At 46.9% G+C, this 72,089-nt stretch overlaps 1 protein-coding gene across 1 annotated transcript; it reads right to left on the bottom strand.

The window, feature by feature from the left end:
• Positions 1-14,997: 14,997 nt before the first annotated feature.
• On the bottom strand, positions 14,998-55,597 carry LOC141047285 (uncharacterized). Its single transcript, XM_073542315.1, has 7 exons — positions 55,480-55,597; positions 29,999-30,148; positions 29,690-29,869; positions 29,492-29,615; positions 29,311-29,408; positions 29,022-29,112; positions 14,998-17,820 (listed from the first exon to the last, which is right to left on the bottom strand). The coding sequence occupies exons 2-7, from the start codon at positions 30,074-30,076 to the stop codon at positions 16,121-16,123; spliced, it is 2,271 nt and encodes a 756-aa protein (XP_073398416.1). The 5' UTR covers positions 30,077-30,148; positions 55,480-55,597; the 3' UTR covers positions 14,998-16,120.
• Between the last annotated feature and the right edge of the window lie 16,492 nt (positions 55,598-72,089).

The raw sequence follows: 72,089 nt of genomic DNA, 5'->3' as shown, positions 1-72,089 counted from the left end.
TTGTTTTCTTACCAAGTCCATAGATGAAATGTAGCTTTAAGGCTAGTTTCACACTTGCTTCTTTTTGCAGCGCGTTTTTCCCGCAAAAAAACGCATTAAAAAAAGCATACAAATGCATACAAACGCTGCGTTTTTTTCAAGCATTTTTATGCGCATGCAGGAAAAAAACGCAGCGTTTTTGTGCGTTTGTATGCGTTTTTTGTGCGTTTGCGTTTTTTTACAGATTTTGGAAAAACCCCACAAAAAAGAAAAAACAACCAATCAACAACACACAAGACCAATGGGACTGCATTGTGGGTGTGGTATGTTAATATATAGACCCTGTCTACAGTATTCTTCACATTTGCTTGATTCTTCTCGTGACCATAGATCTGTGCTGGAAGAGTTTTCACTTCAACTTGGATTTGGACATCGCGATGGCTCAGGCGTATGCAGTTGCTTGCCATGAACAAAGGAAGAGAGAGAGGCAGCGAAGACGGCGGCGTATGTGGATACATCCGATTGTTGAACTCCGGGAGAGCCGTGGGGCATACCACACCCTCTACAGCGAGCTCCAGTCAAACCCGGAGAAATTTACAGATTATATCCGGATGTCCCACGAAAGTTTCATGGATTTGCTTGCTCGTGTCCAACAATCCATCCGGAGACAGGACACACAGCTCCGTCGTGCGATTCCTCCTGAGGAACGGCTACTGGTGACATTACGGTATGTTTTAAAAACCAAGGGGTGCGGTCTGATGGTTTTTTTTTTAAATTTAGTATTCAAAACCTTGGGTAATTAGTTTTCGTGAATGTACTAATATTTTATTTTATAGTTTTTTAAAATAATATACATAAATATTAATTTTACTTCTTTGTCTGTTCACAGATTCCTGGCGACTGGAGAAACCCTATCTTCACTACACTTCCAGTACCGTATTGGAATCTCTACCTTGTCTGGAATTGTTGCTGACACCTGCCGGGCTCTCTGGAATGTTCTTTGTCCAGAATTTATGCCCCTGCCCACCGCTGAAAAGTGGATGGAAATTGCTGACAAATTCTGGACAGTATGCAATTTTCCCAACTGTTTGGGAGCTGTTGATGGTAAACACATACGGATCATCAAACCCCAAAGAACGGGATCTGAGTACTATAATTACAAAAAGTACTTTTCAATAGTACTCATGGCGATTGCGGATGCCGGATGTATGTTTGTAGCAGTGGACATTGGAGCATTTGGCCGTGGTAATGACTCACAGGCTTTTAAAAACTCAGACATGGGCCGGAGGTTGTATGGCAACCAATTTAATTTCCCTATGCCACGGCCTCTTCCTCACACCGAAGCTCCGCCACTGCCCTTTGTAATGGTTGGCGATGAGGCTTTTCAAATGTGCGGAAACTTACTTAAACCCTACTCCAGCCGTGACTTGGACCACACCAAAAAAATATTTAATTACAGGCTGACCAGGGCCAGAAGAACTGTCGAGTGTGCTTTTGGGATTCTTGTCTCCAGATGGCGAATTCTGGGCACGGCCATTAATCTTAAACTTGAAACAGTCGATGAGGTGGTGAAGGCCTGTGTGGTTCTACATAACTTTGTGATGGCTAAAGAGCACCCGACCTTTGAACTGGACGATGATGCTCCTAACCCATTGCCTGAATTCACTCAGCACACTCTCAGGTCATCCGTTGAAGTTGGCCAAATGAGGGACCAATTTGCGGCCTACTTTATTTCTGATGTAGGACGGGTGCACTGGCAAGATGAAATGGTGTAATGTTTTTGTTTGTTTATGGTAATAAAAAACCTTATTTGATACCATTACTGAGTGCACTATATTTTTTAAACTCCAATTAAATAAAAAACTTCCCATGTATAACTGAATTTTTTGATGTTCACACACCTGGGCAGGTAAATACACATACGAGTTAAAATGCAGCATTGCTAGTCTGCGTGAAATATATTGGAACGAGCAAAGCTGCAGGCCATGAATCAGGAAACCAAATTTTTTCAAGAGAAAATTGTGCAACTAGTTGAAAAAAAGTATGTGATTTTCTCAAAACACAACCCTCAAAACCCAACCCCAATGAAAGTCAATGGTGAATACAAGTCAGCATTGAGTGGATGAATGTAATCTGCTCCATTCCAACTTACAAGTTATTACACTAGGCCTTGGAATAACTATACTAGGCCGTGGTATTTCAAATATGAGTATAGTAGGCCTTGGGCCTACTAGTATAGTCATATGTGAAATACCACGGCCTAGTATAGTCATACCAAGGCCTACTCGATTTTTACCAACTAGGATCTTGTTTCACGAAAAACAAACTGTTGAAACTTGACAAGTTTCAACAGTTTGTTTTTCATGAAACCAGATTCTAGTTGGTAAAACTAGAGTTATTACACTAGGCCTTGGAATGACTACACTAGGCCGTGGTATTTCAAATATGAGTATAGTAGGCCTTGGGGCTAGTAGTATAGTAATATGTGAAATACCACGGCCTAGTATAGTCATACCAAGGCCTACTGTAATAACTCGATTTTTAACAACTAGCATCTTGTTTCACAAAAAACAAACTGGTGAAACTAGAAAGAAACTTATTTTTTAGACAAGTTTCAACAGTTTGTTTTTCATGAAACCAGATCCAAGTTGGTAAAACTAGAGTTATTACACTAGGCCTTGGTATGACTATACTAGGCCGTGGTATTTCACATATGACTATACTAGGCCTTGGGTTGGTTTTTAACATGTATTTACCCATCAGTGTGTGTGAGCAGCGCAAACAACATTAATGAAACTTTTTAATGGTGAACCACAAATGTAAATTTATTTTTAATCAAAAAAAGTAAACCAAAAAATTATTTTTTACGGCGTTTGGGGGCAGATGGTTTCAATTTGGGGGTGTGCAGGGAATGCAACACTTGAAGTTGAAGACGGTGTTTGAGGGGAAGGGGCAACAAAACTTGTGGGGGAAGGTAGTCCAGTTAAGGGAATTAAACTAGGAACACTTGGAGGAGAGGAAATCTGTTCAGGTACATTAGTTGTAATGGCATGTCGCCGTAGGCTTGTGTGCCTGGACCGACTTTGGCCCAATGCCCGCCTTGATAGATTTCGCCTTGAACTAGGGGCAAATATTGAGTGTAGGTCCCCCGTCTGCTGGTGTGGCTGCTGCTGCTGCTGAGGTGGCTGCTGCTGCTGCTGAGGTGGCTGCTGCTGCTGGTGTGGCTGCTGCTGCTGAGGTGGCTGCTGCTGCTGCTGCTGAGGTGGCGGCTGCTGCTGAGGTGGCTGCTGCTGCTGCTGTGGTGGCTGCTGCTGCTGCTGAGGTGGTTGCTGCTGCTGCTGAGGTGGTTGCTGCTGCTGCTGAGGTGGCTGCTGCTGCTGCTCTTCGTTGGCAGTGCTCGTCCTTGCAGGACTGGTGGCGGCAGTGATGGTCCAGGTTTGCAGAGTGGTGGTGGCAGGGCTACTACATGTTGTTGTAGCGGCAGGGCTGTTCCATGTTTGCCTAGTGGTGGCTGAGCTCCACGCATGCATGGGAGTGGCGGTGGTGCTCCAGACAGGAGCAGCGCTTGCCATGGTGGTGTCGGTGAAGTGACCAGCTGCACTCAGACTTGTGGTGGTGTAACGGTGGGTGTCCTGGCTTTGAATAGAGGTGTCCGTGCAGTGGTATGCAGCACAAGTCGGTAGTGAGGTGAAGCGAGTCAATGGTGGCACAGGTGGAAATGACACCACTGACTGCTGACCGTACCGATTATGCTGCATAGCCTGCAAGAAAGCATTGTTGCAGGCCTGCAGCACATTCAGCTGTTGCTCAGGACTAAGGTGTTCCGCCATGCCCTTTTCAATCTTACTAAAAAAATGGTGTGCTGGTCTGTTGAGGTCGGCCTCCAGACGGTCAAGGCGCTGTTCTACAGAATTGAAGCGGTGTTCAAAGTGGTTAAAACCACGTTCCATGAGTGCAAAACCGCTTTCAACTCTGTCGGACAGTGACTTGAGGCTGGAATTAAAGGCCTCGCTCAAATGCATAAACTCGGGCAAGACATTCCTGTCCAAGGCCCTCTGCCGCTGGCGGGTAGTGCCCGCATAACCAGTGGCAGAGACCTGGGACAGGGGAACACCTGATGGCCCAGCTTCCTGGTCACCAGCTGTGTGTGTGGCTGACCTGCAAGGTGCATCCTGGCTGTTGGATGGCTGGGACGGGTCAGAGGACGTCCGAGGAAGGACCGCTCCAGGGCCAGGTTGCAGGGTGCTGCTCCAGGTGCTGTGGAATAAAGGAAAATCATTACTACCATGCCTTTACAAGAAGCATCAGCTGTGGATTAGAAAAACACAGATTAATAAAAATAAAAACCCAAAATTTATAATACTTACGATCTCGTGGCAAGGACCGGTCTTAGGAACTGCAACGCGTGATAGTGACGGTATCTAGTTCTGGTCCTTGACGCAGATCCACTGCGAACCTGGCCCTCAGCACGAACATCACTGTTGAAGCGGTCCTTGATCGAACGCCAACGTGTTCGGACTTTGTCCACTGTTGTTAAAAAAAAAACAGTGCCGTCAAGGACAACAGTCACTGCGGCACAATATAGCAATACAATACTCAAAGCAGTCACTGTAGACCCCGATGACACTGTTGGGTTTCCTGCTAGAATACACCTAGCACGAAACCCAACAGTGCCGTCAAGGACAACAGTCACTGCGGCACAATGTAGCAATACAATACTCAAAGCAGTCACTGTAGACCCCGATGACACTGTTGGGTTTCCTGCTAGAATACACCTAGCACGAAACCCAACAGTGCCGTCAAGGACAACAGTCACTGCGGCACAATGTAGCAATACAATACTCAAAGCAGTCACTGTAGACCCCAATGACACTGTTGGGTTTCCTGCTAGAATACACCTAGCACGAAACCCAACAGTGCCGTCAAGGACAACAGTCACTGCGGCACAATACAGAGCAGGGAAATACTCACTAAACGCCTTTTTGGAGGATGCTGTGGCGCTGTCCCAGCCATCCATCAACGCTGCGGCCACCTCATTCCATAGCCGCCGGGTCACCACAATGTCCTTGTGCAGCCGGTCACGGCTGTCCCACAACGGCGAACGCTCCTGGACCAGGCTGATGAGCTGCTCATTATCCAGGTAGACGTCTTCATCCCGTTGTGGAACCTAGACAAAACACATTCATTAGAATAATCAAATTTAAATTGAATAAAAAGTTACAAAAAAAGAAACATAAAAAAGAGTAAAAATAGAAGATAAAAAATAAAGAACATTACAAATCATTTGATACATACATTCCGTATCACCACCGGGACTTGGCTTCGCTGCTCCTGCTCTTCGCCCTCACTAGTCCCGTCCGCAGAAGATGATGATGATGACGATGTCTTAAAAAAGTAGAAAAAAACGTAAGAGATTTGGAGAAGCAGCAGATATACTTACCAGATGCACGAAAATAATCACCTCACGGTCTGCTTGCGCCAATTCCTGCCGCGATGGGGAATACTCGGATTCTGAAGACATACTGCATGTAAAAATAATAAAAATCATTAGTACATACATAATTTAAAAGGACAGGCATATAATGTAATATACTCACATTCTTCGCTGATCAGATGGGTTCCTTGTTGACTGTCTGCTCTCCAATCTGTCAGTGTAGTAGTGGCAGAGTTTTGGCAGGCACCTCCTTTATATAGACTTTTTTTTTTTGACTTTAGAAGATTATAACTAGTACAACAAGTGGACACTACCAAAAAAACGCAGCGCTAAAAAAACGCTTACATGCGCATGCCAGTGCGCACGTATGCGCATCCATAGGCTATAATGGCCATTTTTAGCGCAAAACGTGCGCATACGTGCGCATGCGCTTTTTTGCAGGGCCAAAAAATGCAACATGCTGCGTCTGGAAAATACAAACGCACACCCCAAAAAAACGCAGCGCATGAAAATCGCATACGTGCGCTTACCAGTGCGCAGGTATGCGCACCCATGTTAAATATAGGGGAAAAAACGCATGCGCAGGTATGCGTTTTTTTCCAGCGCAAAAAAACGCAAATGTGAAACCAGCCTAATATCTGTGCAGTGTCACCTGGACTTACAATGGATCGCCTTGGATATTTCTGGAATCCTCCATGTCATCTGCACTCATCTTGCAACAGATGTAACGTCTTTGGTCAACAAAGCAAGGGTTAAAATGACTCTTCCTTGCTAAAGATAGCACCATAACCAGTCCTTAAGCCCGTTACACACTGCGATATCGCTAGCAATATCGCTGTAACGTAACTGATTTTGTGACGTTGCAGCGATATCGCTGCATGTGATACTTACCTCCGACCGGCTCCCCCGCTGGTTATCGCTGATCGCGCGAGAAGCTCCTGGACCATTCCTCGTCGGCCACTTCCTGCTGTGACGACGAGCGACGCGTGGAGCTGAGCGGGAGGACGTCAGGATCGCCGCGTCTGACAGGTAAGTAGCGATTCCCGTCCCCAGCAATGTCGCTGGTGAGATCTGCCTGTGTGGCAGCTCACTAGCGACCACCTAGCGATGCACCAGCGATCCTGACTGCGTCATATCGCTAGTCGGGATCGCTGGTGCATCGCTAGGTGTAACGGTACCCTTAGTCTTAAAGGGAATATGTCACCCATTTTTTCGACTATTAGCTTCCGGCACCAACATCAGGGGCTTATCTACAGCATTCTGTAATGCTGTAGATAAGCCCCCGATGTAACCTGAAAGATAAGAAAAACAAGTTAGATTATACTCACCTGGGGGGCGGTCCGGTGTCGCGGTCCCGTCCGGCGCCTCCCATCTTCTAGCGATGATGTCCTCTTCTTTTCTTACTGTCATGGCTCCGGCCCTGTTGAGGGCAGAGTATAATACTGAAGTGCGCAGGTGCCGGACCTCTCCAGGTGCCTGTGCACTGCAGGACTATGCTCTGCCCTGAACAGGGCAGAGCGGTGCGCCTGCGCAGGAGCCCTGACAGGAAGGAAAGAGGACGTCATCGTATGAAGATGGGAGGCTTATCTACAGCATTACAGAATGCTGTAGATAAGCCCCTGATGTCGATGCCGGCAGCTAATAGTCATGGCAGCAGAGGTGCAAAAGTCAAAGAGCCATGAATGCTGAAGGGAATAGAGGGGGGTGCAAACACCATGCGTATTACCACAATCAATGTGGCTTCCTCAGGGGAAGATAGTGTTGCCACTCAGCACTGAGGAAGCCACATTGATTGTGGCGATACGCGTGGGGTTTGCACCCCCCCTCTATTACTTTCAGCATTCATGGCTCTATGATCAACTTTTGCACCTCCGCTTCTATGAGCTTATAAGTTTGAGGCCGCACCCTTCTTTCCATTACACCATAGAAATAGGTTTGGTTGCCCTTTTCATATGTCATGAAATTGTTTTGGTCTTCATTTGCTGGGCCATTTTGTTGTTTTTTCATGGTCTTTGATTAGGCCCAACTTTTTGCTCTAACTTCAGCTTATTATATGGTGCTGTGAATAGCTACATACGACTTATGTTCCGGCGTCTCCGTTAATATGATAGATCTAAATGTTTTTTTTCTGATTGTACAATAAAATAACTGTTTTGGAGTCTGTCCTGCACATTTAAGCTGTGTGGGTTTCGGTGTGGGAGAGTCATTGCTTCATTATTTTATGGCATGACTAGTTTTCTTGCTTCATATTTTTAAATGATTTTGTGGCGCCCCTGAGGGTTCAGTCGCCACAGAGGTACTACACCTCCTCCTCAGGTGTGGTACCCCACCATTCAGGTAAGGTGGAGACCCCTGACCACGCTCCAACACCTGCATCCCACACAACACAGTGTAGCAAAGCACCTTTGGTGGCTCCCTGCTTGGAACACGAAGCGTGCTGGGAGGTGGGTGGAGTTTAGTTGGCACTAAAGAGCGGGAAGAGGATAGGATAGAGAGAGTTAGTCACAGGAGTCTGACGAGGTCGGACAGGTGTAAGGAGATCCTCCGAGAGGGATGAAGGAGGGAAAGTGCTGCAGCCAACCTCAGTGATCTGGGTCCGCTGGCACAGGAATGGAACACTGAAAGAAAGCCTGACTCTCCATAAGGAAAGGATTAGTACGGAACGTGAGGAGAGGAAGAGAACAGAGGATTGAGGGTTAGAGGAGAACCCCTCTCAAGTTCTAGGCGCAAGGCCGGGGTCCGGTCCCCGAGGTTGTTTGGATACTTATGGTCCCGCAACAGACACCGGAGGAATAGAAGTTTGTCATCACTTTATTCCCACACCAGACTTGGGGGCACAACAGCAACAAGATAGAGAGCCGGGACTTAGAAGCAGAGAGTCCCCGAAGCAGGCTACAGCTGCCTGCTGTACAAGTAGAATTCATAGGAACATCGGACAGGAGGAACTCCAGTGTAACTCAGTACTAGGAGTACTTCACTTAAAGGCGCTAAGAGGGAGACGTTCAGAAAAGGCACATAAGTTGGAGGAGTGTTGGAAAGGTGTGCTTCATCTTGCCTGGGGGTTGGCTGAGCTCCTGACCCGGAGGACACGGCACCGATGCGGGCTCTTCAGCCACCACAGACTGTGAGTAAAGCTTTGGAACTACATGCCCTGGTGTCCTCCACTTATTCCTGCGTCAACCTGCCCAGCACTGCTACATCCCTTGCGCCCGACACTACACCATCTAAGTGTCGCTTCATCCATTCTGCCTTGGGACTACAGCCCTGCCTGTGGAGGGCTATACCATCACTGCTGCACCACACCAGAGGAACTGTCTGCAGCGCCGGCTTAACATCTACATTGCCGAACACCACAGGTGGCGTCATGACTTACACATTCACACTGAACATTTACAATGGGCGCCAAGGGCCACGGACCGGGTCACCACTACTGTGACACTTCCCTGTGAGATACCGGCCTGGTACCGAGTACCCCACAGCCCTGGGTGTGAGGGCGACCCATTTTTATGGGTATTGTGTTTTTCTTGTATGTGCCTTCTATAATTAATAAACATTGATAATCGTTCCATATTTTGTGGTGTTCCCATTTTGTAGGCATGTTGCTTTTTTTCTCTCATTTTCAAAGTTCTCTTTAGCATGCCTTTGGTGAAACCCTTTTTCTCTTGAACTTTAGACAGCATAGTTGTGCCCTCCATATGTTTGCCTTTCATATAGTCATTACTGGTTGATGTCACTTCTAGACCCACGCTACAATGAGAGCTTTCAATCTCTTCTTCCAGAGGCAGACAGGTGTACTAAAATGTTGCAGTGCCAGAAGGCCATTGTTGTGGAATTATTAAAAAAATTCCCATCTGAAAATGCTGGCAACAGAGGTCACAGTTCGCTGGACAACCAAGGAGTACAGGCGAGAGAGACACAACTCCAATCCGGCAGAGGCAGGGGAACACTGGCAAAGTTCTGGGGAGTTTTCTCAGAACCTCCTATTGCAGTGGCCCTGAGGTGCAGGGTACTCTCACAAGGAGTGCAAAGTTTTGGAAGATGGTGAGGGAGTACCTGGCTGACTGTACCAACATCCTCCAAGATTCCTCTGTACCTTTTAATTATTGGATCTAAAAGCTGGATACGTGGCATGAACTGGCTCTCTACGCCTTGGAGGTCCTGGCCTGTCCTGCCGCTAGCATTTTGTCAGAGTGGGTTTTTAGCGCTGCTGGTGGAATTATAACTGATAAGCGCATCCGCCTGTCAAATGAAAATGCAGACAGGCTGACTCTTATAAAGATGAACAAGGACTGGATTGGGCCAGACTTCTGTACACCACCGCATGATAACAGCAAAACCTAACCTCAAATCCAGAGTCTTTTTTGGGAGGTATATTCCCATGCACCTCTTCACACCCACACATGGGTATAAGCTTCCTGATTTTGGCTATTTGCTGTTATCCTTCTTCTCCTCAATGTGTACCAAATGAATAATGTGAAGTGGGTTTTCCTGTGGCCATCCAGTATGTTGCTTCAAACGCTTATTGAGGTGTATGTAGCTTTGGTGCAGGGCAGGCCTTGCATTCAACACATAGGCTAACAGCATGGGAGACTCACTTTGTTCTAGTGGGAACATTTTTGTCATGAGGCCCTCAAGCACGTCTGTTGAACGGCTTATTGGGATGCGTGTTACTTTGTGGCAGGGCAGGCCTTGAATGCAATGTATAGGCCAACAGTATGGCAGTACCAAATGAAAAATAATGGCAACTTTTGTTTATGTGACCATCCAGGACGTCTGTTCCAAGTGTTATTTGGGTGCGTGTAACTTTGTGCCAGGGCAGGCCTTGCTTTCACTTCATGTGCAAACTTTATGAGAGTACAAAAATCATAATAATGGGAACTTTGGTTTCTTGTGGCCATTCAGTACGGCAGTTCAAAGGGTTATTGGGGTTTGCGTAACTTTGGGGCAATGCAGGCCTTGCATTAAATAAATAGGCAAACACTATGGGAGATCCATTTTCTTATAATAGGAACATTTTTTCATGAGGCCCTCCTGTACATCTTGTCAAAGGGGTATTGGGGTGCGTCCTAATTTTTGGCATACCAGACACTTACTGCATAGGCAATAACAGTATAGGAGACCCACTGTTTAATAATAGCTCTTTATGAATATTAATGCCGCCTGATGGCCCTATAAAAATAGGCTTTGTGACTTTCAGAGTCCCTCCTTCATAAATGAAACAGGATGCGTCTGATGATGTGTCACACACCACCTGGCCAGCTAAGGTTGTTATATATTAAAATGACATTTCCCAGTGAATGCATTTGCATTGGTCGAAAGTAATGGTAAAGTTGAAAAACGCATCAAAAACGCTACTGAACATAGCCCAAGTGGAGGAGGTACATTTTTTTTTTTTTTTTTTTGGGGGGGGGGGGGTTATTTCTTTTGCCTTACATGCAAATTATTACCCTGGAAAGGATGTTCCTTAACATATTTCCCAGGAAAATCCATTTTGGTTTTGTTCTTGTATGTTTTAGTGTGTGCCTGTAAAAGTGACATAACACTAACACTGTTCACATCAGTAACCTAGGAGTCAGAAATGCTTCCAGGCATCTTCCCCATGATGTTCCTGTTTCATTTGAGTACTATTCCCATCGATTTCAGAAGTTTATAGACCCTAAAGTGACCCCCGGGGGGATCGCGGCAAAAATGCTTGGTTTTCCCATAAACTTACATTGGGCTCTTTGCTCGGGTCGAGCAGACAAGCAGACAATTTGCTCGACCCAAGCAACGAGCACCCGAGCATTTTAGTGTGCGCTCCTAAATAATTATTAACCATATTCTTCATGTGATAGAACATTGTTATGTCATTGGTGTAATTACTTTTTAACCCATAGATATCAGTGTGTTTTTTATGTAACAAGTATTTCCATCTTTATTCCTTAAACTTTATTAATAGAATATACTGTATTTATTAGACCAATAATACTTAAGAATGTATAGCCATGAACCAAAATAAGAATATATGAGCAAACCTCTCAAGTATCTCTGAATTTCTACACAATTCAATTTTGTTATATACAGAATGATTTTGCATAATTTTAACAAATTTTTCCTAACTTTAATTTGGAGTTGGGCCTCTGTCGCTACAACACTTACGTCATTTCTGATATCTCTTCCCACATTTCCTACATCTTTTTTTTTACATCAGACACAAGGTCACCTTCAGTAGCTGTTACAAACACCTGTCTCACATCTTGTTCAATCTCCCTATTAGTCAATCTTGAGAACATAATTAGTATCATTTGACACTATTTCTACAGTTATTTTTGGATTTCTCTGCCACAAACTTGTGAAATACGTCAACCAACTGTAAAATATTTTTCAACTTCTCTTTCTCTCTCTGAAAGGACATCAACTTAGAATCTAACCTTTAGATTTTCCATTTCACATTCTGCATATAAGCTGAGCGATAAAACTTCTAAGTTAGACTCATCTAAAGACATAAATCTCACTCTACTTTGCTTAGGAAAAGAAAATATTACATCTATTTTTCTTACCTTGAAATATTTCAGTTTGTAGTTCCTTTGTTAGACTACGCTCAGCTCTGCTCATCAGCACGTCTACATTCAGCACATCTGGAATTTGTTGTACTTCTGGCACTTGTCAATCCATCTGGCACTTCTTAGTCCTCACTCGTAGATTCTGTCTGGTCCTTAGGATTTTAAAAAGTGGAATTCCTGATACTTGGATAACAGACATTTAGCAAAACTCTTCTCTCTTCAACGTGTGCAAGTAGAAGGAAATCCACGCAAAATAGCACAAAAAAAAATTAAGAATAGCTAGCTCACCAATACATATACTTATTTTGTATATTTTATTCAGGACTCTTTACCAGATGCGATACTCTGAAGAAAATAACACAATGTTTCTTATAATAAATGTAGTGGTTTATTGCAGGCTTCCCCAACTCCTGTCCTCAAGGCCCACTAACAGGTCATGTTTTCAGGATTTCCCTTGTATTGTACAGGTGATGCAATTATCACCTGGGCAATACTAAGGAAATCCTGAAAACACGATCTGTTGGTGAGCCTTGAGGACAGGAGTTGGGGAACCCTGGTTTATTGGATTGTCCGCCAAAAAGCATTATTGCAACAAAACATAAATTTAGTGAAATAGGTACAAAGAGATTGTCCATATCAAAGTTTGTTCCCTGTTGTGAACACTCTTGACCTGACTTCTGAGTTTGGGCTCCCTCTGGTGGTTGCTGCGGGTAGTGGAGCTGGTCGGGAGGACAGAATTCAGTCACTTGAAGACAATGAGTGGAGGTCATGGGTTACAGACTGGGAAGATTTAAGGGAGAAAGCTTCCCTCAGTTGCTGCTGGTAATTTGGTTTTCTTCCTGTGCATCTTGAAGTCCGCTTGTCCCCTGCTTGGTCCTGCATCATTCAGATAAGTTATTTATTTGCTGGAATCTTTTTGCATTTGATCCAGTTTTGCCTTTCTCTGCTTTCTGCTTTGCTGTGTGGGTTCAGCATTGTTCCCTGCTGGGACTGGTGCTGGATCCCGTTCAATATGCCACAGCTTATGTCAGTCTGTTCAGTATTGCTAGTCCCCTGTTATATCAGTGTGTTTTGTTTTGCTTCCAGTTCACACCAGAATGCTGATCTAGTGGGGGAGAGGTCGTGTGGCCTCAGTATTTTTTGCATATCAGAAGTGTTGGATTTTTTAGGGTTTTTTGCGTGATTGCAGACAGTATCTTTCTTGTCCTGTTCTATCTAGACAGTCTGGGCCCCATCATTTGCTTACTCTATTTTCTGTCTGTGTTTGGGCCTCATCTTGTCTCACCGGCAATATATGTTTGGGGGCTATCTATTCCTTTGGGGGTTCTGCTCCGGGCAGTTTAGCTTTCCCCTTTCTTGCTTTAGGCTTAGTTAACTCTTTGGCTGTGCCGAGGCATCTAGGGCATCGTAGGTACGTCTCACGGCTAATTCTAGTTGTGTTGTTAGGTCTAGGGGTCTGCAATCTGCTAAGTTACCAACCTTTCTGGTTGCCTAGCTTCTTTCCCGACTATCCTCCTCGGTGACCTAATCATAACAGTTCCCCATATTTCCTGGGATCCTGAATGGTCTGTTTGTGTCAATAGCATGGATAGCAGATGACCAGTGGTATAACCTCGGGTCCATCTGGTGTCTATGTAAAGTGCACCCCCCTTCCTGTGGGTCACGTGGTTATATATGTCCCACATAGCACAAGTTCTCTATCTATGCTGTTACCATCTACCCTGAGCTAAATACAAGAATAACACAGGTAATGTTAGCTAAACCTTTCACAAGGCAATGAGATCAGTACAGAACTGAGAATAAGAATAAATCAATAATAATTTACACAAGCCACTAAGTGTGGGACTGGAGGAGAGAGATTAGTTCTCTCTGATGAGGAAAAACACTGTCTCAGCTTTCTGCAGGCTACAAGATGTACTCACTTATGAGCAAGATTTTTTTCTTGCTAAAAGGGTGTCTTATAGGCCAAAAAATGTAAGTTCTAAAGTAAATTCCCTTTCACACCATTCCAGCGGTGTTGGCATTAGAGTTCTCGGGCCTCATGTGAGGTTGTCATGTCATGTGGGCCCTGTGCTCAATCTGAGCTAGCGTCACTGTCCACACCTTCAGACAAATTGAACATTACAAGGAAGTAAGTGAGCAGCCGCCTTCTTGGCTTCCTGTTGATATTCAATATGTCCAAAAGTGGGGACAGTGAAGCTGGCACTGATTGGGCACAGGGCTCGTGTGATGTAACAACCTCACGTTAGCCCTGGGAATACTAGTCCAGGCACCGCTGAAACGACGCCAATACGGAAGCTCAGTATGAATGAATGTTTTTATTTTAACGAGGCTAAACATGAGTAATAACAAGGGATTAGTCCTAGTAGTGAACAATCCCTTTAAGAAGATACAATTATAGGTTAAAACATTTCTAACATTCTGAACATAAAATGGCTTCTCCCCTGTATGGCTTCTCTGATTTTTATTAAAGGGTACCTTTCACCAGCAGTAACGCTATTAACCTGCAGACATGATCTTAATCTTCAGGTAAATAGCTTCACTAAAGCGCCCGTTACACATAGCGATATCGCTAGCAATATCGCTGTAACGTCACCAATTTTGTGATGTAGCAGCGATATTGCTAGCGATATTGCTATATGTGATACTTACCTCCGACCGGCTCCCCCCGCTGGTTATCGCTGATCGCGCGAGAAGGTCCTGGACCATTTCTCGTTGGGCGCTTCCCGCTGGGCTTCCTGTGGCGCCGACGAGCGACGCGTGGACGCGGGCGGGAGGACGTCAGGATCACCGCGTCTGACAGGTAAGTAGCGACCCCCAAAACCCTGCTATGTCGCTGGTGAGATCTGCCTGTGTGGCAGCTCACTAGCGACCACTTAGCGATGCACCAGCGATCCATATCATTGTCGGGATCGCTGGTGCATCGCTAAGTGTAACGGTACCCTGATCCACAAATTGAAAAAAAAAAAAAAATCAAAATCTCACAACTATAACAGCCGCATAGCATTTGTTCCCACCAACTGACTATAGTCCATGCAAAACAAAAAAAAAATTGTTTTTCTACATAATTTATCCAAAAATCCAGTATATACAGTAAGGAGAATAAGTAATTGATACACTGCAGATTTGACAAGTTTTCCCACCGACTAATAGTGAGGACAACCTATAAACAAAGAGAAAGCCTTTGCCAAGTATACAAGAAATATAGAAATCTGTCTTAAGACATATAAATACATTTAAAAAAAAAAAAAAAAAAAAAAAAAAAAGATTCCTAGGTGTAAATACAAATACAAAAATTACTGCAATCAAGGAGAGAAATATTAATTTCTGTTTTTCTATTGAATCAAATACTTATATCATGCAATAAAATGTCAACTGATTTAGTAAAAATCATACAATGTGATTATTCTTCTAGATTCTGTTTGTCACAGTTGAAGCGTATCTACGAAACATTACAGACCTCTCCATTCTTTGAAGGTGAGAAAACTTGCAAAATCTGCATTGTATCAAATATGTATTTTCCCCATTGTATATATATAAGTAATAGGAATAACTTACCAGTATATTCACCAATGACCACTTAACAAATCATCCAGACTGTGGTATGGGGTTGAGCAAGCTTCCGACTTGCAGACAGATCCTGGGTGTGAGTGATCTCTTTGCAGACTTGCACTTCCATAGTTTGAGAAGGAAAGCAGAGATACTGACTGACGATGAGGGAAATACACCTGCTGTAATGTTTTGGGGGACCTTTCCGCTTCTCAAGTCTCATTACTAACCTGCCCGCAACCGAAAGCTTCTAGAAAAAAAAATGTACTTTATTTTCACTGGCAGCATTCGGCTTTAATCAGAGGGGCGGCGCCGGCGCTGGTTCAGTCACCTCTCTGAGTACACAGAGCAGTGGCTATAACCGCACCCAGACACTGACTGGACGCTGGCCGGCACAGTTATAGCCTCAGAGCGGTGAATGAAGCGCCCCTTTGACTAAAACCAAATGCTGCCAAGGAAAATAAAGTTCATTTTCTCCCAGCAGTGTTTGGCTACCTGCAGGTGCTAATCAAGTTAGTAAAGCAAATAACCTGCAGATTATGCCCCTATCTGCAGGTTAATAACCTTTTTCTGGTTCCCTTTAAAGAGTTAATTTCCAAGTAAAACATTTCCCACATTAAGAACACGAAAAAGGCTTTTCCCTTGTGTGACTGCTCTGGTGACTAAGAAGAGATGATTTCTTCACAAAATATTTTCCACATTCTGAACAGGAAAAAGGCTTCTCCTCTGTGTGAGTTCTCTGGTGTTTAACAAAACTTGATCTCTGGTTAAAACAGTTCCCACATTCTGCACATAAGAATGGCTTCTCCCCTGTGTGGGTTCTCTGGTGTCTATCAAGATGCGCTTTCCGGTTAAAATATTTTCCACATTCTGAACAAGAAAAAGGCTTCTCCCCTGTATGAATTCTCTGGTGCTTAACAAAATCTGATTTCTGGTTAAAACATTTCCCACATTCTGAACATAAGAATGGCTTCTCCCCTGTGTGGGTTCTCTGGTGTCTATCAAGATGCGCTTTCCGGTTAAAACACTTCCCACATTCTGAACATGAAAAAGGCTTCTCCCCTGTGTGGGTTCTCTGGTGGCTATCAAGATGTGCTTTCCGGTTAAAACACTTCCCACATTCTGAACATAAAAATGGCTTCTCCCCTGTGTGGATTCTCTGGTGGTTATCAAGAAGTGATTTCCAGTTAAAACATTTCCCACATTCTGAACATGAGAAACGCTTCTCCCCTGTGTGGGTTCTCTTGTGGCTATCAAGAAGCGCTTTCCGGTTAAAACATTTCTTACATTCTGAACATGAAAAAGGCTTCTCCCCGGTGTGCGTTCTTTGGTGTATAATAACATCTGATTTCCAGTTAAAACATTTCCCACATTCTGAACATGAAAAAGGCTTTTCCCCTGTGTGGATTCTCTGATGGCTTTCAAGATTCACTTTCCGGTTAAAATATTTCCCACATTCTAGACATGAAAAAGGCGTCTCCCCTGTGTGAGTTACTTGGTGTATAACAAGATTACATTTCTGTCTAAAATATTTCCCACATTCTGAACAGGAAAAAGGCTTCTCCCCTGTGTGACTGCTCTGGTGACTAAGAAGAGATGATTTCTTCACAAAACATTTTTCACATTCAGAACATGAAAATGGCTTCTCCCCTGTGTGAGTTCTCTGATGTGTAACAAGAGTTGCTTTATCTACAAAACATTTCCCACATTCTAAACATGAAAAAGGCTTCTCCCCTGTGTGGGTTCTCTGGTGGCTATCAAGATGCGCTTTCCGGCTAAAACATTTCAGACATTCTGAACATGAGAAAAGCTTCTCCCCTTTGTGAATTTTCTGATGTCTGTTAAAACCTGATTTCTCTGTAAAACATTTTCCACATTCTGAACATGAAAATGGCTTCTCCCCTGTGTGGATTCTCTTGTGATTAACAAGATTTGATTTCTGGTTAAAACATTTCCTACAAATGGAACAAGAAAATCTATTCTTTGCTGTGTGCATTTTTGGACGTTTAAGAAAACACTTTTTGAGGAAAAAACTATTTCCATGTTCTGAACGTGAAAATTGATTTTTTGCTTTAGGTTTAGGATAAGTTAATTTTTTAGTGCTTATTTTGTGAGTTTGATTTTCCTTAGCAGTGGAAAATGAATCAGAAGACAGGACCTGTTTCAAAGGATCAGATGACAGATCTTTGCTGTGAAGGGATGATGGTATGTTTGTAGTAATGGCAGTCTCTTCAATAGAATATTGTGTGATCTCAAAATCATCTGATTTAAAAACTGAAGATGTCAGCTGTCCCTCTGATATCCTGGTACAGTCATCTGCCAAGAATAAAACCAATTATTATTTTTGAATAAAATATCATTGAATCTACTTAAACTGTCTGTAAAAATGGCAGGTTATGTAAAAAAATTGAATTCACAAGACAATAGTAAAATAAAAAAACCTCATAACATGGACCATATACCAAAAAAGGGAGAACACGAGTCACCATTTATTAAAAACATACCAATTTTATTAATGCAAAATGTATCCAACAAATGTCAATAGCAAAAACATTAAAAATTTGGTAACATGTATGGAAAAAATGTGATCCACAAGAAAAGGAAAGTAAGCAGCCGCAAATTAGGCCAGACTAGCATATCGAAACAGCAACAACCACTAACAAAGATCATATTATATAGCCACATGGAATAGAATTAAAATGAATCAAACCACCCACCCACATAGATTGTGAGGGTTTGAAGGAATCCACCCAAACTAAACCATGAATCCGTAAGACTTGTGTTTGTCACAAATATAGTTGTCATAAGACGGTATGCTGTAACAATGAATAGTAGAAATAAGGAGTTAATAAAAGAAAAATAACTTCTGGTCTGCAATCTGGGGATTGTAGACCAGAATTGGGATCAGAAGTTATTTTTCTTATGGATAATCAACTCCTTATTTCTTCTGTTCATTGTTACTGTATACCATCTTATGACAGTATACTTGTGACAAACACAAGTTTGTTACGGATTCATGGTTTAGTTTGTTAGTGGTTATTGCCGTTTCGATATGCTAGTCTGGTCCTAATTTGCGGCTGCTTACTTTCTTTTTCTTGTTGATCACATTTTTTCCATACATGTTACCAACTTTTTGATGTTTTTGCTATTGACATTTGTTGGATACATTTTGTATAAATAAAATTGGTATGTTTTTAATATATGGTGACTCGTGTTCTTTTTTGGTATATGGCATTTTTTAGTCAATATATATTGTGATTATTGCGGTTCATTATAATCTGGTGTTTTATATTCATAACATGAACCAGTAGAGCGTGGTGTTCAACTGTTTGTTCATTCAGCCTCACAAATATGGAATAAAAAGCCAAACAATATTATGTAGGTGAAAATACCAATAAAAACTTCTACTCATCCTGCAATACACAAGTCCTCACTGAGGTCCATCATGTGTCAATGGAAAAAAATCGAATTAGTCTAACCGGTAATTCAGTTTAAAGGAACCTTCCACAACAGCAGCATTGGAGGATGTCTCCCCGCCCTAATGGGGGACAGGAAACGAAAAAGAGGTTAAATAACCCTCCCCTTCCTACAACCACCAGTGTTTTTCCTTAACACACTAGCATGTATAGTTACCACCAAAGAGCAGGAATCATCTAATAAGAACATCAGATAGGGAGGGAAATTAGTGCTGTCGTGGAAGGTTCCTTGAAACCGAATTACCGGTAAGACCAATTCTATTTTCTCTAGTCACCTTCCACGACAGCAGCATCGGAGTAATACCATCAACTAATTTCTTTAGAGAGGGACAACAGCCTGCTGGACTCGTCTGCCAAATGTCAAATCCCTATTGATACTGCACGAGTAGAATGAGCCTTCAGTGATGCAGGAGGAGAGAGAGTCTGTGATGAATATGCCAGACAGATAGCTTGCTTGATCCAATTAGCAATTGTATTTTTAGCCACCTTCTTGCCCTTATTCTGTCCTGAGAACTGAATAAATAAGTTTTGGTCAATCCTCTAATTTTTGGTTTGTTGGAGGTAATAAAGAACCACCCTGCAAACATCCAGAGTGTGAAAGATTTCTTCCTTCGCATTGGAAGTACTTGGGCAGAATGAGGGTAGCACAATATCCTGACCTCTATGGAAGTCCAAAACTACCTTCGCATTATCCTTCAATTAGATCCCTCCTTTATGCCTATCTGTAGTGATAGTTAAGTAGGGCTCCTATACTGATAAGGTCTGCAACTCTTCTACGCATCTAGCAGTAGTAATTGCTACTAGAAAAATGGCTTTGAGGGTCAGGTTCTTTAAACTCATGGATGATAGGGGGTCAAATAGATCTTGGGTTAAACTATTTAGGACTAGATTCAAATGTCAGGGGGGGAACCTGGACACCAAGCCTAGGACGAATCCTAGCTGCAGAGGTCAAAGCGCTTAACCCAGCGGTGGCCAGCTAAGGCCTGATCAAAAAAGGAACTAAGAGCTGACACCTGTACTTTCAGTGTACTAGGTGTAAGTCATAGATCCAAACCCTTTTGAAGAAAGTCCAAAATTTGTGCGATGTTGCGATGAAAGGTATCAGGAGTATTCAGGAAACACCAGGATGAGAATCTCTTCCAAACTTTGCCATTGATCACTGGCTTCCTACTCTTTTGGAGAGTTTGTATTACTCTGAGAGTTCTTTAGCTTTTAGGAATTCGGCTTCAGCACCCAGTTTGCAAGGTTCAATCTGTGCAGGTCTGGGTGTAGTCGGGGACCCTGTTGAAGGAGGTTGACCTTCTGGGATAGAAGCAGTGGACCTTCCTGAGCCATGTCCATCAAAGCGCCGTACCAGCTTCTTCTTGGCAACATGGGAGCAATCAGGGTCGTGGTGACTCGATCTAACCCAATCTTCTGTAGTGTCCTTGCTAGCATTGGAATCGGTGGGAAGGTGTATGCCAGGCTGAACCTCTAAGGATGGGAGAGGGCATCTCTTCCCTGCGCTCCATTCACGGGACTGAGGGAAAAGAATGCCTTGATCTTTGCGTTCTGACAACTGGTAAACAGGTCTACATTGGGACTCATCCATCTTGAGACCAGGGACAAAAAGACCGCTTGGTCCAGGCACCATTCTCTCAGATGGACGTCCTTCCAGCTGAGGAAGTCTGCCTGGATATTGTCCGATCCCTTTATATGCACTGCTGTGATAGACAAAAGATGTTTTTCTGCCCTGGAAAAATCTTTGCTGTGATTGATTTTAAACTGACGTATTTCGTGCCTCCTTGATGTCGAAGGTAAGCTATTGTGGTCATGTTGTCGGAATAGACACGCACATGGTGACCTTGGATGAGGGCTGATGCGGCTTTCAACGCCTCCTCTACTTCCTTCAGTTCCCTCAGGTTTGAGGAGCTGGAACTGATGTCTGGGGGCCACAACACCTGGAAGATCCCTCCACTACAGCACCCCAGCCTTTCCGATTGGTGTCTGAAGTGAGTACCTTCAGGGGAAGCTGATCCCAGCTGACTCCCCTTGGAGTTTTTGGTAGCTTAGGCACCATGAAAGGGAATATTTCACATGACCGGGAAGGGGAATTCTCTTGGTCAGTGCATTTTGATGCCTTCTTGAATGCAGGAGAACATGAGACTGAAGAACTCGTGTATGGGCTTGAGCCAGGATACTGCCTGGATGCATGATGTCAGTGATCCTAGAATAGACATTGAGACCCTTAAGGTTGGCGTCCTCTGGTCTTTGAACCTAGAGATCCTCTGGACGAGGTCGAGTTGATGATCCCTGGGTAAGAAGGATTTTCTCTTCTCTGAATCCTAAAGAATTCCCAGGAATTTCTTCTTTGATGAAAGATGAAGATCCGATTTCTCCAAATTTGGGATCCAGCCTAGGGATTTCAGGATTTCCAGGATTTTTGCCACATCTAAGTTCAGATGAGGGATGGATGGTGCGACGATGAGAAAGTCATCTAGATATGAGACGATGCAAACCCCCTGATGTTGGATGAAGATTACTGCCTCCGCCATATTCTTGGTAAATACCCACGGTGCTGATGAAACGTCGAACGGCAGGACACTGAACTGGTAATGGCTGACCCGGTGACCATGGGCAACTGCAAATCTGAGGAACTTCCTGTGGTCCGGATGGATCAGCACATAATAATAGGCATCTCTCAGATCTACTGTAGCCATTACCCAATCCTGTCCAATGAGCGGGATTGCTGATCTGATAGATTTCATCTTGAATAGTCTGCACTTGACCACCTGGTTCAGGGGTTTTAGATTTATGATAACCCTGTGTTTCCCTGAGGGCTTCATTACCAAGAACAGGCGAGAATAGCGGCTTCTGCCTATCTCCTGTTGTGGTACTTGAGAGATTATCTTTGCTTGAAGTAGACCTTGCAGATCTAACAGCAAGGATTCTTGGAGATGTGGAGACTGCAGGAAGGTAATTCTCAGGCACTGAGGGGGGAGGACTCTCGAATTCTAGCCTCAATCCGTCCCGTATGGTACGGAGAACCCAATGGTTTGTGGAGATGGATTGCCACTGAGCGAGGAAATCCGAGAGTTGACCCCCGACTGGAGAGCAGTCATTGTTTGTCAGGGGCTTGCTGGTGGTGGGGGACAAGGATGTTTTTGCCCTTACCACCTTTTTGATAACTCCATCGGCCTTGTTTTGCCTTTCCCCCTGAACTCCCTCTGGGAGGACTGGTCATGGGAGGGCCGAAAAAAATATTTCATAGAATTTTTCTGCTTGGGAAGTGATTCCTTTTTATCCGCAGCTTTTTCTAGGATTTCGCCGAGAACTGGGCCGAACACATAGTGTCCCTGAAAGGGAATAGAGCAAAGTTAAGTTTTGGAGGTAAAGTCACCCCTCCATGACTTCAGCCATAGTGCTCTCCTAGCTGATTTTGAGAGGACTGCGGATCTTGCCGCTACCTGGATGGACTCAGCAGAGGCATCAGCAAGGAACCCCTTTGCCTTCTGAAGGAGGGGGAGAGAGTCAAGTATCTTCTCCCTAAAAGTCCCATGAGTAAGGTGATCTTCCAACATACGCAGCCAGCAGAATAGAGATCTGGCAACACACGTTGAGGCCACGTTCGTTTTGAGAAGATTGGTAGGTGTCCCAGGACCTCCTTAGCAAGCTCTCGATTTTTTGATCCATGGGATCTTTGAGCTGGGATGAATCTTCGAAAGGAAGAGCCATCTTTTTGGTCACCTGGACACTTGTACATCCACTTTGGGGATTTCTCATAAGGAACAATCTCCATCTAGGGGGAAGTGATTCTTCAACTCTGAAGGGACACCAAGTCCTTTTTCAGGGAAGCCCCACTCGTGAAGGATAAGGTTATATGAATATTCTAGTGTATTGGAAACCCTTCCTGATCTTTAGGTTCCTGCCCCCAAAACATCTCATTCTGCACAGAGTATCTCACTTCCTCTTCCTCAACCCCCATGGTGCTTCTCACCATACTAATCAGCTCTTCCATATCTTGGGAAGAAAAGTAATATTTTTTATTTTCAGACTTGGGTCTGGAAGTGGAACCCTCATTCTCCCAAATATCCTCCGAACTCGAGGTACGGATTTCTCCCGAGTCTGAGTTAGATTCCACGGGTGCCACCTTCCTTTTCTTAGGAAAGGGGTTGTGGTACTGGAGCCTGGGAAAAGTCAGCCATAGAGGATTGAACCTCCTGTTTGATGAGGGTTTTGATGCTGTCCAAGAGGGAGGGCTGTTTGGCACGCAATGCATCATCCATGCAAGGCGGGCAAAGATTCTTTTTATATGCAGAGGGAAGCCTGGGAGCGCATATACCACACTTGTGGCTGGGCACCTTATCCTTCATAGGGGCAGGGACCTTGTCTCCCTATCAAGAGAGAGAAAAGGTATACTAAGTCACCCATAAGGCTATAACCAGGACAGCAGGGGACCTTCATCCACTACTTACAGAAGGAGGGTGAACGCTGGGATCTGCAGAAGCAGACAGGGAGGGTTTGTCGCCGTCCATATGGTCAGTCTGTCACCAGTCACAGAGGGACATAGACAATGTGTCTTACCTGGAGGCACCCCAAACCAGGATTTTAAGGCATCAAGGTGTCCAGCGTGATTCTGTGCTCCTTCTCCCCTGGCCCACAAAGGGGAACCCTGAAAGGAATGTCCCAAACATGGCCACTGTCCCGGAGAACGCCAACACTAGCCGGCCGCACGTGCGTTCCAGCGTGCAACACACCACGAAGTAAACCGGAAGTTCGAGTCAATGTCACTTCCGGTGCGCACGAACTTCTGGAATCAGCAGCCGGGGAGCTGCAGGAGAACCCCGGCAGCACATCACCACCCAGCTTTACCTCCCGAGGAGGCGCAGGAGGGGTGGAAGAGGGGTCCCGAGTCGCATGCCTCATGGAAACAGGAGCAGCCCTTAGGGGACGAGAGCATAGCCCCCCCACTACGGCTGCCTGGCATACAGCAGCTAAGGTGCTCTAAGGTGCTCCCAATCCCCGGCCACAGCAACACCATATAGGACCTCTTCATGCCCCATAGGGGACAGGAAAAAAACACTGGTGGTTGTAAGAAGGGGAGGGGTTTTTAACCTCTTTTGTGTTTCTTGTGGCCCATTAGGGCGGGGAGACATCCTCCGATGCTGCTGTCGTGGAAAGAGACTAGAGAAGGAGTTTCCATAGGCTGCTGAAAAGCAATACAGCTTCCATAACCCCATCCAGCAACATCCGCTCTCCAAAAGTCAAATATTTCCCTCACTTCTGAGCCTTGCAGTGTGCCCAAACCACATTCAGCATCCATGTATTTGGCATTGCTATAGTGAAAAGAACCCACTTAATTTACTGTGTGTGTGTCCCCTGGAGCGCAATCTAGGCACTATGCATGGAGAATAAAATGGCAAATGTGCAATTTTTACTCTCCAACACTCCAACATCCACTCCTTGTTAATTTCCAGAAAGTCCCTGTGGAGTCAAAATAGTCACTACTCCTATAGATGAATTCACTGAGGATTTTATTTTCCAAAATGGAGTCACATTATGGGGATTTCTACTGCTCTGGTTTTCTGCCATTTTGCTATATTAAGGCTTCTGCAAATGGTGTGTAACATCTTCTCTGGAATCTGCTCCTATGACATCTGCTTCTGTCACTAAACGCGGTGTCAAAGATACACATCCGGGGGGGTCACGCAGATCCACCTGCTGTTATCACTTCGTCAAGGGAATACAACTCCGCTTACTCCAATCGTCAGGACAGTATGAAATTGACCAATGAATGTTGGACAAGACCACAGCCGCTTCCACTGCTAGGTCGGTTATTAGATAACTAACGGGCAGCATGTGGTATATACACCCCCAATTCCAAAGCATGAATTATATGTATACACCCCCGAATGGTCACTTCCAACTTAATTATAACACAAAAACTACTCGCTGCCACCACCAATCGTTTATATAGGCTGAGTGGACCTATTGCAGACAAGAGTATGGCTTCGGGGTGCGGTTTACAGAGCAAAAGCAACATAGCTATAAATGTTATATTTAATCCAGAAAGATAGGCAGTGTAATAAATATACAAAATGGCAACAAAACAATACGATAATAACAATTACATAAAATAAAAGGGAAAACAAGAAAATTACTAAACTTAGTCACAGAAATAGCTCAGCGCTTAGTGAGGGGAAGCACTTTGATTGGGAATAGGACCAAGGATCTGCTTCTTTAGTAGCTCCTAAGTTACGCCCACTCACCTTGATTAACTTATGTGGGGTTGTTTGTAAAATGTTTTCAGCTTTTCAGGATATCCCAACTTACAAGATATCTTAGCTTCTAAAGGTCACAGGTGCTAGATATTGACAACATATTTTTATCATGATTTTTCACGTACATAGAGACCAAATATGACCTGGTTCACATCATCTATCAGAATGTTATTCTATTGGATGTTATTCCATTGGAGGGACTCTAATGGCCCCCCGGCAATGTTAATGCATTGCGTTATTCTCTTCATTATGAAAATCTATATCTCATACATATCTGATTGATACAAACCCTAATATTCCTATCTGAACCCCGGAGCCAGGCTGGCTACAATCTATGACGTGTGAATAGTAGTTCTGTGCCTGGGAAACCACACTTCTCCTCAAGTAAACACTTCTCTTTTCAGTATCTGTTTTCCCCTGATAGACATTTCCTGTTTAATTACCTGTACACTACAGGGGTTCTCTGCTTCAAAAGAAGTTAAAGTGTTTTCTCTCACTTTCTCATATGTTCCATTGTGAGGTCTTACTTACAAAAAGAGTTAAAATTGTCAGCTCTTCCTATGTCTTAATTAGTATTGCTTACTTCCTAGCTATATGTAATTCTCCTTCTTCATCCCATGTTAATTTGTGAGAGGAGGAAATCTCACTAGAGATGTACTAGGGGTTTTAATTTTTCTATGAAACATGCTTTTATTCATTCTACAGGCGTCGCTGGTAATGGAGGAGACATTGGAAACAGGGGCTCGGTCCAGCCACTAAGATTAGGGTTCTTGGGACCAGTAGTACCATCCAGTCTGGCAAGTATGAGTGTGTGTGCTGTCCAGCCGAAGCAATCTGCCCCCTACTTCAGCACCACACCCTACTAAAGCTTGCAGCATGTTAATGGAAGCTGGCAGATACAGCCTATGGCCGGGGTCACACTTGCGAGAAACTTGCATGAGTCTCGTGTCTCAACTCTCACTACCCTGCCAGCACTCGGGACCGGAGTGTGTGGCTGCATGTATTTCTATGCATCTGAGCGCTCCAGTACGAGTCCCAGCGGCAGTGCCGAGTATTGAGGCGCAAGACTCATGTGAGTTTCTCGCAAGTGTGACCCCGGCCATATTCTCCTCTGGTTCAGTTCTCTGTAATCAGCTCCAGATTTGTGTATTTGTTTCCTGTTGTGACCCCGGCCCGTTTACTGACTGATCTTGAGTTTTCTGATTTTGTATTTTCTCTTCCCTCCTGGTTCTGACCCAGCTACCTGAGTATTCTTCTTGGCATCTAACACCACCAAGCATAATGTAACACTGTGGCCCAAGCCTAGGGGTCTCTGTGCAAGTCCAGATACATGTGCATGGGGCAGGATGATGAGCAAGGCAATCCTTGGCATATGGAAAATGGAGTAGTGTAGAGAGCATCAAGTCTGTTTGTGGTGGCCATCTTTTGAGCTGCCAGGTGACCACGAACAGTGGTCTTAATACATTGTGCCTGCAAAATATTCCCTCAAGATCTGCATTCAAATAGCTAAATGGCGCTCCTTCCTTTCTTAACCCTGCCACATGCCCAGACCATAGTGTACAACCGCATATAAGATATTGCCTGATTCAAAAGAAGGTGGAAAATAATTTGAGGTCCATTTGTTTCCTATTATTCTTTGTGAAGAATCTCAAAGTTATCACCACATAAAGTGACACGTCAGTTTTAAAAAAATGGGCCCTGATTAGATTAAATCAGAGTATTTTGGGCACCAACTACTGTAGTCAAAAACTGTGACTATAGACAATAACATCTACTGAAGTGATCAAACTCAACAGTCTTCATCAGTAATAAATGAGTAACTAGTGGTGAAACCTCTCTGGGGTAATTACAGTACGGGGCTCGGTGGCAATATCAACTACGATAAGGGCCAATATTTTCTGTCAGATGAGTTTCAAGAAAAAATATTAGTCATTTAAAGAGAACTTTACATAATAGTGCAGAGCTGAGGTGTCTCTTAAATTTAGATCTTGGGCATTTGGAAGAGGAAATAGAGACCTTTTTTTAAAGACTATCAGGAAGTTACAGACTCACATAAGTGAGGCCGCCTGATTCCACCACAATTAAAAGATTCTAGAGAATGAACCTGTTAAAAAAAGACATAGAATAAAAAAAAAAAAAAAAAAATACAACAACATGTTACATCCCCAACAACAACATATGTATGAGAGGAGACCTCCAACATTAAACCGGAGTTGCACTCACATATATGTTGGTGGACTATTATAGCTACTATGAGTCCTGATCAGAAGAGTAGAGAAAGTATTACTGCTCCCATTTCAGGAGAGATTGTGCAGTAGTATGAATCCTTTACGATTGAAAAGATAATGGAATTTATGACGAGGAGTGAATCCATGAAACCAGGGCTCGAGCCATGCCAACACATCTCCTGCAGGCGGGAATAAATGTATATCACAGCCATCAGCCACGCACAGCTTAGAGATATATCATGGCACAGGTGTAATGTGTTTTATGTAGTTTATCATGATCCTTTTTGAAGTTAATCGGTTTTATAAGAAATTGAAAAATCAGGATAAAGGGAAACTCTGTTGTTATCGTACAGAAATTCACACTTGGCCTCACTGCACATTTAATGTTACCGATCATAAAAGCGAAGTTTGGCCAGAAAGACTGGACTTGGTCTTGTAGGAACCACATGAGCACATTCAGCAGCACAGAAGGGACAGAAGGTAGATTCATCCAATGAGATATCAGGGATCTAAAAACAACCCAAGAGATCCATAATAGGAGGAACAGCCATAGACACAATATTAGGAAAGATGTAATCTGTCACAATCTGTTTAGACATTTCTTATTAGAATATGAACGAGATCCCACCAGTCTAAGACTTATTATATTACAACAAATATCAGAACGTGTCTAATAGGTTCCAAAGACTTGTAAATAGGGAATTCTATTGGATTTTTAAACTACCCATGCTTAAACTGGAAGGCCTGAATGAGAGAATTGAAAATACGACATAACAGGGGTATTTTTTTTTCATAATACTTAGGTATTTTGGTTGTTACCATGTATGTATATTTTTCTTTATATGTATTTTATTGTGCATCCAATATGCATTTTACATCTATTTGTATTATTTTATATAAGAAGAAAGGTTTCAAGACATAAAAAAACTGTGCACCATAGGGGTGGTGTAATTAATGAATTAAGCAATTGGATTAGTGATGCCCGTTTTGGAGGATATAAAAGATCCACAATGTATTATTAGTATATACCTGAGGAAAGAGTTGGCTCAGATCGGAAATGTGTAGAATTTTAAAATTAAAACAGTTTTTTTTACATTCATTTGTGTTGATACCCAACTTTGTGGCTCAGCACTTGGCATCACATTTCAAAGCCCTGATTATTTCCTTCTTCCCATATCAGGGATCTTTGAATCCAACAGCATCAATACCCTCCGCTTTCTCTAAAAGGCTCATTATAATATATTTCTAACTTGTCACCACATTCTACATACGCTGTCATTTTACTTTGTAGTTTACAGATCTGGGCAGGTAACGGTCAGCGTCTCCAAATCCCAGGAGATAGGTGGATCTTCCAGGTGGTAAGTTCTATAGAAAAGGGCTTTCAATGTTCAAAGTCATTAGAACAGTTTTGGGAGGAGGATAAAGTTGTTATCTTGGGGTAAAATGGTGATCACACGATTGTTATATGGCCGGACTACATGACCGATAAAGCAGCCACAGCCGGTGACTGAGAAGAATCTGTGACCTCTCTGCATTTGGTGGTTACTACTCACCAGGGTAGTCATATGTAGGAATCTCCTCTTTACACCACTCATCACCCCTCACATATGTCTCTGTAGTATTAATATGGGTCAGATCTTCACCCTGAAGCAAACATTGTAAAAGTCACAGACAGATGGAGAAGTCACATCTATGATCAGCTCTAATCCTGCCATCTCCACCGTTCTCATTACACAAGTATAAAACATATAATACTGGTGGATAAAACAAGACTGAGCACAAGACCTTCACAGCCGTCTACACATCATAGGGGAGATCTCATGACACCTTCTCTCCATCTACCTGATGATCCTGAGGAACATTGGGATCTTCTTGTTTACACTCCTGTGGAAGAAGAGGATGGGGACATCTCTCTGGTGTTGTCACCTTACTGGATAGATCTGGAGGAAACACATACAGGGACTGAATTCATTCTTTACATACAGATAATTATAGGCCGTGTGTATTTAGTCCTGTCTATTACCTGGTGAGGTGAGAGGCTGGGGAACCTCCATCATGACGTCCTTGTACCGATCTTTGTGTCCTTCTAAATAATCCCACTCCTCCATGGAGAAATAGACGCTGACATCCTGACTCCTTATAGGAACCTGACACATACAATGATACCGTCATCCCCCCGATCCCTTCATAGTGTTACTGTATAATGTCCCAGCAGTGTCACCTCTCCAGTCAGCAGCTCAATCATCTTGTAGTTGAGTTCTAGGATCTTCTGGTCATTGATGTCCTCATGTAACAGGGGGTGAGGTGGAGGCCCTGTGATTGGGCTCAGGGGTCTTCCCCATCCCTCAGACACAGGGTCCTGACAGCGCTCACTAGAGGTCTTCTTCACTACTGTGTAATCCTGGTTATGGAGAGACACATTAATAAATCTCACTACAGACATTTCCAGAGTCCTCACCTCTCCAGTTCTGTCCATCTGTTAGTCCCATAGATAAGAATGATGTAATGTGACGTCATCAGAATCTCTCACCTCTCCAGTAAGCCGGAAGAGGATCTCTAGGGTGAGGTGTAATATGCTCTCCGCCATCTTGTCTCTCTCCATATCCATCCTTGATGGGTAAATCAGGAAAATTCTCTTATATAGAAGATCTTCACTGAGAGGATCCGATATTGCAGAGACCTGAATGAGAAGATGAGCCGATGTAACATCATAAAAATCCTGTGTAATAATACAATTACTGGAGATAATAAGGGAAACATATGAGGAGATTTATTTTTTTACAGTATTTAGTTTCCTTCTTTACATCTACTAATAAAACCTATATATTTAGGCCACAGACAACAAGCAGTTTATCCCTCGGAGTCGGCAGCTGAATACGTTCCTCATAGACTCATCTTCCATAACGCTAATTCTCGTCTCATTTACCGACACTGGAATCGGCATTAGCAATACTGCAGGAGATATTCATTACACGGGACAGGAGAAATAACTACTTCATGATGAGGACGACATCTTCATCTTCTACTACGGCTCTAGAAACATATTTGGCCGGAGTCCGTCACTGACTCCATCCCCACCGGCCGTCTATATGAAGGTTTCCCGTCTTCCCCGCACTGTAATCTTCTATCACGTTAGATCTCAGCTCTGAGTCACACACAGAAGTTTGAGGCTTTTATAAAAGATTTTTTGTTTCCACAAACACCGGACAGAAATGATCTGATCCCAAAGTCTCCATGTACAATGTTTTATGGCGTTTATTTCTGACCTTAATAGCGGTATAACATGGCACTACTGTGGAGCGTGTGGCCCAATGCGGTGTCAAGCGTGTGGGGGATGTACACCATGCTCCATCTCTCTGGACTTCAACCGAGATAGCCAATCATCAGATCCACGGCGGATCTCTTCTGCCTATTCTTTACACGCAGTATTTTTCAACTACAAAGATATACTGTTGAACCTACGGGTGAATGTATCACGTTTCTCACTGGATCTAATCAGTCCTATACAGCAAGCATTATTATTATTAAAGGACACATTACAGAGTGATACTGTGCTTTATAGATTTTGACATGCACCTCTTTCAAACAGCATTGATGAAGGTAATTACATGACCGAAACATCTGGGACTTATGTACTACATTTCGGACTGCAATAAAAATTCTCTTCACTTTATCAAGCTGAGTTCCAAGTTTATTTCTGGCCTTAGACTTTCCTATATTACGAGAAAAACACCAGAAAAAAAACAAAAAAAAATCATTAATCCCTTTGTGACATATGTCATACATATACAGTGCATGTCGGTCTCTTCGTTTGATGTGGGCTCCAGTGCTATCCCACATCTTTTCCAGCACATGTCAGATGATTTCAACAGCTGACATGTGCCCCTAACAGCCGCGGGTGGAATCACGATCTACCAGTGGCTGTTAACCTGTTAAATTCCGCTGTCAATCTCTGAAAGCGGCATTTAACAAGATCATGCCAGAAGCATGTCACTATTCTTCCCGCCCACTGGTGCCCATGTCACAAGACCACGGGTCGCCAATGGGTTGGCATGACAACACGAGGTCTGCAGGAGACCCCTGTAGTTAGTTGCCATTGATGGACAGCTATGAGTGCCGAAGCCCTGCTCTGCGTAGCACAAGCGATCAGATGAACGCAGCTATTAGTTTCCCGTGGAAACTATTGAAGCAAGTGTAAAGTAACAAAAAAAAGTTTTTAACCCCTTACTGCCATTAGACTTACTCTCTCGTCCATGTGACCTGGGACTTAATTCCCATGGACGGGATAGTACGTCATAGTGATCAGCGGCGCCCCCGAGGCTCACGGACCACCCGCGGCACATTAACCCTTGGCACACTGCAATCAAACATGATCGCAGTGTACCGAGGGATTAGGGACGCATCGGCAGGGAGGGGGCTCCCTCCGTGCTTCCCTGAGCCCCCCAGAGCAGCGCGATGTTCTGCGTTGCTCCGAGGGTCTCCTTCCCTGCAGGCCCCAGGTTCCAAGATGGTCGCGGGGGACTTCGGGGGCCTGCATGGTGGCGGCTTTCTCAGAGCCTGCTGAGAGCAGGCACGAGGAAGCCTGTGCAGCGCCTGTCAGATCGCTGATCTGACACAGCGCTGTGTGAAGTGTCAGATCAGCGATCTGTCACTTCACAGTAATGTCCCCCCCCCCGGGGACATTGTGAAGTAATAAAGTAATAATATTACTGTGAAGTAATAAAGTAAAAAAAAAAAAAAAAAAACACTGTAAAAATAATTTATAAAAAAATCCCTAAATAAAAAAAAAAATATTGCCTAATAAATTCATTTTTTGGAAATAAAAAAACAAAACAATAAAAGTACACATATTTAGTATCGCCGCATCCATACCGACCCGCCCTATAAAACTGTCCCACTAGTTAAGGCCGGTTTCACATTAGCGCATTTTATGCGCACGCACGGCCGGGGGTAGCTCCGCCCCCGATCCGGCTCTCTGCCCGGCGTGCCCGCCCCTTGCCTGTAGCGCCGCCTCCTAGCGGACGGCGGCGCCTGCGATCGGCGCACCCTATCTTTAGCATAGGGTGCGCCGATCGTGCGCAGGTCGTGCGCTAGTTGCGCTTTGACCTGCGCTGCGCACTTATGACGGTGCGCCGTGCGCGCCAAAATCCGAAAAGTTCGATTTTGGCGCGCACAGCGCACCGTCAAAAGTGCGCAGCGCAGGTCAAAGCGCAACTAGCGCACGGCCTGCGCACGATCGGCGCACCCTATGCTAAAGATAGGGTGCGCCGATCGCAGGCGCCGCTGTCCGCTAGGAGGCGGCGCTACAAGGAAGGGGCGGGCACGCCGGGCAGAGAGCCGGCTCGGGGGCGGAGCTACCCCCGGCCGTGCGCGCGCTGAAAATGCGCTAATGTGAAACCAGCCTAACCCGTTTAGTGAACCCCTTAAAAAATAAAAACAAAGCAAAAAAAAAGCTTCATAATCATACCGCTGAACAAAAAGTGCAATAACACGCGATCAAAAAGACGGATATAAATAAACATGGTACCGCTAAAACGTCATCTTGTCCCGCAAAAAACGAGCTGCCATACAGCATCATCAGCGAAAAAATAAAAAAGTTATAGCTCGCAGAATAAAGCGATGCAAAAATTATTTTTTATATAAAATTGTTTTCATTGCATAATAGCGCCAAAACATAAAAAAAATTATATAAATGAGGCATCGCTGTCATCGTACTGACCCGAAGAATAAAACCGCTTTATCAATTTTACTGCACGCGGAACGGTAACGCTGATCTGACACTTCACACAGCGCTGTGTCAGATCAGCGATCTGACAGGCGCTGCTCAGGCTTCCTCGTGCCTGCTCTCAGCAGGCACTGAGAGAGCCACCTCCCTGCAGGCCCCCGAAGTCCCCCGCGACCATCTTGGAACCTGGGGCCTGCAGGGAAGGAGACCCTCAGAGCAATGCAGCACATCGAGCTGCTCCGGGGGGCTCAGGGAAGCACGGAGGGAGCCCCCTCCCTGCCGATTAGGCCGGTTTCACATTAGCGCTTTTTAAGCGCACGCACGGCCGGGGGTAGCTCCGCCCCCAAGCCGGCTCTCTGCCCGGCGTGCCCTCCCCTTGCTTATAGCGCCGCCTCCTAGCGGACAGCGGCGCCTGCGATCGGCGCACCCTATCTTTAGCATAGGGTGCGCAGATCGTGCGCAGGCCGTGCGCTAGTTGCGCTTTGACCTGCGCTGCGCACTTTTGACGGTGCGCCGTGCGCGCCAAAATCCGAAAAGTTCGATTTTGGCGCGCACGGCGCACCGTCAAAAGTGCGCAGCGCAGGTCAAAGCGCAACTAGCGCACGGCCTGCGCACGATCTGCGCACCCTATGCTAAAGATAGGGTGCGCCGATCGCAGGCGCCGCTGTCCGCTAGGAGGCGGCGCTATAAGCAAGGGGCGGGCACGCCGGGCAGAGAGCCGGCTCGGGGGCGGAGCTACCCCCGGCCGTGCGTGCGCTTAAAAAGCGCTAATGTGAAACCGGCCTATGCTAAAGATAGGGTGCGCCGATCGCAGGCGCCGCTGTCCGCTAGGAGGCGGCGCTATAAGCAAGGGGCGGGCACGCCGGGCAGAGAGCCGGCTCGGGGGCGGAGCTACCCCCGGCCGTGCGTGCGCTTAAAAAGCGCTAATGTGAAACCGGCCTTAGTTAGGGAAAAAATAGTAAAATTAAAAAATATATATTTATTTCCATTTTCTCATTAGGATTAGGGCTAAAGCTAGGGTTAGGGGTGTGTTGGGGTTAGGGTTGGAGTTAGAATTGGGGGGGGGTTTTCACTGTTTAGGCACATCAGGTGCTCTCCAAACGCAACATGGCGTCTGATATCAATTTCAGCCAATTTTGCGTTGAAAAAGTGAAAGCGGTGCTCCTTCCCTTCCAAGCTCTGCTATGCGCCCAAACAGTGTTTTACCCCCACATATGGGGTATCAGCCTACTCAGGACAAATTGCAAAACAACTTTTGGGGTCCAATTTCTCCTGTTACCCTTAGGAAAATAAAAAATTGGGGGCAAAAACAACATTTTTGTGGACAAAAAATGATTTTTTATTTTTATAGCTCTACGTTATAAACTTCTGTGAAGCACTTGGGGGTTCAAAGTGCTCACCACACATCTAGTTAAGTTCCTTGGGGAGTCTAGTTTCCAAAATGGGGTCACTTGTGGGGGGTTTCAACAGTTTAGGCACATCAGAGGCTCTCCAAACGCGACATGACACCCACAGACCATTCCATCAAAGTCTGCATCCCAAAATTGTCACTACTTCTCTTCCAAGCCCTGATGTGTGCCCATACAGTGCATATGGGGTATCAGCGTACCCACGACAAATTGGACACCAACTTTTGGTGTCCAATTTCTCCTGTTACCCTTGGGAAAATAAAAAAAATTGGGAACTGAAAGATCATGCTTGTGGAAAAAATATGATTTTTTTATTTAGATGCCCGGGCGTTATAAACTTCTGTGAAGCCCTTGGGGGTTCAAAGTTCTCACCACATGTCTAGATAAGTTCCTTGGGGGGGGTCTAGTTTCCAAAATGGTGTCATTTTTTTTGGGGGGGTTTCTACTGTTTAGGGACATCAGGGGCTTTCCAAACGCGGAATGGCGTCCGATCTCAATTCCAGCCAATTTTGCGTTGTAAAAGTCAAACGGCACTCCTTCCCTTCTGAGCTCTGCCATGCGCCCAAACAGTGGTTCCCCCCCACATGTCAGGTATCAGCGTACTCAGGACGAATTGCACAATAACTTTTGCAGTCCAATTTCTTCTGTTACCCTTGGTAATATAAAAAAATGGATCTGAATTAATTTTTTTGTGAAAAAAAGTTAAATCTTCATTTTTCTAAACATTCAAAAAATTCCTGTGAAGCACCTGAAGGGTTAATGAACTTCTTTAAGGCCTCTTTCACACATCCAGTTTTTGCCGTCAGGTGCAATCCGGCATGTGTGTGAAAAAACGGATCGGGTTTTTTTTTTACCGCCGGATGCGTTTTTTTCTCATTGATTATAACATGCACCGCATGTGCCTGCGTTTGTTACGGTTTTTGCCGGATCCGGCTTTAATATGGTGTCCGGCTGCCGGACAGAACGCATGCTGTAACGTTTTTTCGTCCGGCGTAGAAAAACGGACAAGCGCAGATGCGGCGCTGCCGGCACTGTGTCAGCATGAAAGCGTATGAGGACTTCCGGCCGCCGGATAAGTGTATCGCCTGATCCGGCCACCGCTTTCAGGCTTTTGCCCTGTGCGCGTGCCCGGATTGATTCTCACTCTCTCTCTCTCCCTCTCCTTCCCCCGTTCTGCACTGCTCTACTTCCATCGTGACAGGCGCCCTAAGTTGAACCCATACTGTGCGACTTCATGCCCTGTGACAAGCGCCGGAACATCAGCCGCATCTCACTCTGGTGCATCCGTTCATGGCCGTTTCCGGCTCCGGCTTTTCGCGGCACACCGCCGGAATGTCCCCGACGGAAGTGTGAAAGTAGCCTAATGTGGTTTTGTGGACCTTGAGGGGTGCAGTTTTTAGAATGGTGTCATTTTGGGGTATTTTCTATGATATAGACCCCTCAAAGTGACTTCAAATGTGATGTGGTCCCTAAAAATAAAATGGTGTTGTAAAAATGAGAAATCACTGGTCAACTTTTAACCCTTATAACTTCCTAACAAAAAAAAAAATTTAGTTCCCAAATTGTGCTGATGTAAAGTAAACATGTGGGAAATGTTACTTATTAAGGTTTTTGTGTACTATATCTCTGTGATTTAAGGGCATAAAAATTCAAAGTTGTGTTGTTTGCACTCGCTTGGGGCTCTCATGGGATGTTGTGACATGTGATGCGGCACCCAATCAGCAGTGGCGTCACTGTCTCCGCCTTTGGACAATTCGAACATGAAGGAGAAGTCCGATTCTTGCTCGATTTGTCCGAAAACGGAGACAGCGACGCCAGCGCTAATTGGGGAGGTTTCACAACATTAGCATGGGAGTCCCAGGAGAACTATGCTGACAATGTGGGTACGGTGTCGGCACGGGAGGCGAGTATAGGCTTTATTATTTTATCGGGGCTCAGCGAGGGGTATGAGAAGTTGTCCAAGTAGTGGACAACTTCTTTAGTGTTTAACAGAAGTTAAATGACTTTGGGACACTGATCTCACACCACCAATACAGTACATACATAGTGATGGTCCGCGTCAAATTCAGGTCACGCCAGCCTCTAATGCTTGTGCGAGTTCAGTGGCCCACAGTCACTTAACCCTTTCAATAATGCCCTTCGGTGCCCACTATGATGGACATTTTTGTGCCAGTTTTTTTTATTTTGTAGCTGTTTTAAAGTGGATTCACATCAGGGCATCTCACTGCATTGTATTTTATTATTGTAATTTTTTATTTTTATTAGCTGAATAAAAAATTGGACAAATAAGAAACCACCTTCAGCATCGTAACCAGCAGCAGAGTTGATACCATGGCGGCAGAGGTCGCCCTAGGCCCCGTGCTCTGAGAGGCACACCTGAATCTACAGTTAACTATATTTGCGTGGACTATGGGGAGTGTATTATACCACAGGTGTATCTCACAAAATTAGCATATCATCAAAAAGTTAAATTTATTTCAGTTCTTAAATACAAAAAGTGAAACTCATTTTATATAGAGTCATTACACACAGCGTTATCTATTTCAAGTGTTTATTTCTGCTAATGTTGATGATTATGGCTTACAACTAATGAAAACCCAGAAGTCATTATCTCAGAAAATTAGAATACTTTATAACACCAGCTTGAAAAAATGATTTTAAAATCCGAAATGTTGGCCTACTGAAATGTATGTTTGTTTATTGTTTAGTAAATGCACTCAGTACTTGGTCGGCGCTCCTTTAGCATCAATTACTGCATCAATGCGGCGTGGCATGAAGGCGATCAGCCTGTGGCACTGCTGAGGTGTTATGGAAGCCCAGGTTGCTTTGATAGCAGTCTTCAGCTCGTCTGCATTGTCGGGTCTAGTGTCTCATCTCCCTCTTGACAATACCTCATAGATTCTCCTTATGGGGTTAAGGTCAGGTGAGTTTGCTGGCCAATCAAGCACAGTGATACTGTTGTTTGTAAACCAGGTATTGGTACTTTTGGCAGTGTGGACAGGTGCCAAGTCCTACTGGAGAATTAAATTTCCATCTCCAGAAAGCTTGTCAGCAGACTTTGGTCTTGATAAAACACAGTGGGCCTACACCAGCAGATGACATGGCTCACCAAACCATCATTGATTGTGGATACTTCACACTCGACCTTGGAAATCAAGGTTCCAGAGACTGGAGGAAGAGTGGACACCAAAATCCAAGCTGCTTGAGGTCTAGTGTGAAGTTTCCACAATCAGTGATGGTTTTGGGAGCCATGTCATCTGCTGGTGTAGGTCCCCAGCTTTGATTGCAGACCCCTCTGTGTATGTGGTACACACCTGTATACCCCCAGCTTCCGTCATAGACCCCTTTGTGTACACTGTATATAAAGGGAAGGAGGAGGGAAGGATGGGGGAATTTGTATGGGTGAAAGTTGGATATATAACTGGGCGCTGTAGAAGAAGGCTACACAGTGGGGCCCTGCCAAAAGAAGTCGTGTAAGGCAAAACCCAATACAATTCACGAAGACATAGGGCATATTATTGCCAACAGGTGCTAGATTTTTTGACCTCACAAATAAGCAGATACTATAACAAGGGATTTCTATCTAATGCACCTAACCCTCAAAAAATCACTAATCTGTTGTTGTTACCTAGCTGTGGAAATTGGCACCCTAGCTTGTACGCAATATGGCGCCCCCACTCAACGGTGGCACACCCTCACTTCTCCTAATAACTCTCCCTTTAACTATCTGCCAGATTTGGGTAGGGAGTGGGGAAAGAAGAGGAAAATGAGGGGAATAGGTAGGACAGTAAAGACACGGTATAATCAAAATTAGTTAAAGGTGCCCAAGTGCATTTATACACCAAGACAGTGGACCTCATGATAAATAGACTATCACTATTATTGCACTGTACTCCATACGGCTCACACCTAAGAAAATAAACCTACATACACATGTAATAAATGGCATTTGTCATGTTCCCAAATTGCTCCAATAACACACAGGTGGATCACAAGGTCAAATCTCCCCACACAATATCTATTGCACATTTGCACCGATTTAATACCATGTCCCCAAACATTGGTTCATTAACCATAGAAAAACTTATCTGCTATCCATAAGTAATATTTCAATAGCCTCAATGCGTTTACCTCGCAGGATTTGAGTTCATCAGGAGGCAGATGGATCCCATAGTTTCAGAAGATTCACCACATCATAAAGAAAAGCAGCCTGGTTGTAGGTGTGTGTTTCACTGGAGTAAGGGGACAGTTAAATAACCCTCCTAATTGACCAGAGGGTTTATAGGAAAGAAGATAGAGGAAAGAACTAATGGACATTCCTATTACAACAGGTGTCCTCTCGGGCACTACTGCACATGTCCGCAATTGTTCTGGCCGATAGTGGTCCTGTCTGTGGAGCACATCATAGCGCTGTTCCCACCATCCAGACCTCATTATCAGTTCTACTTCCGACTGACTCCCCCCCCCCCCCCCACTGCGGTGTGGATAATATTGCTGACTGCGCATGCGTCCTTCATTCTCCGCCCATCTCCGGAACTGTGCGCTTCACAAAACGCGGTCGCTGTGTAGGTAAGCGGTGCCTGCGCACCAGACTACGCACATCAAAAGGAAAAAAGACTAGACTAATAATGGTATGCACATCCACACAATAATAAAAAGTGGAAAAAACCTTTATTGCACCTCAAACACAAAATTAAAAATCTTTAAAAAACACATACAAAAAATGAACAATGACCAAACACCCCCAATTACATGGCCATAAAGGCCGCAAGTGAATATACACCATAAATCAAAGCTTGAACTGGCTGATAATAACAGTATATGCTAAAGAAAAGGACACGACTGATCTAGGATGAATATAGATAGTAATAACCATAGAAAATCTATGTGTATTGGTGCCAACCTGTGATGCATATCATACCATGTCCACAGCAATTTATATACAGAAAGCGCATGAAATTAGCATACACCAAACATTAGGCATGTATCATTAGATATAATAATTAGAAAGACATACAATTAACCATAGGCTATATGCCCAAAGCTTTCATCAAGTATATGAGTGGAAGCTGATAAATTCCCATATGTAATACACCTAGTGGGAATGAAGGAACCAAAAGCCAAAATGGTCTCACTACCTGAATAGAGCAAGAAACAAAGGTAAGTATACAACCTGGTAGATAGCAGCCTAATAGTCAAAAAGATTGTGGAAAGGCTTAATAGCCCATAAAGTGAAAGCAGGTGTGGTCATGCCCATGGTATCAGCTCCGACAGAGCTTCAGCTTCCATTCATATACTTGATGAAAGCTTTGGGCATATAGCCTATGGTTAATTGTATGTCTTTCTAACTATTATATATATAATGATTTATGGTGTATTTTCACTTACGACCTTTATGGGAAACTTCAGCGCCGTGTCACCGTCTTTTACTTACAGCTTCCTTTAGTTTGCAGTCACTACACATGCTATTCCACCTCAGAGTTAATGTCTCTTTACTCACACACACAACCGTACACAGTACTTGATAACCTCCGGATTGAAGCCGGGCACCATATCCACCTATTTGCAGCCATTAAACACGCTGGTCCTCCTTCGGGCACAAGACATCTACATCAGAGACCAGTCACCGTGGATGGCAGCACCACTGTGTACGCTGCAGGTGCCAGGCCTAATGGCTCTGCTTTGTCCTGTGTTGCCTCATACAGGCCGTGCTCTACAACACCAACTCACTATTTTTTTACTTTTTTATTCCAGGATATTTGTTTTGTGTTTTGCTTTTCTCTGTGTAAAGGTCATGTGTTCATATGCAATTACATTTTGCATGCACATTAATTTACTTTTTCTGCTCAGACCCAGTTTCTCATTTGTTTCATTGTGCATTCTGTGCATATAAGGGTGTGACCGCCCTGTTTCTGAGTTGGAAAATCCATCCTGTCTGGCCTATAGTATTACTGGTGGTTCAGTCCCTCTGTCCTTGTTCACATTTACGTCACTTGACAAGTGGAAAGGTTTTAAATACAAGAGTTAGGACTGTCCCACAAGGGTTGCCGTGACGTGGCGGGATGGCTTCTACATTATTTTGATCAAAATTATGTTAACTAAATACCCTTATTATTACTACCTTCATGCAATTTTTGCAATATATTTTTTTACTTTTTTATTCCAGGATATTTGTTTTGTGTTTTGCTTTTGGTTTTCTCTGTGTAAAGGTCATGTGTTCATATGCAATTACATTTTGCATGCACATTAATTTACTTTTTCTGCTCAGACCCAGTTTCTCAGTTTACCAACTCACTCTGGCCCTGACACTCCTGAGACCTTCAAACCCTTTCCTGCAAGGATTTTAACTTGGATCTGTGGCGTTCAGCCAAATGAAAAACCAGGCCTGGCATGAAACAGACTGCACGACTCCCATCCTGCAGTCTGTTTCAAGACACAACATCCCAGAGCAGGTTTTCCCTACATCTGCCTGGGGAACTAGCATGCCCAAGACTAGCACTTATTTTTATTATTTTTTTAGTATGCATTGCAGTCACAGCTAAGCACGTTACTGCCATGCACTGGTATGGCCTTCATACACCTCCGTGCACCACCTAAGGAGAATACACAGTGACCCCTGTTATGATGAGTCACCGAAGAGGAAAAAACAAAATACCAGCTAAGTCCAGAAAAACCAGAGAGGTGGCAGCTATCGGATTGCAGACCCCTGAACCTATCCACAACAACTAGCAGTAGCCGTGGGGGGTTCCTACGGTGCCCTAGACCCCTCGATCACAGCCGGAGAGCTACATAGCCTAAAGACAGAAAGGGGAAAAACTAAACTGCCCCAGAGCAGACCCCAAAGCAATAGGCAGCCCCCAACATATGATGGTGAAGCAAGATGAAAACACTAACACAGATAGAAAGATAGGTTGAGCAAATGATGGGGCCCAAGCTAACTACATAGGACAGGATAGGAAAGCTGCTGTCTGCCATCCGCGAAAACCCTATCAAAATGAGCCAACCAACTGATAGGAAAAACAGGCCCTGAAGTCGCTAGGCTTCATAAGACTATATCAGCACTCAGGTATATTCTGCAGACAGAGCAAAAGATCAACAGATCAGAGACAAAAATGGAATTCAGCTCACCCCCGGCCGGGGATGGCAGAACTCCCAAAAAACAAGGCAAAACAAAAACAAAACTGAAGAGTACAAAGCAGAGCAGAAAAACTTAGCTTTGAGATGCAGGAATCAGACTGGTCTCCAAGAATCCAGCAGGAAAATCACCAGCCAGGAAGAAGGGCGTCGGCAGCCTTATATCCAGTCCTCAATTCCAGCCACCCAGTTATCATCTAGCTGCCCAGGTGTTTGGTAATCAGTCTCACTACCTTCCTTCACCAGAGGAGGGAGTTCATCAGACCTCAATGGTGAAGGGAAAAATGAACTCACAACAGTACCTCCCCCTTGAGGAGGGGTCACCGAACCCTCATCTATGCCACCAGGGCGATCCGGGTGAGCCCGATGAAAGGCACGCACCAATCTTTCGGCATGAATATCAGAGGCAGAGACCCAGGAATTATCCTCCTGACCATAACCCTTCCACTTAACCAAATACTGGAGTCTCCGTCTAGCCAGACGGGAATCCAGTATCTTCTCTACCTCATATTCCATGTTACCTTCAACCAATATAGGGTCAGGAGGTGCCACCACAGGAACTACTGATTCAACAAACCTCTTCAACAAGGACTTATGAAACACATTATGAATTTTAAATGTGACAGGAAGAGCCAACCGAAAAGAGACCGGATTAATAATCTCCAAAATCTTGTAAGGTCCAATAAATCTAGGCTTAAACTTAGGAGAAGCCACCTTCATAGCGATATTTTTTGATGACAACCAAACCATATCACCCACCTTAAACTGTGGACCAACGGTCCTACGCCGGTTGGAAAACCGCTGGGCCTTTTCCTGGGAGAGAGACAAGTTATCCACTACTTGGTCCCAGATCTGGTGCATTCTCTCCACCACAGTGTCAACACCTGGGCAGGCAGAAGGCTCCACCTGCCCTGAAGAAAATCGAGGGTGAAAACCAAAGTTACAAAAAAAAGGTGACATCAAAGTGGCAGAACTAGCTCTATTATTTAAAGCAAATTCGGCCAAGGGCAAAAATGAGACCCAATCATCCTGATCGGCAGAAATAAAACATCTCAAATACGACTCCAAAGTCTGGTTTGTTCTCTCCGTCTGCCCATTGGTCTGAGGGTGAAACGCAGAGGAGAACAACAACTGAATTCCCAGCTTGGAACAGAAAGTCCTCCAAAATCTAGACACAAACTGAACTCTGTCAGATACAATGTTCTCAGGAATCCTGTGCAAGCGAACCACCTGTTGCAAAAACAAGGGCACCAACTCTGAGGAAGATGGCAACTTAGGGAGTGGTACAAGATGGACCATCTTAGAGAATCTATCACAAATCACCCAAATAACAGTCATTCTCTGAGAGACAGGCATATCAGAGATAAAATCCATTGAAATATGGGTTCATGGCCTCCTGGGCACCGGCAAAGGCATCAAACAAGCCACTAGAGCGAGAACAAGGTTTAGACCGGGAGCAAGTCCCACAGGACTGCACAAAATTCCTGACATCACGAGACAAGGCGGGCCACCAAAAAGACCGACTCACCAGATCTCTAGTACCAAAAATACCTGGATGACCAGCCAATGCAGAGCAATGAACTTCAGACATCACTCTCTTCCTCCACTGGTCAGGAACATACAACTTTCCACTGGGACAACGCTCAGGTTTGTCCTCCTGAAACTCTTCCAGAGCACGTCTCAAATCGGGCGAGATGGCAGAAAGAACTACCCCCTCGCCTAAGATGGTAGCAGGCTTAGTCACAACAGGAGAAACAGCAAGGAAACTCCTAGAGAGGGCGTCTGCCTTGACATTCTTAGTGCCCGGAAGAAAAGAGACCACAAAATCAAAACGTGTGAAAAACAAGGCCCACCTAGCCTGTCTAGGATTCAAGCGCTTGGCCGACTCCAGGTAAATCAAATTCTTGTGGTCAGTAAGGACCACGACTTGGTGTTTGGCTCCCTCCAACCAATGTCTCCACTCCTCAAATGCCCATTTCATGGCCAACAGTTCCCGATTCCCCACATCATAGTTACGTTCGGATGGGGAGAACTTTCGGGAAAAGAAAGCACAAGGATTCATTTTAGATGTCACAGGATCTTTTTGGGACAACACCGCTCCTGCACCAATCTCAGAAGCCTCCACCTGAAACGGGAGTGAGACATCAGGTTGCCGGAAAACCGGAGCAGAAGTGAATCTTCGCTTCAGCTCCTGAAAGGAAGAAACAGCCTCCGGAGACCAATTCAGCACATCAGCACCCTTCCTAGTCAAATCGGTCAATGGCTTGGCAATACCAGAAAAATTAGCTATAAATTTCCGATAAAAATTAGCAAAACCCAAAAACTTCTGGAGGGCCTTCAAAGAAGTGGGCTGAACCCAAGCATAAATGGCCTGTACCTTGGCCGGGTCCATTTCAATAGTTGACAGAGACAAAATAAATCCCAAAAATAAAACCCTCTGTACCCCAAAAAGGCATTTCGATCCCTTGACATACAGGGAATTCTCCCTCAAAATCCGGAACACATTCCGAACATGTTCCACATGAGAGTCCCAATTCTTGGAGAAGATCAAAATATCATCCAGATAGATAATCAAAAATTTATCCACAAAGTCTCGGAATATATCGTTCATGAAGCACTGGAAGACAGAAGGGGCATTAGTGAGCCCAAAAGGCATCACCAGGTACTCAAAATGTCCCTCCGGAGTATTAAACGCCATCTTCCATTCATCCCCATGATTAATGCGAATAAGATTATACGCCCCCCTGAGGTCAAGCTTGGTAAACCAGCAAGCACCTTTAACTCTGGAGAATAGATCAGAAATCAGGGGTAACGGATACTGATATTTAACAGTAATTTTGTTGAGGGCACGATAGTCAATACAAGGCCTTAATGAACCATCCTTTTTAGCCACGAAAAAAAACCCAGCACCTAAGGGTGAAGAGGATGGTCTAATATGACCCTTCTCCAATGCCTCCTTAATATAGGATCGCATAGCCTCGTGCTCGGGTACAGATAAATTGAAAAGCCGACCCTTGGGGAATTTACACCCCGGGTTCAGCTCAATTGCACAGTCAAAACTCCTATGAGGAGGCAAAGACGCAGACTCATTCTCACTAAATACATCATAAAAGTCAGCCAAATAGTCAGGAACATCATGCGGCTGGGGAGAGGTGGAGAAAACAGGAGCGTCACTAAGGGCACACCGACAACCCCAACTCACCACAGACAAATATTTCCAATCCAGAACTGGATTATGGATTTGCAACCAGGGAAACCCCAGAACAATGGTATCATGCAAATTATGCAACACCAAAAATCTGCAATTTTCTTGATGGTCTGGGGCGACCCGCATTACCACCTGGGTCCAAAACTGAGGTTTATTCTTCGCCAAAGGAGTAGCATCAATACCCCTCAAAGGGATAGGCATCCGCAGAGGTGTCATAGGAAATCCACAACGTTTAGCAAAATCCAAGTCCATCAGGTTCAGAGCTGCTCCTGAATCCACAAAAGCCTTGGCGGAAAATGTGGACCGGGGGGGGCGTGGCCTGGAGCTCATCCATGTGAGACACAGGAAGAGGGAGCTCCTGTGAGGATTCCACTAATCCAACTAACATCTCGACTAATTCAAGTCATCCTGACGTACATCCATCGGATAACTATATCTGACATGGTCTGGAGCATTTAGAGTCCAAAACCAGGAGTTTTGACCCACCCAGTGCCGAGATATCATCTGAGGCCTACATCTTATGTGAGGCCTTGAAGCCTGACTGCTAAATTTATACAGCATCCAAGAAGCCTGCTCCCTTCAGCCAAAACGCTCCAATACCCTGGGGACTTAGGCCTAAGTCACCCACGCCTCAGCACAAGACAACGGAGGACCCCCGACCCATCATCCGGTAGAAGAGACAGCTCGGCACGCGGAGGCATTCTCCAGCTCCAGGAGGCAGGCCTGCAATCAATAACGGCCACGGTTTGCCCCCTTTCCACACCGCAGGGTCCCAGCGCCGCGAGCAAGAAGGATCCTTCAAACACGACCCATCACCACTAACAGCTGGACCCTGGGAGCCTGTGAGTAGCATCCCCGACACACGCCGCACATTCCCTCCCCTCCCCAAGCACTCACCCGGAGCAGAGCGCCGCCCGTGATAACAGCCGCTGTACAGTTTGAACGACAGCCGTGGCCGCTGCGGTCGCGGCGGGGAGCGGGTTAGGGGCACAGCGGATCACGTTGGGGCTACTGGCAGTGTCGCCGGCGGAGGCCCCGCAGCCGGAGAAGCGGCGTACCAAACACAGACAGGCAGGTGCTGCTGGCGTTGTCTGCGCCGTCGCCCCGGCGGCCTCGGTCGCTCTCATATTAATAAATACAGTTGCGGCTCGCCTCTTCACTTCCCCTTGCATCAAGCACTGCAATAGAAGTGCCTGGGAATACATAGTAACCTGCAAGTAAGCGGCCAGCTACAGCCTTGGTGCCCTGTGTCAGCCATCCCTCACTGTTACATAAACAGAGCAGTGAGGGGAGAGGGGCTGAACTCCCATAATTATTCTAATAGACTTTGCGTGTCTGTATTTGCACAGAAGAGGAATCAGGGGCTGTGCACCTTCCCTTCGCTTCTCCTGTGGACTATATAATTCGCAGTAACAGCCCTAATAAGTCACTGGTGTGTGACAAGGTCAAAAGGAGTAATCAAGTAAGCAGGAAGTTATTCTGAAAAGAGCCCCCTGCTCATCTGTAATTTGGGAATGTAACTTTCTGAGCATGTGACCTCTCAGAGTACAATGTCGCCTGTATAAAGCGAGGGCCCCCGTTCCCACTGTTCCAACCCGGCTAGAACAAAGATCCCACGGCTACCAGCACCTCCACACTCGCGTGACTCATTGCTTCACTCATTGACCATCGGATGGGGAAGGCCAAGTCCAGTAAACGAGGACAACCAAAACGAGTCACTGACTTTTTTTTATCAAACCATTCAACCTCGGAATCATCTAAAATGGCTCCATCATCGCCCCGTTCGTCTCGCTCGTCCCGCAGAGGTTCCTGTGCGTCCTTGGATACTAAAAGCGCAGACAGGGATGACACCCCGCTAACTCACAGCAGCATGAAGAAGCTGCTCTCCTCCCTCAGAGTCTCCCTGCAGGAAGATATGAGGGTTATGGTGGCTGATCTGAGGGGAGAGGTAGCTGAACTAGGAGGTCGCACAGATAAAATAGAGAACAAGCTGGTAGACCTAATTAAATCACATAACGACTTATTAGATGCGCATGAGTCTCTACAAGCTACATTAGAGAAAGTGCAGACCAAAACTCTGGATTTGGAAGACAGATCGCGACGAAACAATATCCGCATCAGGGGGATAGATGAAGCGATCCAACCTAAAGACCTTCGATCCTTCCTTCAAGATTTTATTAAAGCCGCTATGCCAGAAGTTGAGAGAAAGGATATGATCATAGACCGCATTCATCGTGTCCCTAAACCTCCTTCCATTAATTCGAACCTCCCACGAGACGTACTCGCCCGAATTCATTTCTACGAACTCAAAGATGACTTTTTATTTCGCCTTCGGGGGAATCCCTCTCTGCCACAAAATTTTGCTCACCTGAAGGTCTATGCAGACCTCTCTCCGGGAACCCTAGCTTTGAGAAGGGAATTTCAACCCTTCACATCTACTCTCCGTGATCAGCAAATCCAATACGTTTGGGGATTTCCCACCAAGCTAATTGTTCGCAAAGACAACACCTCTCATGTCTGTCTCATCCCAGCACAAGCGGAGAAGCTCCTCATCCAGTGGGGTCTGCATCTGCCAAAAAATGCACCGACACATCTGTCTCATCCTTCAGCCGTCCAAGGTCGCCATATCGATCCGGAATGGTCGACAGCCTGAAGATCTACATGGACTCTATGTGGGTTCGGTTTCTCGCATTCTTTTCTACCCTTTTCTTCCACGATTCTTCTCTCTATACTAATTCTACCTTTCACCTTCTTTTGTTGTACCCTTCTTCTACTATTCTATGCTTTTCTGACTGTCTCCTATCTTTGAGCCGGCGGAAATTTCGCCTGTGAGTGATCATTATTCGCTCTTTTCCGGTGTGACGTACTCACCTGAAGTTCTATTTGTCAAGAGAAATATTTGTTTTGGTTTATCTTTTGAATAATTAGTTCTCCCCTTTCCTCCCTCCTCAAACCCTACTTCTTACCCCACCTTTCCCCGAATACATTGCTACCTAATTAGTCAACTCTCTAATTAAGGTCTTTACATTTGGTGTTTATATTAATCTCTTGGTATCTCTTTTGAGTCATCATGAGCGTCTCTATTTTCTCTATTAATGTTAATGGGCTTAACTCACCTTGTAAACGCGCCTTGACGTGGCGCCAACTTATCAAATCTAATAGTGATGTAGTATGCATACAGGAGGCGCATCTTTTACTAAAAGAATTACAGAATGCACTCTGGGAATTACCCACATCAGTTATTTGCTAAGGCCCCTCAAAAAAGGCCGGAGTAGGCATCTTCATTAAAAATACTGTGGCCTTTCTGCTGGGTGACATCCTCCGGGACCCGGAGGGGCGCTACATCATTCTAAATTGTTCAATCAACAACAGACCCTACACATTGGCCTCGGTGTATGTTCCCAACAGGGGTCAATCCAGATTCGTTCGGAAATTTCTGAATATTCTGCATTCGGTGGCCAGGGGCTCTAAATTAATCTGTGGTGATTTTAACGCCCCCATGCAGAAGCATCTGGATTGTTCAAACACCTCTATTTCCAGGGGCGAATTGGCCTCCCTAATCTCTGAAAATAATTACCATGACATTTGGAGATATTTACATTGCGGAGAAAGGGACTATACCTACTTTTCACCACGATTTCACACTTACAGCAGAATAGATTATATCTTAGTAGATAATTCCCTACTACCTCGTTGCATGGGTGCCACAATTGGGAACATATCTTGGTCTGATCATGCTCCGACCACTCTACAACTGGCAGATGCTGAAGCCATCAGACCCCCCGCAAAATGGAGGCTTAACGAATACCTGCTCACCAACCCCAATTATGCAGCCACTGTGACAGAACAACTTTCTGAATTTTTTCAAATTAACGACACTGGGGATGTCTCTGATGATACTCTATGGTTTTCACACAAGGCGGTCATTAGGGGGACATTTATCAAACTTGCTTCCCTGGCTAAAAAATTATATACAGCAGCTTTGCAATCGGCCACTTTGGAAATTCAAACTCTTGAAGCCTTACATAAGAGCACCCCGACCCCTTCCCTGTTAACCAAACTAACTAAGGCCAGATGTCAACTCCGCTCACTGCTACTTCAAAAAACTGAACACGCGTTGAAAAAACTGGGGGCGAAGTTTTACGGCATGGGTGATAGAGCCGGGGCACTATTGGCGCGGAGAGTCAAAAAGAAAGAGGGTCAGGCCAAGATCTCTCATCTCATTAAACCTGACAATTCCCTTATCCGTAACCCAATAGACATTGCGGATGAATTCAAACAATACTATGAGTCTCTTTACAATTTATGCGACAACCCTGAGGAACCCCAGCCTTCTCCCCACTCCATTAGGGCTTTCCTTGACAAAATATCTCTCCCCTCTCTTTCTGCATCACAACTAACCTTTCTAAATAGTCCCCTCACTCAGGAAGAAATCACACGAGCCATACTCTCCTCTAAAAAACACTCCACCCCGGGTCCAGATGGACTCCCATTTCAATATTATACCCAATTCCATACAATCCTCACCCCGTACCTTTACAGACTTTTTTCATTCTGGCAGTCCAGGGGCGAGGTTAAACAAGAAGGATTAGAAGCCATCATTGCCACCCTGCCCAAACCCGGGAAATCACCAACCTCCCCAAACAATTTTCGCCCCATCGCATTACTAAATTGTGACATAAAATTATATGCCAAAGTGTGGGCGACCAGACTAATGGAGGTACTCCCCTCCATAGTTGGGGCTGATCAAGTGGGCTTTGTACCTGGAAGGCAAGCCAGGGATGGCACGAGACGAATAATAAATTTACTCAACATTCTAGAACGGGGAAAAATCCCCAGTGCGCTGTTGTCCCTGGACGCTGAAAAAGCGTTTGACAGGGTGCACTGGGGATATATAGACGGAACCCTCTCCAAATTCGGATTCACTGGTCCAATTAAAAATGCCATCATGGCTTTATACTCATCCCCGTCAGCTGCAGTACGAGCATCTGGCTTTGTATCTCAAAAATTCAACTTAACCAATGGTGTGCGCCAGGGCTGCCCCCTATCTCCTATAATTTTTGCCATTGCAATGGAGCCTTTGGCTACTTTGGTAAAAAATAATCCATGCATCCACGGAGTTCAAGTTGGCCCCTTGGAGCATAAAATTGGGCTGTATGCAGATGACATTATCTTCTCATGCACACAAATAGACTCTTCAATTCCAGAAATTATAAGTTTATTATCAGATTTCTCTGCTGTCTCCTATTATAAATTGAACCTCTCCAAATCTACAATTTTCCCCCTATATATTCCCAAAATCTCCCAAGAACATCTGAAAAAATTGTATCCTTTTACGTGGTCCCTAGATGGCTTCACATATTTAGGGATTTTCATCACTCAGCTCCACCGAATAGTTAAGATGAACTGCGACCTAATTCTTCAGGACATTCGCAGAGAACTAGATAAACTCTCTCTGGGCATATTATCATGGATCGCTAGGATACAACTGGTTAAAATGCTAATACTCCCCAAACTAGTCTATCTCTTTCGCTGCCTTCCCCTTCAGTTCCCTAGTGCTATTCTTTCACTACTACAACATCTTTTAGGCAAATTCATTTGGGGTTCCAAGCCTCACCGAATCTCCTCCAAAATAATGGTTCTTCCTTACACGAAGGGAGGGCTGGGAGTTCCCGATGTGCGAGCATATCACCAAGCTGCCATACTGGAAGCAGCCAAATTGTGGTGGGCAGACGACACTTCTCATCTCTGGATGCAAATAGAATCTTTTTTCTCCCCATCCAGATCCACCAAACTACTCCTCGAAATTAATCTTTTACAAAAATACACCTCTCCCCGCATACTGAACACAATGTCGTCCCTTTTAAAACTTTGGTCAGCCTTGGGACCAAAACACTTTCCGTCCCTGCACAGAAATGTATCCCTGCCGGCTCTAGAACATTTGGTTCCAAACCTATCTTTGGGGAAGTGGCGAATTGCAGGTATACATACCCTAAACAACCTTTTTGACATCTCTGGATTAAAACAATTCATGTCTATTTCCACATCCTTTTCCCTGCCCCACTCATGCTTTTATCAATATCTCCAAATCCGCCACCTCCTTTCCAAATGCAAACTCCCAGCCTGGTCTCTCTCGCCACTTGAGAACCCTCCCCAACGGTATTTTAAACCTGATCACCCGGATCGCCACGGTGTTTCAATATTATACAAGTCCCTCATTACCCCTACAGACAATGCAAAACTCCCATATATGAAAATTTGGGAACGTCGACTTTCATTCTCCTCATCCCTGGAGGAATGGCAGGAGGCAGCTACTCACTCCTCTAAATTCTCAGCATGCATCAATCACCTGGAACAATCAAAAAAATTACAATTAAACTGGTATCTGTCCCCTTTACGTTTATCCAAATTCTCGCAACAGTCCTCTCCTTTGTGCTGGAAGGGATGTCAGCAGACGGGCTCAATTGAGCACGTCTGGTGGTTCTGTCCCAAACTAAAAAGGTTTTGGGCCACTACAGAGTCCATCCTTAAATCTGTACTTCAAATTCCACTTGAACTCTCGGGGCCCATGGCTCTTCTGGGCATAAATTTGGGGTCAATTCCGATCTCTCTGAGACCTATTGCGTGCAATGTTCTAATTGCTGCTCGGCTCTGCATAGCTAAGCACTGGAAATCATCCTCTGTTCCCTACGAACAGGAACTACTGGCCAGAATAAATCTTCACTTTCAGCATGAACTGACCTTAGCACATACATTCGCCAAGAGAAATGTAATTTTGAACTGGTGGGACCCATGGGTATCCTCGGGGTTAAATTCGGTTGCACTAAATTAACTACTCACACAACCTGTATTCTGTCTTGTGGGCCCCTGCATCGCGAAAGTTGTCCAGTGTAAGGTCAAACCAAGCTTGTCTCTACCCTACCTCCCCTAATTTCCCCTCCTTCCTACCTTCCTGTCCCCCTCCCTTCTTTAAATCTGTTTAGGATCTTGATTGTTTTCATTGTTGTTGAAAATATCTGACTAGAGTTATCTTTGTAACTTCTCTAAATCAAGATTTCAATGTTTGATGTTACCTGTTGCTTTTTCAACTTTTATATTTGTTTCCTTGTACCCGGCAAAAAATCCTTAATAAAGAAATATTGGTTTAAAAAAAAAAAAGAAAATGTGGACCGGGAGCAGATCAGAGTAATTGCCAGAAGAAACTTAGGTTGAACACCACCCACAGAAAACGTGTGTGCACAACGTTTCTCTCGTTTAGGGCAGACAGAAATAATATGCGAGGCATCTCCACAAAAAAAAAAAAAAAAAAAACACAGCTTATTATGCCTTCTGAACTCCTGACGTTGCACCCTAGACAAAACTCTATCACATTGCATAGGTTCAGACATTTGTTCAACAGGTGGCAACATCTCTCGTGTAGTTTTGCGTTCACGTAACCGCCGATCCACCTGAATGGCTAATGACATAGAATCGTCAAGACCAGAGGGAACAGGAAATCCCACCATAGTATCTTTTACAGTTTCTGACAAACCCTTCCGAAAGAGGGCTGCCAAGGCACCATCATTCCAGGTAGTAAGGACCGCCCACTTTCAGAATTTTTGACAGTACAACTCTGCCGAATCCCGACCCTGGCTTAATGCCAACAGGGTCTTTTCAGCCTGATCAATAGCATTAGGTTCATCATACAACAACCCCAAGGCTTGAAAAAATGCGTTCACATTATTCAGAATAGGATCATCAGGTTTCAAAGAAAACGCCCAATCCTGGGGATTGCCGCGCAGCAAAGAGATGACAATTTTAACCTGCTGCGTGGCGTTCCCAGACGAGTTAGACTTCAAGGCAAAAAATAATTTACAATTATTCTTGAAATTCAAGAATTTAGACCGATCCCCAAAAAACACATCAGGAGTAGGAATCTTTGGTTCAGCAGCATGTGAATGAGCAAGATAGGCGGAAATTCCCCGCACTTCAGCAGCGAGCTGCTCCACACGATCAGAAAATTGCTTCATCTCCATTGAGAGAAAAATTCCCCCTACGGGCCTCAGAGATATAGAGGAAAAAATATGCACACAAAAAAAAAAAAAAAAAAATTTTGACACTTTTTTTTTTTTTTTTACAATTCTCTCCTGCTGTTAAGTACCCTAGGATCTGCGGTATGGCTGGTGATTCTGTTATGATGAGTCACCGAAGAGGAAAAAACAAAATACCAGCTAAGTCCAGAAAAGCCAGAGAGGTTGGTAGATATCGGATTGCAGACCCCTGAACCTATCCACAACAACTAGCAGTAGCCGTGGGGGGTTCCTATGGTGCCCTAGACCCCTCGATCACAGCCGGAGAGCTACATAGCCTAAAGACAGAAAGGGGAAAAACTAAACTGCCCCAGAGCAGACCCCAAAGCAATAGGCAGCCCCCAACATATAATGACGGTGAAGCAAGATGAAAACACTAACACAGATAGAAAGATAGGTTGAGCAAATGATGGGGCCCAAGCTAACTACATAGGACAGGATAGGAAAGCTGCTGTCTGCCATCCGCGAAAACCCTATCAAAATGAGCCAACCGACTGATAGGAAAAACAGGCCCTGAAGTCGCTAGGCTTCAAAAGACTATATCAGCACTCAGGTATATTCTGAAGACAGAGCAAAAGATCAACAGATCAGAGAGAAAAATGGAATTCAGCTCACCCCCGGCCGGGGATGGCAGAACTCCCAAAAAACAAGGCAAAACAAAAACAAAACTGAAGAGTACAAAGCAGAGCAGAAAAACTTAGCTTTGAGACGCAGGAATCAGACTGGTCTCCAAGAATCCAGCAGGAAAATCACCAGCCAGGAAGAAGGGCGTCGGCAGCCTTATATCCAGTCCTCAATTCCAGCCACCCAGTTATCATCTAGCTGCCCAGGTGTTTGGTAATCAGTCTCACTACCTTCCTTCACCAGAGGAGGGAGTTCATCAGACCTCAATGGTGAAGGGAAAAATGAACTCACAACAGACCCCTACCTGTGACATCGGTCACTGCTTCACTATTGCAATCACAACTACGCCAGCGATGGCAATGCACTCCTATGGCTTCAATACACTTCGGTGCACATCCTGGGGAGAACACACAGTGACCACTACCTGTGACACAGGTCACCGCCTCACACATGCCAATGACAGGATAATTGGGAAAACTCAACTGATACCCAGAGGGCCCCATGTAATTATGCGCACAACAAAACTACACTCACCATCTCATATGTGTGTGTTAACTGGCTGGTCTACATGAATGCTATGGGTAGGGCCAGATCCAAGAGAGAAATAACTTGATTTTGCCATTCTCAAATGAAACAGCCAATTGTTAGTTGTTTATTAAGCCCCAAAGGGGCAACTGATTACATGCTAAAGATCCACTGGATTTCCTTTTGCAAAACGATATGATCCCAATCCCCCTGCCTCCCATTCTGTCTATTTCCAGCGCACAAAAGGATAGGTCATCCCCATTTCCCTGGTGACAATCCCAGACATGGCGGGGCACTGGGGTGTCCCTCTCATTCCTAATGTCCCCCAGGTGTTCACTAATTCTCTTTCTTAGTTCCCTTCTAGTTTAACCAATATAGTTTTTCGGACAGGGGCAAGTGATCATATATACCACCCCTGTGGTTTTGCAGTTCGCAAAATCTCTTGAAAAATACTGTTTTCCAGTGACGGCACTAGAGATTCTCTTACAAGGGACCACCAGTGTGCAGAATGTACAATTCCCGCATCTAAACGTCCCACAAGTCCTTCTTTCAAGTCAGGGTCTGATGTAGTGATTGTGTACCAGTTGGTCTCTAAGGGAGCATCCTTTATGGAAGATTATTTGGGATTTAATTGGAATCATCTCTACCAGTGTACTATCGGCCCTGAGTTGGTAATAGATGAGGACGGGGCTGGAAATGTGAGAAGTGAAATGTGTCTGTTGTAATCTCTGCAGAGGAGTCCTGGCTGGAGAAGTCATCATGTCGGTCTGGACCAGATGGAAAAGATGTAAGCTGTAGATCACTCTCTATAACTGTGCTGTAATCTCCTATATGTTCTGCAGGACTGAGATCTATCATTATATGGTCACCATATGGCAGTAATATCAATGCTGGTCTTTGTATAGAGATTATTTTCAGTAACAGCGCGGTCATCTGCTGAGGTTCTCCTACATCCACTATTAGGCCGGAGTCACATTACTGTATAACACGGCCGAGGGCTATGGAATAAAACCTCACACTGCACTCGGCCCCGTGTTAATCTATGGGATAGCGAAGATCTGAGATTGGCAGCGAGACTCAAGTCTTACGGTGTCACCCGGGTGCAGTGCGATATACGCTGGCAGCAGAGGAGATGGAGACATTACTTTCTCCACAGCTGTGCTCCGATCCTGTCATATGAGAGAATCAGAACACCGAACACGGACACTGAGATCACAGCGGAGCAGGAGCCGAGGTCATCAGCATCTAACATCCGATGCCATACACTGGTGTGACTCCGGCCTGAGGGGGGCGCCACCATAGTGTAATCAGGGTTACCTGGGTATGGGGCCACTCAGAAGGTTGGTTCTCCCAGTAGATGCACCAAGTAATGGGGAATCTCCACCTTCCTCCAACTCCAGAGCCGCCACGGTAGATGCTAGAACGCTGCACAGGACCTGTGATGAGGTCACAGGAAGGGAGGAGTCAGGGGTCACATGATATCCAGAGTGCAGACGCTACATGGAGACTTCTCCTCAGTCAGTGACATTCCCGCCATTATTTCCCCTCACTATTGGCACAATTACCCCACGCCGCCTTTTCTACACAGTGTTGTGTGTGGAATGTAACGTGTGATTTCTCTGGAGACAAATAGACCCCACACATGAGGGAATTATCACCAGTTACCGGCCGGCTACTATATGGCGGCATATGATTCTGCTATCGACTCCATACCTGAAGCGAAAATGCCAAAATTTCGCTTATTTAATCTTATCTCTATGTTTTGAAGATTATTTGGTTTTAAAACGATGTTTACAGTTGTGTTTTACAATGTCAATATAACATGAACTTTTACATAGAGAGAACTGCTGTATGTAAAAGCTCATGTTAAAATCGCATCGCAAATGGATTACATACAGAGGACTGTTCAGGGAACATTTGTGAGATTCTCAGCCGTCAAAAGAGGACCGATTTTTTATACGTTAACTGACTCCAGCCTTAGCCGGACTCTGGAAGGGGTTAAAAGCCAGCAGATGCCGCGTACAGTATAGAACACAATAGGTTAGAATAGATATATGTCATGGTTAGGACATGGTTAATGTCCTATTCTCACAGGGTTAACTTTTGCCAGCCTCTCTTTGGATCTGGGAGGGGTATTTACACTCACTCCAGACTGGGATTCCCTGTCAGCTATACTGTTATTCTGGCTGTGTGTCTGACCCCCCTGGTGTGCGTGAATACTGCATAGCTTGTTTGCTTCCCGTGTATGACCCGGTCTGTCCACTCACTCTGTCTCACGTTTTGGTATTATTGTCTTCTCCGATTCTGACCTCCTGGCTTGGCTATCGTTACTCCGTTACAGTTTGTCCCTATTGTACCGTCCATTGCCCGTTGTGGTTTTCTGATCTATTGCCATGTCCTGACTATTCACTCTGTCTAACCCTTTGGTACTGTCCTGCTATCTCGTGCTTTGACCCGGCTTGATCTGTTTTACGTCTCTGTCTATGCCCCTTGGTAACTTGTCCCGCAGTTACTTTTCTAGGAGTTTCCCTGCAGCTCCTAGCACTGTGGTGCTTAGGTCACGCCCCAGCAGTCACGTGCTTCAGGTCCTGATAGTCTGAACCACGCATCGTCACCGCTGCTGCCCTGCTCCACAGGTATCTTTTGAGCACTGTTTTTGTACTCAGGACATGCACACCGGCTCAGTGAGCAAGTGCAGTGCGGTGTTCCTGACAATATAGACACATAGAATAAGTGTACATATACACAGTATATATATATATACACACACACACATATACATATATATATATATATATATATATATCTCTTTATATTTCATAGACAGATAGATAGTAGTGATGAGCCAGCACTAAAATGCTCGGATGCTCGTTTCTCGGGTTGAGCAAATTGGAATACTCGGGTATTCGGACACAACAACGAGCCCAATGTAAGTCTATGGGAGACCCGAGCATTTTTAACGCGATCCCCCGGGGTCCTTTTAAGGTCTAAAAACGTCTAAAAATGATGGAAACACTGCTCAAATGACATGGGTACATCATGGGGATCGCCCCTGGAAGCATTCCTGACTCCTAGTTCACAGCTTTAAACAATGTTGTCACAGTTTCATGCCATTTTCACCAGTGCACCAAAAAACATGCCAAAATGGATTTTGCTGGGAAATATGTTAAGGTACATCCTTTCCAGGATATTGACTTGTATATAAGGCAAAATAATTAACCCCAGACCAAAATGTTCCTCCCCTACTTGGGCTATGTTCAGACACAGCATTTTTGAAGCGTTTTTCAACTTTAGCATTGCTTTCAACCAACACAAATGCATTCACTGGGAAATGTCATTGTAACATTTAACAACCCTAGCTGGCCATGTGTTGTGTGACACATAAGCAGACACATCTTGTTTCATTTATGAAGGAGGGACTCAAAGTCACAGAGTCTATTTTTAACAGGGCATCAGAAGGCATTAATCTTCTTAAAGGGCCATTAATAAACAGTGGGTCTCCTATGCTGTTATTGCCTGTGCAGTGAGTGGATGGGCTGCCAAGAATTATGACGCACCACAATACCCTTTTCACAAGAGGTCCAGGAGGGCTTCCAGAAAAAATGTTGCATTGAATGCAAGGCCTGGCTTGCCCCAAAGTTATATGCACCCCAATAAGCTTTTCAAGCCACGTACTGGAAGGGCACAGGAAAATCCACTTCACATTATTAATTTCGTAATTTCGAACTCTTTTCTTATGCATTGTATGCAAGGCCTGCCCTGCTACCAAGTCATATACACCCCAATAAGCCTTTGAACCCACATACTGAATGGGCACAGGAAAATCCACCTCACATTATTCATTTTGTACTCCCATACTCTTTTCTTATGCATTGACTGCAAGGCCTGCTGCCAAGTCATCTGCACCCCAATATGCATTTGAACCCAGGTACTGGATGGGCACAGGAAAATCCACTTCACATTATTCATTTTGTACTCCCATTCTGTTTTCTTATGCATTGACTGCAAGGCCTGCCCTGCTACCAAGTCATATGCACCCCAATAAGCCTTTGAACCCACATACTGGATGGGCCCAGGGAAATACACTTCACATTATTCACTTTGTACTCCCATACTCTTTTCTTATGCATTGGCAGCAAGGCCTGCCCTGCTGCCAAGTCATATGCACCCCAATAACCCTAATCCCCCCTTGGAAGAAACATGGAGGAGGGCCTCAACCAAAAATGTCCCATTAATATGAGCGGGTCTCCTAGACTTGTAATGCCCATACACTAAGTGTATGGGCTGGCAAACATTTCTCCTGTGGGGTACACCTCAACCTTTTCCATAACAAGTATTTTACGCCCAGCAAAACCACACACCCTGTTCGGAATTCGACACTGGCTGTAGCTGCACAGAACACGTAAACCCTTATGAGCTAGTGGCGGTGGATGATGAGACGTGGAGGAAGGCCTGATTAAAAAATAGGCCCAATTTCTAGGAGCCGGTCTCATAGACTTGGAATGCCCATACACTTAGTGTATGGGCTGTCAAACATTTCCCCTGTGGGGTACACCTCAACCTTTATCAGAACAAGTATTTTACGCACAGAATAACCACCGACCCTTGTTAATAATTCAACACTGGCTGTAGCTGCACGGAACACGTAAACTCATTTGATCAAGTGGCGGTGGATGATGAGACTTAGGAGGAAGGCCTGATTAAAAAAATAGGCCCAATATCTAGGAGCGGGTCTCAAAGACTTGGAATGCACATGCACTTAGTGTATGGGCTGTCCAACATTTCCCCTTTGGGGTACACCTCAACCTTTTCCATAACAAGTATTTTACACCCAGCAAATCCACACACCCTTGTTCGGAATTCGACACTGGCTGTAGCTGCACAGAACACGTAAACCTTTTTGATCTAGTGGCGGTGGATGATGAGACTTGGAGGAAGGCCTGATTAAAAAATAGGCCCAATTTCTAGGAGCAGGTCTCATAGACATGGAATGCCCATACACTTAGTGTATGAGCTGTCAAACATTTCCCCTGTGGGGTGTGCATATTTTTTGTATTTTGGTGATGGGTATCATAACACCCTTGCCTAAAAATAAAGTGGTTAGAGCATGACGGAATACATTCACCCTGGTGTTCGAGTGGTGGTGGACGGTGAGGATGATGAGAAGGAGGAGGAGGACACCAAATAGCCAAAATCAGGAAGCGTACACCCATGTTTGGTTATGAAGAGGTGCATGGGAATACACCTCCCAAAAAAACACTACATATTGGAGTTTATGTTTCGCTGTCATTTGGTGGAGTCGAGAACTCAGGCCCAATCCATCCTTTGTTCATTTTTATAAGAGTCAGCCTGTCTGCCTTTTTCCGTTGAACGGCGAATGCGCTTATCTGTGATAATTCCACCAGCGGCACTAAAAACCCACTCTGACAAAACACTAGTGGCAGGGCAGGCCAGGACTTCCAAGGCATAGAGAGCCAGTTCATGCCATGTGTCCAGCTTGGATACCCAATAATTAAAAGGCACAGAGGAATCACAGAGGACGTTGGTACGGCCAGCAAGGTACTCCCTCAGCATCTTAGAAAACATTGCATTCCTTGTGAGATTACCCCGCGCCTCAGAAAACTGTCTCAGAACTTTGCCAGTGTTACCCTGCCTCTGCTGGATTGGAGTTGTGTCTCTCTCGCCTTGAATTTGAAAAAGAGAAAAGACCAAGCAATAAATGGTTTGCACACCTGAATGAATATCAAATACTGTATATAAATCACAATTTATTAGGGAAACAACACACATAATAAATCTTAAAACCATTTAAAAACACATACAAAATCAAATCACAACACCCCTGGCCCAATAAACATGTGTAATGATAATACAACCTCCTATTGCACTATAGCACTGGTATATGAGACCATGTGTATATATCATGTTCAATAAACAGGCAATAATTATGATAGAATCAAAACATAAGGAAGCATACACATGTATACAAATGTCCAAATATAGCTGAATAGAAAACAGTGAACCCCTATATATTAGAAAGCCATGAATGCCCAACCCCGGGATGAATAACCCATGCCTATAGCAAAAAACGAGATTGCTATATAAGAGCCCCTTAACCAAAAGAGGCTAGGGACCGAATGAAAGGCTCTGATAATATTTACCAAGCCGGTGTGAATAAAGGCAAGGAGCAAATAGAAATGGGCTGAGGGTCCACAAAACAATAGGGAACAGGGGTGAGGGGAGAGCCCCACGCGTATCGCTGCACAGGGCAGCTTCGTCAGGGGAAGTGTACTCATATAGTGAGATCAGTGCACAAATGTCATTTAACCCCTTAAAAACATCAGTTACTTATTCAAATCTGTGAAAAGTGGGCTATTTGCCCACTTTGATGCCAATTCTGAGGCCCAGAACCCATTTGGGCCAGGCTGGAGGGACCCGTCTTTGATGTGGTGCTCCCTATTCTATATATCTGTAGTGTGATATCAGAGGACCAAAGTCATTTAACCCTTTCATAAACGCCCACTTTGATGCCCATTTTTGTGCCAGTTTTGTTATTTTTGACGCTATTCACATCAGGGAGCCTCACTGCATTGTTTTTTTTTATTATAGTGTTGCTTATTTTTTGTTGTTAAACCTATAAAAAAAAAAAAAAAAAAAAAAAAAAAAGAAAACTGCCGAAGAAACCAACTTCAGACTTATCATAATGGGGGCATTACACTGTGTGAGGGCCAAGGGGTCCTGTACTATTAGAACAATTTGTTTCCTCCCTTCCTTCCTGTCTTCCATAGTTGGGGCGTATGTGTCTATTACAGGAAACAGAACAAAAACGCAATGATTCTTATAAAGTGGCAACAAAGACCCCAAAAGAATCTCCGTGCTGAAGGGGTTAATGTCCCCCAGGCTCAGTAATGGGGAATCTCCAGCACCGCCCTCCACCCGCAGAGCCGCACTCCACATAGAGAATAATGGAGCCTCCGGCACCGACCTCCACCCGCAGAGCCGCACTCCACATAGAGAATAATGGAGCCTCCAGCACCGACCTCCACCCGCAGAGCCACACTCCACATAGAGAATAATGGAGCCTCCAGCACCTACCTCCACCCGCAGAGCCTCACTCCACATAGAGAATAATGGAGCCTCCAGCACCGACCTCCACCCACAGAGCCGCACTCCACAAAGAGAATAATGGAGACTCCGGCACCGACCTCCACCCGCAGAGCCGCACTCCACGTAGAGAATAATGGAGCCTCCAGCACCTACATCCACCCGCAGCGCCTCACTCCACATAGAGAATAATGGAGCCTCCAGCACCGACCTCCACCAGCAGAGCTGCACTCCACATAGAGAATAATGGGGCCTCCAGCACCGACCTCCACCCGCAGAGCCGCACTCCACATAGAGAATAATGGAGCCTCCAGCACCGACCTCCACCCGCAGAGCCGCACTCCACAAAGAGAATAATGGAGCCTCCGGCACCGACCTCCACCCGCAGAGCCGCACTCCACATAGAGAATAATGGAGCCTCCAGCACCGACCTCCACCCGCAGAGCCGCACTCCACGTAGAGAATAATGGAGCCTCCAGCACCTACCTCCACCCGCAGAGCCTCACTCCACATAGAGAATAATGGAGCCTCCAGCACCGACCTCCACCCGCAGAGCCGCACTCCACATAGAGAATAATGGGGCCTCCAGCACCGACCTCCACCCGCAGAGCCGCACTCCACATAGAGAATAATGGAGCCTTCAGCACCGACCTCCACCCGCAGAGCCGCACTCCACATAGAGAATAATGGATCCTCCAGCACCGACCTCCACCCGCAGAGCCGCACTCCACAAAGAGAATAATGGAGCCTCCGGCACCGACCTCCACCCGCAGAGCCGCACTCCACATAGAGAATAATGGAGCTTACGGCACCGACCTCCACCCGCAGAGCCGCACTCCACATAGAGAATAATGGAGCCTCCAGCACCGACCTTCAGCCGCAGAGCCGCACTCCACATAGAGAATAATGGAGCCTCCAGCACCGACCTCCACCCGCAGAGCCTCACTCCACATAGAGAATAATGGAGCCTCCAGCACCGACCTCCACCCGCAGAGCCGCACTCCACAAAGAGAATAATGGAGACTCCGGCACCGACCTCCACCCGCAGAGCCGCACTCCACGTAGAGAATAATGGAGCCTCCAGCACCTACATCCACCCGCAGCGCCTCACTCCACATAGAGAATAATGGAGCCTCCAGCACCGACCTCCACCAGCAGAGCTGCACTCCACATAGAGAATAATGGGGCCTCCAGCACCGACCTCCACCCGCAGAGCCGCACTCCACATAGAGAATAATGGAGCCTCCAGCACCGACCTCCACCCGCAGAGCCGCACTCCACATAGAGAATAATGGAGCCTCCGGCACCGACCTCCACCCGCACTCCACATAGAGAATAATGAAGGCTCCGGCACCGACCTCCACCCGCACTCCACAGAGAATAATTGAGCCTCCGGCACCGACCTCCACCCGCACTCCACATAGAGAATAATGGAGCCTCCAGCACCAACCTCCACCCGCAAAGCCGCATTCCACATAGAGAATAATGGAGCCTCCAGCACCGACCTCCACCCGCAGAGCCCCACTCTACATAGAGAATAATGGAGCCTCCAGCACCGACCTCCACCCGCAGAGCCGCACTCCACGTAGAGAATAATGGAGCCTCCAGCACCTACCTCCACCCGCAGAGCCTCACTCCACATAGAGAATAATGGAGCCTCCAGCACCGACCTCCACCAGCAGAGCCGCACTCCACAGAGAATAATGGAGCCTCCAGCACCGACCTCCACCCGCAGAGCCGCACTCCACAAAGAGAATAATGGAGCCTCCAGCACCGACCTCCACCCGCAGAGCTGCACTCCACATAGAGAATAATGGAGCCTCCAGCACCGACCTCAACCCGCAGAGCCACACTCCACATAGAGAATAATGGAGCCTCCAGCACCGACCTCCACCCGCAGAGCCACACTCCACATAGAGAATAATGGAGCCTCCAGCACCGACCTCCACCCGCAGAGCCACACTCCACATAGAGAATAATGAAGGCTCTGGCACCGACCTCCACCCGCAGAGCCGCACTCCACATAGAGAATAATGGAGCCTCCAGCACCGACCTCCACCCGCAGAGCCTCACTCCACATAGAGAATAATGGAGCCTCCAGCACCGACCTTCAGCCGCAGAGCCGCACTCCACATAGAGAATAATGGAGCCTCCAGCACTGACCTCCACCCGCAGAGCCGCACTCCACATAGAGAATAATGGAGCCTCCGGCACCGACCTCCACCCGCAGAGCCGCATTCCACATAGAGAATAATGGAGCCTCCAGCACCGACCTCCACCCGCAGAGCCCCACTCCACATAGAGAATAATGGAGCCTCCAGCACCTACCTCCACCCGCAGAGCCGCACTCCACATAGAGAATAATGGAGCCTCCAGCACCTACCTCCACCCGCAAAGCCGCACTCCACATAGAGAATAATGGAGCCTCCAGCACCGACCTCCACCCGCAGAGCCTCACTCCACATAGAGAATAATGGAGCCTCCAGCACCTACCTCCACCCGCAGAGCCGCACTCCACATAGAGAATAATGGAGCCTCCAGCACCTACCTCCACCCGCAGAGCCTCACTCCACATAGAGAATAATGGAGCCTCCAGCACCGACCTCCACCCGCAAAGCCGCACTCCACATAGAGAATAATGGAGCCTCCAGCACCGACCTCCACCCGCAGAGCCGCACTCCACGTAGAGAATAATGGAGCCTCCAGCACCGACCTCCACCCGCAGAGCCTCACTCCACATAGAGAATAATGAAGGCTCCGGCACCGACCTCCACCCGCAGAGCCGCACGCCACATAGAGAATAATGGAGCCTCCGGCACCGACCTCCACCCGCAGAGCCGCATTCCACATAGAGAATAATGGAGCCTTCAGCACCGACCTCCACCCGCAGAGCCGCACTCCACATAGAGAATAATGGAGCCTCCGGCACCGACCTCCACCCGCACGCCACATAGAGAATAATGGAGCCTCCGGCACCGACCTCCACCGGCACTCCACATAGAGAATAATGGAGCCTCCGGCACCGACCTCCACCCGCAGAGCCGCACTCCACATAGAGAATAATGGAGCCTCCAGCACCGACCTCCACCCGCAGAGCCACACTCCACATAGAGAATAATGGAGCCTCCGGCACCGACCTCCACCCGCAGAGCCGCACTCCACATAGAGAATAATGGAGCCTCCGGCACCGACCTCCACCCGCACTCCACATAGAGAATAATGAAGGCTCCGGCACCGACCTCCACCCGCACTCCACATAGAGAATAATTGAGCCTCCGGCACCGACCTCCACCCGCACTCCACAAAGAGAATAATGGAGCCTCCGGCACCGACCTCCACCCGCACTCCACATAGAGAATAATGGAGCCTCCGGCACCGACCTCCACCCGCACTCCACATAGAGAATAATGGAGCCTCCGGCACCGACCTCCACCCGCAGAGCCGCACTCCACATAGAGAATAATGGAGCCTCCAGCACCGACCTCCACCCGCAGAGCCGCACTCCACATAGAGAATAATGGAGCCTCCAGCACCGACCTCCACCCGAAGAGCCGCGCTCCACATAGAGAATAATGGAGCCTCCGGCACCGACCTCCACCCGCAGAGCCGCATTCCACATAGACAATAATGGAGCCTCCAGCACCGACCTTCAGCCGCACTCCACATAGAGAATAATGGAGCCTCCGGCACCGACCTCCACCCGCACTCCACATAGAGAATAAAGGAGCCTCCGGCACCGACCTCCACCCGCACTCCACATAGAGAATAATGGAGCCTCCGGCACCGACCTCCACCCGCAGAGCCGCACTCCACATAGAGAATAATGGAGCCTCCAGCACGACCTCCACCCGCATTCCACATAGAGAATAATGGAGCCTCCGGCACCGACCTCCACCCGCACTCCACATAGAGAATAATGGAGCCTCCGGCACCGACCTCCACCCGCAGAGCCGCACTCCACATAGAGAATAATGGAGCCTTCAGCACCGACCTCCACCCACAGAGCCACACTCCACATATAGAATAATGGAGCCTCCAGCACCGACCTCCACCCGCAGAGCCGCATTCCACATAGAGAATAATGGAGCCTCCAGCACCGACCTTCAGCCGCACTCCACATAGAGAATAATGGAGCCTCCAGCACCGACCTCCACCCGCAGAGCCGCACTCCACATAGAGAATAATGGAGCCTCCGGCACTGACCTCCACCCGCAGAGCCTCACTCCACATAGAGAATAATGGAGCCTCCAGCACCGACCTCCACCCGCAGAGCCAAGCTCCACATACAGAATAATGGAGCCTCCAGCACCGACCTCCACCCGCAGAGCCGCACTCCACATAGAGAATAATGGAGCCTCCAGCACCGACCTCCACCCGCAGAGCCGCACTCCACAAAGAGAATAATGGAGCCTCCGGCACCGACCTCCACCCGCAGAGCCGCACTCCACATAGAGAATAATGGAGCCTCCAGCACCGACCTCCACCCGCAGAGCCACACTCCACATAGAGAATAATGGAGCCTCCAGCACCGACCTCCACCCGCAGAGCCGCACTCCACATAGAGAATAATGGAGCCTCCAGCACCGACCTCCACCCGCAGAGCCACACTCCACATAGAGAATAATGGAGCCTCCAGCACCGACCTCCACCCGCAGAGCCGCACTCCACATAGAGAATAATGGAGCCTCCAGCACCGACCTCCACCCGCAGAGCCACACTCCACATAGAGAATAATGGAGCCTCCGGCACCGACCTCCACCCGCAGAGCCGCACTCAACATAGAGAATAATGGAGCCTCCGGCACCGACCTCCACCCGCACTCCACATAGAGAATAATGGAGCCTCCAGCACCGACCTCCACCCACACTCCACATAGAGAATAATGGAGCCTCCAGCACCGACCTCCACCCACAGAGCCGCACTCCACATAGAGAATAATGGAGCCTCCAGCACCGACCTCCACCCGCAGAGCCACACTCCACATAGAGAATAATGGAGCCTCCGGCACCGACCTCCACCCGCAGAGCCGCACTCCACATAAAGAATAATGGAGCCTCCGGCACAGACCTCCACCCGCACTCCACATAGAGAATAATGGAGCCTCCGGCACCGACCTCCACATAGAGAATAATGGAGCCTCCGGCACCGACCTCCACACGCAGAGCCGCACTCCACATAGAGAATAATGGAGCCTCCGGCACCGACCTCCACCCGCAGAGCCGCATTCCACATAGAGAATAATGGAGCCTCCAGCACCGACCTCCACCCGCAGAGCCACACTCCACGTAGATAATAATGGAGCCTCCAGCACCGACCTCCACCCGCAGAGCCGCACTCCACGTAGAGAATAATGGAGCCTCCAGCACCGACCTCCACCCGCAGAGCCGCACTCCACACAGAGAATAATGGAGCCTCCAGCACCGACCTCCACCCGCAGAGCCGCACTCTACATAGAGAATAATGGAGCCTCCAGCACCGACCTCCACCCGCAGAGCCGCACTCCACATAGAGAATAATGGAGCCTCCAGCACCGACCTCCACCCGCAGAGCCACACTCCACATAGAGAATAATGGAGCCTCCAGCACCGACCTCCACCCACACTCCACATAGAGAATAATGGAGCCTCCAGCACCTACCTCCACCCGCAGAGCCGCACTCCACATAGAGAATAATGGAGCCTCCAGCACCGACCTCCACCCGCAGAGCCACACTCCACATAGAGAATAATGGAGCCTCCAGCACCGACCTCCACCCACACTCCACATAGAGAATAATGGAGCCTCCAGCACCTACCTCCACCCGCAGAGCCGCACTCCACATAGAGAATAATGGAGCCTCCAGCACCGACCTCCACCCACACTCCACATAGAGAATAATGGAGCCTCCAGCACCGACCTCCACCCGCAGAGCCACACTCCACATAGAGAATAATGGAGCCTCCGGCACCGACCTCCACCCGCAGAGCCGCACTCCACATAGAGAATAATGGAGCCTCCAGCACCGACCTCCACCCGCAGAGCCGCACTCCATGTAGAGAATAATGGAGCCTCCAGCACCTACCTCCACCCGCAGAGCCGCACTCCACATAGAGAATAATGGAGCCTCCAGCACCGACCTCCACCCGCAGAGCCGCACTCCACATAGAGAATAATGGAGCCTCCAGCACCGACCTCCACCCGCAGAGCCATACTCCACATAGAGAATAATGGAGCCTCCAGCACCGACCTCCACCCGCAGAGCCGCACTCCACAAAGAGAATAATGGAGCCTCCAGCACCGACCTCCACCCGCAGAGCCGCACTCCACATAGAGAATAATGGAGCCTCCGGCACTGACCTCCACCCGCAGAGCCTCACTCCACATAGAGAATAATGGAGCCTCCAGCACCGACCTCCACCCGCAGAGCCGAGCTCCACATAGAGAATAATGGAGCCTCCAGCACCGACCTCCACCCGCAGAGCCGCACTCCACATAGAGAATAATGGAGCCTCCAGCACCGACCTCCACCCGCAGAGCCGCAATCCATATAGAGAATAATGGAGCCTCCAGCACCGACCTCCACCCGCAGAGCCACACTCCACAAAGAGAATAATGGAGCCTCCGGCACCGACCTCCACCCGCAGAGCCGCACTCCACATAGAGAATAATGGAGCCTCCAGCACCGACCTCCACCCGCAGAGCCACACTCCACATAGAGAATAATGGAGCCTCCAGCACCGACCTCCACCCGCAGAGCCGCACTCCACATAGAGAATAATGGAGCCTCCGGCACCGACCTCCACCCGCAGAGCCGCACTCCACATAGAGAATAATGGAGCCTCCAGCACCGACCTCCACCCGCAGAGCCGCACTCCACATAGAGAATAATGGAGCCTCCGGCACCGACCTCCACCCGCAGAGCCGCTCTCCACATAGAGAATAATGGAGCCTCCAGCACCGACCTCCACCCGCAGAGCCGCACTCCACATAGAGAATAATGGAGCCTCCAGCACCGACCTCCACCCGCAGAGCCGCACTCCACATAGAGAATAATGGAGCCTCCAGCACTTACCTCCACCCGCAGAGCCGCACTCCACATAGAGAATAATGGGACCTCCAGCACTGACCTCCACCCGCAGAGCCACACTCCACATAGAGAATAATGGAGCCTCCAGCACCGACCTCCACCCGCAGAGCCGCACTCCACATAGAGAATAATGGAGCCTCCGGCACCGACCTCCACCCGCAGAGCCGCACTCCACATAGAGAATAATGGAGCCTCCAGCACCGACCTCCACCCGCAGAGCCACACTCCACATAGAGAATAATGGAGCCTCCAGCACCGACCTCCACCCGCAGAGCCGCACTCCACATAGAGAATAATGGAGCCTCCGGCACCGACCTCCACCCGCACTCCACATAGAGAATAATGGAGCCTCCGGCACCGACCTCCACCCGCAGAGCCGCACTCCACATAGAGAATAATGGAGCCTCCAGCACGACCTCCACCCGCATTCCACATAGAGAATAATGGAGCCTCCGGCACCGACCTCCACCCGCACTCCACATAGAGAATAATGGAGCCTCCGGCACCGACCTCCACCCGCAGAGCCGCACTCCACATAGAGAATAATGGAGCCTTCAGCACCGACCTCCACCCACAGAGCCACACTCCACATATAGAATAATGGAGCCTCCAGCACCGACCTCCACCCGCAGAGCCGCATTCCACATAGAGAATAATGGAGCCTCCAGCACCGACCTTCAGCCGCACTCCACATAGAGAATAATGGAGCCTCCAGCACCGACCTCCACCCGCAGAGCCGCACTCCACATAGAGAATAATGGAGCCTCCGGCACTGACCTCCACCCGCAGAGCCTCACTCCACATAGAGAATAATGGAGCCTCCAGCACCGACCTCCACCCGCAGAGCCAAGCTCCACATAGAGAATAATGGAGCCTCCAGCACCGACCTCCACCCGCAGAGCCGCACTCCACATAGAGAATAATGGAGCCTCCAGCACCGACCTCCACCCGCAGAGCCGCACTCCACAAAGAGAATAATGGAGCCTCCGGCACCGACCTCCACCCGCAGAGCCGCACTCCACATAGAGAATAATGGAGCCTCCAGCACCGACCTCCACCCGCAGAGCCACACTCCACATAGAGAATAATGGAGCCTCCAGCACCGACCTCCACCCGCAGAGCCGCACTCCACATAGAGAATAATGGAGCCTCCAGCACCGACCTCCACCCGCAGAGCCACACTCCACATAGAGAATAATGGAGCCTCCAGCACCGACCTCCACCCGCAGAGCCGCACTCCACATAGAGAATAATGGAGCCTCCAGCACCGACCTCCACCCGCAGAGCCGCACTCCACATAGAGAATAATGGAGCCTCCAGCACCGACCTCCACCCGCAGAGCCACACTCCACATAGAGAATAATGGAGCCTCCGGCACCGACCTCCACCCGCAGAGCCGCACTCAACATAGAGAATAATGGAGCCTCCGGCACCGACCTCCACCCGCACTCCACATAGAGAATAATGGAGCCTCCAGCACCGACCTCCACCCACACTCCACATAGAGAATAATGGAGCCTCCAGCACCGACCTCCACCCACAGAGCCGCACTCCACATAGAGAAAAATGGAGCCTCCAGCACCGACCTCCACCCGCAGAGCCACACTCCACATAGAGAATAATGGAGCCTCCGGCACCGACCTCCACCCGCAGAGCCGCACTCCACATAAAGAATAATGGAGCCTCCGGCACAGACCTCCACCCGCAGTCCACATAGAGAATAATGGAGCCTCCGGCACCGACCTCCACATAGAGAATAATGGAGCCTCCGGCACCGACCTCCACACGCAGAGCCGCACTCCACATAGAGAATAATGGAGCCTCCGGCACCGACCTCCACCCGCAGAGCCGCATTCCACATAGAGAATAATGGAGCCTCCAGCACCGACCTCCACCCGCAGAGCCACACTCCACGTAGATAATAATGGAGCCTCCAGCACCGACCTCCACCCGCAGAGCCGCACTCCACGTAGAGAATAATGGAGCCTCCAGCACCGACCTCCACCCGCAGAGCCGCACTCCACACAGAGAATAATGGAGCCTCCAGCACCGACCTCCACCCGCAGAGCCGCACTCTACATAGAGAATAATGGAGCCTCCAGCACCAACCTCCACCCGCAGAGCCGCACTCCACATAGAGAATAATGGAGCCTCCAGCACCGACCTCCACCCGCAGAGCCACACTCCACATAGAGAATAATGGAGCCTCCAGCACCGACCTCCACCCACACTCCACATAGAGAATAATGGAGCCTCCAGCACCTACCTCCACCCGCAGAGCCGCACTCCACATAGAGAATAATGGAGCCTCCAGCACCGACCTCCACCCGCAGAGCCACACTCCACATAGAGAATAATGGAGCCTCCAGCACCGACCTCCACCCACACTCCACATAGAGAATAATGGAGCCTCCAGCACCTACCTCCACCCGCAGAGCCGCACTCCACATAGAGAATAATGGAGCCTCCAGCACCGACCTCCACCCACACTCCAAATAGAGAATAATGGAGCCTCCAGCACCGACCTCCACCCGCAGAGCCACACTCCACATAGAGAATAATGGAGCCTCCGGCACCGACCTCCACCCGCAGAGCCGCACTCCACATAGAGAATAATGGAGCCTCCAGCACCGACCTCCACCCGCAGAGCCGCACTCCACGTAGAGAATAATGGAGCCTCCAGCACCTACCTCCACCCGCAGAGCCGCACTCCACATAGAGAATAATGGAGCCTCCAGCACCGACCTCCACCCGCAGAGCCACACTCCACATAGAGAATAATGGAGCCTCCAGCACCGACCTCCACCCGCAGAGCCGCACTCCACAAAGAGAATAATGGAGCCTCCAGCACCGACCTCCACCCGCAGAGCCGCACTCCACATAGAGAATAATGGAGCCTCCGGCACTGACCTCCACCCGCAGAGCCTCACTCCACATAAGAGAATAATGGAGCCTCCAGCACCGACCTCCACCCGCAGAGCCGAACACCACATAGAGAATAATGGAGCCTCCAGCACCGACCTCCACCCGCAGAGCCGCACTCCACATAGAGAATAATGGAGCCTCCAGCACCGACCTCCACCCGCAGAGCCGCAATCCATATAGAGAATAATGGAGCCTCCAGCACCGACCTCCACCCGCAGAGCCGCACTCCACAAAGAGAATAATGGAGCCTCCGGCACCGACCTCCACCCGCAGAGCCGCACTCCACATAGAGAATAATGGAGCCTCCAGCACCGACCTCCACCCGCAGAGCCGCACTCCACATAGAGAATAATGGAGCCTCCAGCACTTACCTCCACCCGCAGAGCCGCACTCCACATAGAGAATAATGGAGCCTCCAGCACCGACCTCCACCTTCAGAGCCGCACTCCACATAGAGAATAATGGAGCCTCCGGCACCGACCTCCACCCGCAGAGCCACACTCCACATAGAGAATAATGGGACCTCCAGCACTGACCTCCACCCGCAGAGCCACACTCCACATAGAGAATAATGGAGCCTCCAGCACCGACCTCCACCCGCAGAGCCGCACTCCACATAGAGAATAATGGAGCCTCCGGCACCGACCTCCACCCGCAGAGCCGCACTCCACATAGAGAATAATGGAGCCTCCAGCACCGACCTCCACCCGCAGAGCCACACTCCACATAGAGAATAATGGAGCCTCCAGCACCGACCTCCACCCGCAGAGCCGCACTCCACATAGAGAATAATGGAGCCTCCAGCACCGACCTCCACCCGCAGAGCCGCACT

The sequence above is a fragment of the Dendrobates tinctorius genome, unplaced genomic scaffold, assembly GCF_039654945.1.
Source record: "Dendrobates tinctorius isolate UK_male_01 unplaced genomic scaffold, ASM3965494v1 ptg000126l, whole genome shotgun sequence".
Taxonomy (NCBI): Eukaryota; Metazoa; Chordata; class Amphibia; order Anura; family Dendrobatidae; genus Dendrobates; species Dendrobates tinctorius.
Note: the sequence above shows the minus strand (reverse complement) of the source record. Positions and strands in the feature narration are given on the sequence as shown.

Coding starts and splice junctions, on each gene's coding strand:
- LOC141047285 (XM_073542315.1), bottom strand. CDS start 30,076: ATGGATATGGAGAGAGACAAGATGGCGGAGAGCATATTACACCTCACC. Junction 29,409..29,491: donor CCAGCCTCTCACCTCACCAG/GTAATAGACAGG, acceptor TGTTTCCTCCAG/ATCTATCCAGTAAGGTGACA. Junction 29,113..29,310: donor ATGTTCCTCAGGATCATCAG/GTAGATGGAGAG, acceptor TGTTTGCTTCAG/GGTGAAGATCTGACCCATAT.